The sequence below is a fragment of the Coenobita brevimanus genome, chromosome 65 (assembly GCF_032717465.1).
Source record: "Coenobita brevimanus isolate Jiangsu-jjx chromosome 65, ASM3271746v2, whole genome shotgun sequence".
Classification (NCBI taxonomy): domain Eukaryota; kingdom Metazoa; phylum Arthropoda; class Malacostraca; order Decapoda; family Coenobitidae; genus Coenobita; species Coenobita brevimanus.
The window spans coordinates 24,952,081-25,024,169 of NC_137018.1; positions in this window are offsets into that span (position 1 = coordinate 24,952,081).

Sequence of the window (72,089 nt, forward strand, 5' to 3'; positions counted from 1 at the left end):
CGATGTAGTAAATGATATGCTCCCGGTTGCGCTGATTGTTACACAATTAGAAAAAACTCAACTGTAAAAAATCATCGGTACAGAGATACATTTAGGGGATGCGCACCACCCTTGCGTTTTGCTGTAGGTGGCTATAAGGAGTCAGCTATATTGTGAATGACATTTAGGGTTCTGATAACATAACATAACAATCTCAGTGCCTTATCTATCGGAGTTTTAAATTCTTCAAATGAAAAATTTCTAGATTTTACTGTTAGATATGCTGTGTTAGGTAAGTTATTGGTACTCCGAAATCCTTCTCAGTAAGTGCTATTTAAGATGCTTCCACCTATGGTATTATCTTCTATATGATTTTGATTTCCTGTGTACATAACCATTAGCCATAGATTTGTTATAGCTGAATGTCATACAAAGATGGAGCAGAAGATCCGGCCATTGTTGAAGACTTGGGCAAGGAGAAGGAAGCGATCATTGACTGGGCCCTTGACAAGCTTCGAAAGGTGAAGGACCTGTGAGATGACTACAGGGAGTTTGTTGAACTGTCTTTCATTTTCCTGGGGACCAACTCGGAGCGAGGTGTTCGATTTATGGCTCCAGGACAAATGCACCATGCTCGTTGGATGAGCAAAGTAATTCACTCCATGAGGGTCTGAAAGTTCCGAGACCAATTCAAGCTCATGCCGAGGGAAACGACGTCTCAAAGAGATCCGTGCCTTTAGTGTGCGAGTTTATCTGAAGTACTGTACTGAGGCTCCTCTCCGTGCCTCAAAAACGATTTAGCTCTCTTGAAGATGCTAGAAAATCATCAAGAGGAAGCACTTCTCAAGAAAATAAAAAACCAACTGTAGTACCTTTATGAGGAGTTCATTGCCTTCTATTTCTTTGACCCTACAGTCCCAGTTGATACCAAAAAAGATGCTGAAGGCAATGGCTGGAAATACTTTGGTGATAAAGCCACCAAAGCGGGCCATGGTTAGATATGTAGGCTATCGCACAAGGGAGCACTGTTTTTATGAACACCGACGGCTTCTTCAAAACGCTCGATATCCTCAGGAACTTTCTCAGCAAAGAATCAGAAACTTGGCCAACCCTGGAATCGTTTCAAAGGGCAAAATTTTTCATCGATAGCCTTTCAGTTGTCAATGATCATGCTGAGCGCGGAGTGGCGCTAATTCAGGAATTCAACCACATTTTAACCACTGGCGATCAACAACTCCAATTCCTCTTGCAAGTACTGAGCGGGCACGTGAAGGCTTTCCTTAACTTCAAGAAGAGGACCCTCGCGCCAACCGGGTCAAAGTGAGCGAGTTCCATCTGTCTTCGAGGATAAAAACCCCTGGATGGCCCAAGGAAGGGGGCCAGAGCTCACCAGCCAGGGGTGCGAATTCAGTGTCTGTGCATATGTGCATGGAAATTCATCGAATTTTGCGTGCAGTTTTTATTATCCATACCAAATGAACCGAGACTCTGGGAGCAATAAAAACTAAAACACAATTATTTCCGCTTATTACTAAGGACAACGCAAGGGAAGATCTTTAAGGACATGCAGTAGAACAGTATATCTTTTATCCTCTAATGTGTTTTCACATATTTGCGGTATTCGAGCTTCCTTTTGGGACACATGCAGACAAAAAGCCACAATAAAATATTTTCCACATCCACTTTAAACCATACACTCCAAAAAGACTTCCACACCTATACCCGAGCGTGAAGCATTGATGAATGGGGGTGGGTCACTTCTCCAGTGACAGAAAGTGATGTTCCACTGCTCTACGGATCAAATGCCATTCAGGACAACACGGCCTGAACATGTATAGTACAGCTGCCTGCAAGTGTCAGCCGTGTGCAAGCTGGCTGCTTTAATTCATATTCTTTCCCTCCAAGGAGCATATCTCGTCCTGTAGCTGATCTCATACTGTTGCACATGTTACACACGTTTCACAGTGCTACACACACACACACATGAGAGAGAGAGAGAGAGAGAGAGAGAGAGAGAGAGAGAGAGAGAGAGAAACACACGAGTCGGACGTACAGTATATCACTGAGCTCTGCTCTGGGGACACCTAAGTTGTATTTATTTATGGGTCAAGCTCGTTTAGGATAATCTGAGTGATGATCCAACATAGAAAACAAGAAATAGCAAAGAAAGTGTAGCCTAAAGTAAGTAAACATTTATAAATCAGTGTCCAGGACTGTGCTGAATTTCCTTACGTCACCTCGACAACACCAAGGAGAGGAGACGGCAGTGATGCAACAACTGTAGCTAAGTAGAGATTATCTTTTCTTTAGATGGCTTCATATTTTGGAAAGATGCCTTTAGAAGGTGCTAAAAGAAGAGACAAAGGTAAAACACACGGTGAAGACTTCTACCCAGACCTGGTTGAAAAGGAAACTTAAGGTTCGTTGAAAAAGTAAATAGATTAGAAAGAACTTTTCAAATAGAAAATGATGAAATTAAGAATGGGTTACGCAAACAAAGGGGAGAAATGAACAATTAATAAAAGATATAAACAGAAAAGCCACAACAATAGATGAACTGTCAGCTGAGGTAAATTCGCTGAGAACGAAGGCTAGTGAAATGGGATGTACAGTTGTCAACCATGAGAGAGTTATGGATGATTTCAGAAATGATACGGAAAAAATCAGGCAAGCAAGCAGTCTGATAAACCAAAGTAGTAACACTGAAGAGAAAATAACTATCTATCCATCTATATACCTAGGCTGCTTCCCTCAAGGAAAGGGAGGTAGCCGAGACAGGACGACACACTCCCCATTTACTCATCCATTCAAACACATTCATTTGCATCTTAGCCCCAAAGGGGAGAACGGACAGATCTTTACCGCACCACACCGCACAAGGGTCAACTGCGCAATGCAATCTGTGACATCAGCAGCAGGGCCCGACAGCAGTGCTGGTTTACCCCTGCCACATCATAACAGACCCATCCCCTTACCCGCACCTGACCTGACTAGCTGATCAGACCAAATGCGGGTGAATATCCCCTCAGGGCCGCGTCATCACTTATTCACAATTTCTCTCCATTTATTTCTGTCACGCACAGCCACTCTTCCTTGCTCAACAGACATCCCTCTCGCATCCAGCGCTTTCTTCACACTGTCCATCCATTCTATTCGTGGTCTTCCTCTGAGCCTTACACCTCTCACATCAGATCTAGTTATCTTTTTCATCAATCGCTCATTATCCATTCTCTCCATATGCCCAAACCATCGCAACACCCTCTGCTCAACTCTACCAGCCATCTCCCGAACAATTCCAGTTCTTCTTCGCACTTCATCATTTCACACTCGATCCATACGCGTCACTCCACACATACTCCTCAGACACCTCATCTCCATTACATTCAAACTTTTCCTCTCTGCTACACCCATATTCCATGTTTCAGCCCCATATTACGCAGTCGGTACCACAACACCCTCATACAGCCTTCTCTTTACATCCATTCTAAGCCAACGACATCTAAACACTTTTTTCATTCCTCCCAGCACCTTTCCTACTTCATTTATTCTGAACTTCACTTCTGCATCTATTCTTCCATCCACAGCAACATGTGACCCTAGATACTGAAAACACTCTACCTGCTCAAGCAACTCGCCATTCAAAACTATAATCATCCCCCTACCATCTACCAACCTCGTACACTTCATCACTTTACTCTTATTCTCATTTACTTTCAATTTCCTCCTTTCACACACCCTTCCAAACTCCTCTACACAGGTAAATGAAATGGTGAGAAACTGCAAAGATGAGGTACAAACTACGTATGCCGAAATGATGAAAAAAAATAATGGTGTAGATACAAAGGTAGGAGAAAAAAGCGTAAGAAAGAAAGTGAAAGAGATAATAAAAAATAGCCCAAAACTAGTCACGGAAGCTATAAAGATTAACAAATCTGTAGTAGGGCATAGGTGATGAAGAAATAAAAAAACAAAATCTCAAGAGACAATAAGGAGATGGAAAATATAATGAACATATTGAAGCAAGTATCAGAGGATGTCTGTGATAAAGATATAGAAGATACACAAGTGCTCGTGGGCCCTTCGGGCCCTTTCGCACTTGCGAGGGCTCTCGCGCTGCGCGCTTGCTTTCTTGTGCTTCGCACTCGTTTCCTCGTACTTCTCACTTGTTTCCTCGCGCTTCGCATGCACGTTGCGATCATTTCAGGTAATCCGAGTCACGTTTATGTGCTGTTCTAGTCTAACATTGTCACTATCGGCTGTCAAGGCGACATCGAAGGTCCCATGATGGTCCGTTTATGTGCTGTTCTAGTCTAATGTTGTCACTTGGATTTTTTGCAGCTAACCAATTGATCGTGTTATTTGCAGCTAGCCAATTGATTGTGTTAGTTGGCCCACCCAAGTTCTCCGCACGCAAGTCCGAGATATTAACCACTCAGCCACGGCAACTGACCAGGTGCCGGGAGCGGCGATTTTTGGTCAAAATTTGATTGCTCATTTATTATAGTAAATGTTTTTCAATCGTGATGGGACCAAGTTTTTTCACATCAGCAAATGTTTTGCGATTTTTGTGCCAATTTTGGTGCGATTTGAATGTGTACTGTCAGCTGCCCAAAACACACACACACACACACACACACACACACACACACACACACACACACACACACACACACACAGCTACTACTATAGTATATTAGATTAAAAGCTGGGGAAATATGAGAGAAGTAAGTCAAAGCCCCTGAAGTAATCTTCCAGAATGCAAACACTAGAGGATGTATTAAAAAAGGCCAACAAACTTATGGAAAAAGAGGAATTTGAAAAAGTATGGATTAAAAGATGCCTAACTCAAGAGGAATGAGGAATACTAAAGGAGAAGAGGGAGGAAGCAAAAACAGAAAACGAGGAAAGATAGGAGGAAATAAAGAGTATTTCTTTTTTTTTTTACAAAGTAATTGGATTGCAGGTACGAAAGTGGTACATAACCAGCATGGAATAAAAAGAAGGAAAGTAGTAAACTCAGGCTATAGCAAGTATGTAAACAAGATGATGAAGTTGATTTACTCAAATGCAGATGGAATGGTATCTAAATAAATAGAGATGAAAGATTATGTCAAAGAAAAGGAACCACATATTATTTGCCTAACTGAAAAAAAAAATAACTCCAGGGATGTCAAACGACACCCTAAACTTAGAGGAATATAATATGTGCAGAAGATAGGAATTGAAAAAAAAAAAGGGGGGAAATTATACTATTAACAAAGAAAAACCTACAAGTCAAAGAAATAGAAACTATTATACCCTCACAAGCAGAAATGATTGCTATAGAGATTAACACATCTTAAAGGAAAGCAACTGTGACAAATTTGTACATGCCACCCAAAACAAACACTTGGGGAAAGAGGCGAATATGAAGACCTGGCAGAGTACAATTCAGAGTTTAAGAGCATTACTACACAGAATGGAAGAGAAAACTGAAAGAATTATATTAACGAGATTTCAATACATAAAAATAATTTGGAATACTCTAGATGTAAGAAGCCATGGAAGCTGTTGGGATCAAAAGCTCTTGGATCTTGTGCGGGAGTTTTTCCTAACACAACACGTAAAGGAAAACACCAGAAAAAGAGGACTTGATGATTCATCAGTACTAGACCTTATATTTACTAGGCAAGAAAATGATATTGACAATATACTTGTAGTGCCATAATTTTAAGTACAATATAAGTTAGTATAAGCTAGTATTGTATGTATAATCTTAAGCTTGGGTACTGTTGTGAATATAGTTTGTACAGTTCATAATTTAGCCGTTAAGTCCTGTATTTAAGTTTAGTTTTAGCTGATATTCATAATGTGAACATGATTCTGTTATTGATAGTACTTAGTTGAGATATGATGTGAATATGATTAAGTTCTCTTACATAATTATGAACCAGCCGTTTCAACAAAGACGTTTAACCGCGGAAGTTTTATTAGGGATTAATAGTCGCGAATGTCTTTCTTCATATTCTGATCTAGAGATTTATATGTCAGTGTTAATAGTGCTTCCCTTTAGAACTATGCAGTGGTGGATTGAGAGTTGTCTGAAATAAGATTGTTGATGACAGTCATTAGTGAAGCGCGAAATGCATGTTACTGGAGTCGTGTTTACAGTCACGTAGGCACATGAACCTTGCATGGTAATAAAATTGGTCGGATTCCTAACTGATTTGGCTTCGTTATGATTAAAGTTTCTCTATGCCTATTACAAAAATTTTAAACATCATAAGTCATTTTTCTGCGTATGTTGAGTGCAAATGTATCTTTCATATTCTTTGGAGAACTTAGAAGAACGAATACTATTACAAGGTAATAAGTTAAAGTTTTAGCCGATTCCCGAATACTGTGATGATGTAGTATACAGTATAAGGTGGGGAGTCGAGCCTATGAGAGGGGGACTTTCATGCATGGTCACTGGGAGTACGGACGTGTTTTTCTGGCTCTCCTCTAGCTTTGCAGGGCTGCCTCAGCCTTTTAGAGATATAATAAGTGTCTATATCTGTTTCCTGAGATTGCCTTTGCTTACTCGCCTCTGGAGTGTACCCCCCACCGATCGCCTGGAGTGTGTCACACACAGGCGCGTCCTCCCGAGAGTGATTTGAGAGGGTAATCTCGGACTAGGTGTGTCTTCCACAGGTGCTCTGTCCCTAGCTCGTTTTTCTCTTCCCGGGGGAAGTGTTAACTATGGCGGACGCCCCTACTGCCTCCCCCCCCTTCAAAGGGGGAGGTAGTCCTGACGACAATACCGTGACTGACCGGCCCCAGACTGATGGACGCCAGACTCGTTCCCCACTTGACGTACCCGTAAACAACGCGATCTATGTAACGCTTCATGCTCTAGGTTCCACTCCCCTTTCCAGATCCAATCCTTTCATTGTCAAGAAGGTGATTGACCACTGTGCGGGAGAGGTGGAACAAGTAACAAAACTTGGAAATGGAGACCTCCTTGTAAAGACTTTCAACTCCTCTCAGGTTAAAGACTTGCTGAAGCTGCACAAGTCTCACTGCCATGATGTCGACATCCATGAATTCCTGCAAGGGTGTTATCACTTGCAGGGATCTCATGGTGATGAGTGAGGAAGAGATCATACAGGAATTTGCTCTGCAAGATGTCATTGATGCCTGCTTTATCACTCGTTTCCAGGAAGGCATAAGAATGAAGACAACCACAATAGTCTTGACTTTTGGAAAAATGTCTCTACCTACTAATGTGAAAGTAGGATATGAAATTGTTAATGTCAGACCGTACATTCTAATTCCCCTTCGTTGCTCAAAACACCACGAAAAGACTTGTCGGGCCTCCAACTTCGTGTGTGGCAAGTGTGCGGCTGTAGGTCACTCTGCTGACAACTCTATATCCGAGACTGAGTGCTGCTTTCACTGCAAGGATGCTCACTCCACTTCCTTGAGGGCTTGTCCCAAGTGGAAGGAGGAGAAGGAAGTCTGCACAGTGAAAGCGACAGAGGGCATTTCCTTCTACGATGCAAGGAAGAAGGTGAAGGAGTTGCATGCAACTCCCAAGCCTAATATCTCCTATGCATCGGCGGTTGTGTCCCCTCCCGTGATGTGCATCGTTGAGACACAGACTGACCTTACATTCGCTCCTCATGCCCCACGCCCTACCTCTCAGTCTAAACCTCCTGTACGTTCCAACTCTCTTACGGACATCCCTGTTGCTACTTCATACTCTCAGGCTGCCGCTGCTCCTTCGCAGTCAGTGAGGCCAAAACAGAAGTCTGACAAGTCTGACAAGATTAATTTGACCACCCTCACTACACAGTCACGTCCTTATGTCCTTCCCGTTCCTGGTCCAGCGAGGGAGAGAAAGAATAGCTCTTCCTCGGTGGAGTCTGGGAGCCTCGTTATTGAAGAAAATATGGGTCTCCATGAACAAGCACCGGGAAAGGTCCCCCGGTAGCCACTCGCCTGTTGGCGGGCAGCATAAAAAAACTAAGAGCACTGGCCACCCTCGTAAATCTTAAACCACCGCATTCACTATACAGTATTACAGTGGAATTGTAGAGGTGTCGGGAATAAGTTACAAAATATAGCAATCTTGCTTTCACCACGCAGGCCAGACGTTGTTTGTTTACAGGAGTCGCGCCTGGAGGATCATCCTGATCCTCCACAGTTCAAATACTATCACTCGTATAGAAGATATGAAGGTCACGGAGTTGCCATATACACACACAAATAACACCCACAAATGGAAGCGATTCTAAATTCTACTCTGGAAGCGGTTGCGTGCAGAGTAAAATTTAATAACACGTATCTGTCTATTTGCTCTCTGTACTGTCCTCCACATGGCCCCATTGATAGTGATGCTTTAAATTCACTATTTGAATATATACCTGGGAATAAGTTAGTGTTGGGGGACTTTAACGGCCATCACTATCAATGGGGTAGCTTGAGGATCGATGGTCGTGGGGAGCAAGTAGCCGACCTAATACAACAGTCCAACCTCTGTCTTCTGAACGATGGTAGAGCGACTCGTGTAGATGATCGTACTGGCATCTTTTTGGCCATTGACTTATCTTTGGCCTCCCCTGGTATACATCAAGATTTCTCATGGGACCCTTATGACGATTCCTTGGGAAGTGATCATTTACCCATCTGTCTTTCTTATACACGCAACCTGGCTTCAGACCCTCCACCTCCAAAATTTAACTATAAGAAAGCGGACTGGGGATCCTTCTCAAGGATCGCCAATTTAGATATATCTGGGGAGACTATAGATGTTAAGGTCGAAAATGTAACTACTTCCATATTACACGCAGCTGAGGCTGCTATTTCCAAGACTTCTACAGTTCATGTGAAGCATAGAGCACATTGATGGACGCTGGATTGCCGACAAGCATTAAGGAAACGCAATAAGAGATACAGGATTTTTGGTAGTCAGCCCACTGAGGAAAATTTTATTGCATACAGACAGGCATGGGCTGAGGCAGGGAGAATAATAAGAAGGGCCAAACGTGACTCCTGGCGGTCCTTTGCGTCCACAGTGACTCGTACAACACCATTAAGTAAAGTCTGGTCCACTATAAGAATATTAAATAATAAAGGCCCATACTTCCCTGTGACCACCCCGCAGGTGAATAACACCAACTATGACGAGCCCGTGGACGTTGTTAACATCCTCGGCAGGAGTTTTTCCCATGTAGGTAGCTCAGCCAATTATGACCAGCGTTTCCAACAACATAAACGCACGGCTGAGCTACAGTTAATAGACTTTACCACAGAAGACGTAGACTCCCCGTACAACTAAGAGTTTATGCTAGAGGAACTGCTCCTTGCCCTTAAATCCAGTAAAGATACCAGCCCTGGACCAGACACCATCACGTACGGTATGATCCAGCATCTTAATCAGGACAGCCTGATTAAGATGTTAGCATTGTACAATGAAATTTGGTCGTCTCGAACGTTCCCAAACTCATGGCACTTTGCACTCGTCATACCGATACCCAGAGAGGCTGGTCGTCTTATGAATCCCACTTCATTCGTCGTATTGTGTTGACTTCTTGTCTATGTAAGGTCATGGAACGCATGGTTAATAATAGGCTTCTTTTTGTTTTAGAGTTGAAGAATTTGTTAAATGATCATCACTGTGGCTTCCGTAAATACAGAAGTTCACTAGATCATTTAATGAATTTGGAGCATTGTATTGGAAAGGCGTTTGCCAATAAGGAATTCATGATAGGGGTGTTATTGGACGTCCATAAAGCCTATGACATGACATGGTGACAAGGTATACTAATGAAGCTCTATGCTTATGGTTTAAGAGGTTATTTGCCTATTTTTATTTCAAATTTCTTAAGAGACAGAACTTTCTTTGTCAAATTGCCCCGTAACGTAATATCGGATATATTTATCCAGGAAAACGGGGTGCCCCAGGGAAGTGTTCTTAGTCCCACCTTATTTAGTGTTATGATCAATGATATTCTGTCATCATCTCCCATCCCCAAGAATCTTAAATACTCGCTTTACACTGACGATTGTGCAATATGGCACTCTTCCCATAATGCACAATTTTCGGCTGGGCGAATTCAAGCAACCCTTGATTTCGTCCACCAATGGGCCTTGCATTGGGGATTTGCGTTTTCCGTCCCTAGGTGTGCCGCTGTAGTCTTCACTAATCGTAACGTACCTAATTTGTGCTTAACTCTGGATAATCAGGCGGTACCTTTTCAAAATTCTGTAAAGTTTTTGGGAATACATTTTGATTGTCGTTTGAGCTTCAAAATTCATGTTAATAATTTGTTTGCTCGTTGTGATAAACCTTTAAATGTCCTCAAGTACCTAGCGGGTACTACATGGGGTGCCGACAGAAAATCTTTATTAATGGTGTATAAGTCCCTTATTCAATCAAAGCTAGACTATGGTGCACAGGTGTATGGCTCGGCATCCGATGCCACGCTGAAAGGATTGGATGTATTGCAGAATAAATGTTTGCGAATGTGTCTTGGAGCCGTCCGGTGTACTCGTGTAGTTCGTATGGAAGTGGAGGCAAATGTGCCTCCCCTCCATATACGCCGTGACCATCTGGCTTGTCCTATGGACTACGAACATTTAGGAAAAGTAATATCGGGAATGTGGCCTGTACCCCCCTGCGTCAATACCACCAACTTCTGCGGGGGGTGCGTCGCCTACTTACCGTTCGCCTCCACTTACTGACTCAGGAGCTTGGTGTGGACCTAGGTGACTGTGACATGTTGGTGTTAAAAAATATAGCGTCTTGGGAGCCACCCGGCTTTACCGTTGACGTATCGTGGTCCCAGCACCAAAGGCCAAGGCGCCGGAGGCAGTTGTCCACCACTTGTTTCGTAACATCATCGTGCGTCGCTTGGGGTCCCACCAATTGTACACTGACGGTTTCAAGTCGAATGAATATGTGGGTGCAAGTGTATGGTCGACCGAATGTGCCCTCAGGTATCAGTTGCCGACTCATACATCTGTGTTTACCTCCTAACTTTTTGCTATTGACAAAGCCATAGACTATGCTCTCAATTCTAGGCATGACTCATTTATCATATTTTCAGATTCAAAATCAGCCCTTCAGGCAATTGCATCTTGTACGACGGACTCTCATGAGATCCAGGGCCGCATCGTTAATAAGTTGCATTCATGCAACAAGTCATTCACGCTGATCTGGGTGCCTGGTCATTGTCGCATCTGTGGCAATGAGCAGGCTGACTTACCAGCAGAGTCGGCTGTAGAACTCGAAAAGGCTTGGGACGTTCCTCATGATCTACGGTCGAGTCTCTCTCTCGGAAAGAAATCAATAAATCTTCTGTGGCAAGGTCAGTGGACCAGATTAAATATTCGAACGTGTAAGCCGTACCTGGGCGACTGGGACACTGCCAACCGTCCCAGTCGCCTGGAAGAAAAAGTGTTGGCACGATTACGGCTTAATGCCACCATGTTAACGCACATGAAACCTTATATGGAAACACGATTCCCACTGCACTGTGACATCTGTGATGCGGTGTTATCTATCAGTCATATCATCCTGCGCAGCCGGCGATTTATTCGTGAACGCGCTTCGCTTAATAATTACTGCGGCGCAGCAGACGTCCCCTTCACCCTTTCCATCATCCTGGGTGATGGGGACATTGTTATGACTGATAAATTGATGGCTTTCTTGAGAGAGACCTAACTGATCAGAGTGATGTGACTTTTTTACTATATGGTTATGGCTTTTATCGACTGTAAATATGTAAATATTGTACTATTAATTAGAGTTGACAGTTGACATATTTGAAATAGTTCCTCCTTCCCACTGATCTATTTCTGATATTGATGTCCCCCACATTAAACCCCGTTCCTTGACTGACAGTCACCAGCTGATGGGTGCAACTGTGCAATATAGAAAGGTATCGGGCACTTCCAGTCGATGGTGGTCTGTTGGGCGATGTTCTTCACTTTTTGTACATGTTAGGTAAAGGAAGGTTGTTGGTACATTGAAGGCAGTGATGAGAAATAGGGAGGTGAGTATGGAAGTTAAGATGTCACTGCATGATGGTATTGTGATCCCTACCCTGACGTATGGAAGCGAGGCATGGACCTTGCAAGAGGGGAACACGTCAAGAGTGAGAGCAGTGGAAATGAGTTACTTGAGAGGAGCATGTGGAGTGACGTGGAGGGACAGGTTGACGAATGAAGAAGTGAAGGAACGCTGTGGGGTGGATGTGGATGTGGTTGAGAAGATTAGGAGAAATACACTGAGGTGGTTTGGACATGTGAAGAGAATGGAGAGTGAAAGACTGACTAAAAGGGTGTATGTAGGTGAGGTGGAGGGAGGGAGAGGGAGAGGTAGACCGAGGATGAGGTGGAGGGATGGAGTTGAGAGGTATATGAGGGAGGGAGGGGTGAGTTGGGGGGAGGGTAGTCGAATGGTGGGTGGCAGAGTGACTTGGAGGCGTTTTGTCTGTGGCCACCCTTTGCGGGATTGGGGCGTCGGGCTATAGATAGATAGATAGATAGGTAAATATATTATACCATCTTGATTAAGTTGTCCTAATTAGGACCGACAGCAGACATATATGGAAATGTTCCTGACTCGTCTGGTTCCCATTCATATATTGATGTCCCCTATATTAGGTTGTGCCTCGACTGACAGTCACCAGGTGATGAGTGCAGGTATGTAATGTAGAAAGGCATTACATATCTGCTGTCCATGGTGTTCTGTTAGTCGAGGTGTTTTTACCTTTAGTGTAGGTCTAGCTATTTGTCTGTGTAGGATTTAGTATAGGTTAGCGATTTGTCTGTTAGGTGATTAGTTTTAGGGTCTTTAGATTTGGTATTTATGTTTATGAATAATGTAAAGTCAAAAAGAAAAATAATAATAATAAAAAAATAAAAATAAAAAATAAAATAAAAATTATTATATATTATATGTACGTGTGCATGAAAGTGTGTCTGTATATATGCATGGAACTGTGTGTGTGTGTGTGTGTGTGTGTGTGTGTGTGTGTGTGTGTGTGTGTATACGTCTATATATATATCTATATCTATATATATATATATATATATATATATATATATATATATATATGGCATTAATGACCAGGGGCTTTGGCCCCAATGGTCGATAGGCCAGAAAATAACCTCCCCCCCAAAAAAAAAAAAAAAAAAACTATGAGCAGGCTGACTTACTTGCAAAGTCGGCTGTAGAGCTCGAGGAGACTTGGGACGTTCCTCGTGATCTACGGTCGAGTCTCTCTCTCGGAAAGAAATCAATAAATCTTCTGTGGCAAGGTCAGTGGACCAGACTAAATATTCGAACGTGTAAGCCGTACCTGGCGACTGGGCCACTGCCAACCGTCCCAGTCGCCTGGAAGAAAAAGTGTTGGCACGATTACGGCTCAATGCCACCATGTTAACGCACATGAAACCTTATATGGAAACACGATTCCCACTGCACTGTGACATCTGTGATGCGGTGTTATCTATCAGTCATATCATCCTGCGCTGCCGGCGATTTATTCGTGAACGCGCTTCACTTATTAATTACTGCGGCGCAGCAGACGTCCCCTTCACCCTTTCCATCATCCTGGGTGATGGGGACATTGTGATGACTGATAAATTGATGGCTTTCTTGAGAGAGATCCGACTAATCAGAGTGATGTGACTTTTTTACTATATGGTTATGGTATGTAAATATGTATATATTGTACTATTAATTAGGGTTGACAGTTGACATATTTGAAATAGTTCCTCCTCCTATTGATCTGTTTCTAATATAGATGTCCCCTACATTAAGCCCTGTTCCTTGACTGACAGTCACCAGCTGATGAGTGCAACTGTGCAATATAGAAAGGTATTGGGCACTTGCAGTCGATGGTGGTCTGTTGGGCGAGGTCCTTCACTTTTTGTGCATGTTAGGTAAATATATTATACCACCATGTTTAAGTTGTTCTAATTAGGGCCGACAGCTGACGTATATGGAAATGTTCCTGATTCGTCTGGTTCCCTTTCATATATTGATGTCCCCTATATTAGGTTGTGCCTCGACTGACAGTCACCAGGTGATGAGTGCAGGTATGTAATGTAGAAAGGCATTACATATCTGCTGTCAATGGTGTTCTATTAGTCGAGGTATTTTTACCATTAGTGTAGGTCTAGCTATTTGTCTCTGTGGGATTTAGTATAGGTTAGCGATTTGTCTGTTAGGTGATTAGTTTTAGGGTCTTTAGATTAGTTTTTCTTTATAATATGAGGTATAAAAAATATTAAACCAAGAAAAAATTTAAAAATAAAAATACCAAAAATAAATTTAATAAAAATTATTATATATATATGTACGTGTGCATGAAAGTGTGTCTGTATGTATGCATGGAAGTGTGTGTGTGTGTATGTATGTATATATATATATATATATATATATATATATATATATATATATATATATATATATATATATATATATATATATACATATTGTTACATAGCCTATGATTTCATCATACTTTGTGTAATTTTAACGCACAGTATGCTGCATGTTTGATCACGAGCGTGTTCTGCCTCAGTCCCCCCCTTCTACCGTTATAGTAGAGTAAGTCGTCCTTTCTGTTGTTCAGAGCGGGATTGTCAACTCTTTGTCCCCATGGCTTCATTTGCGCGTCCTTCTTACAAGTTGTATCAAGCTCTGCCGGCCCCTATATAATGAGCTCAGTCTCTACATTAATTGCCACTTAGATCTACTCCTTATTTTGTTCACATCTCTGTCCTCCCCTGTATAGTTATTAATGTGAGTGCTCAGGAAGTCTCCAACCATCTAGCAACTGTGTGATTTAAGTATAAGTGTTATTGCATTTTTTCTTGTACTGTATAGCATAAGTTGTTAATTTGTAGGCCTAGTGAGGTTTTTTTGTAATTTATGTAGGATTCATTTTGTCAGCCAGTTTTAATATTATTTTGTATCTGTAATAATTTATCTTGCATTAACTGAGCATTACCCAGTGTATTTTCATTTTATCAGGGCTGACTTAGATAAATTTACTCATGCTAATTTCGTGTTAATAGAGGCTATTGCAGTTAACCATATATTTAACTTGTTTTTGCCATTACATTATCCTTATGAGTCCTGAATGTTTTGTTGTTAGTTTGAGCATTAAACTTTAACTTGTAATTTTACCTAACTCTTTTATTTTGAACCTGGACCTTTACGGGACAGTAGTGATTATTAGTATTCTCACTTGAAGTGTACATTGTCTTTCTCTGTTCCGTAACATAAATTTGGCGACCTCATATCAGGATATTCAGGATATTATCATAAGGATATTGCTTTATATTTTGTGACTGTGATTTATTCATGATGTCTACTATTACTACACTTGATGAAGCCAAAGATTTTTTGTCAAATGTGCAAACAGTGTGTGATGTAGAAAACAGAACAAAGAATGAACTTAAGCTTGTTGCTCAACAATTGGGAATTGCTGTTCGCTCTCATCATTCTAAAGATCAAATTGTTGACATGATTAATGAAAGCTTGTTTAATGTAACTCCTCCAAATGAGCGAACGCAAATTGAATTAGCTAAGTTACAGCTAGCCCTGCAGGAGGCTCAGGCTAAGGAGGCGGAGTCTCGTGCTAAGGAGGCTGAATTTCAAGCAAGTGCTAAGGAGGCTGAATTTCAGGCCCGTTCTAAGGAGGCTGAGGCACAAGTTGAAATTGCTAGGATTCAGGCAGACCATGAGTATCGCATGAAACAAGGTGGAACTGGATCATCTTGCTCTGATGATTTTGATGTGGCTAAAAATGTTAAACTTGTCCCTCCTTTTAATGAATCTGATTTAACAAAGTATTTTCAGTTGTTTGAGAGGGTAGCTACAGGTTTTAATTGGCCCAAAAAGTATTGGCCAGTACTCCTTCAAACTGTTCTCACCGGTAAAGCTCAAGTAACTTATGCATCTTTGCCTCAGGATCAATCTGATAATTATGATGTAGTTAAGAGCTTGATTCTTAAGGCCTATGAGCTTGTTCCTGAAGCTTACAGAGTAAAATTTAGGACAACTTATAAGCAAGATAAGCAATCCCATGTTGAGTATGCAAAAATCAAAGAAGATCTGTTAGAACAGTGGTTAAATTCTAAGAATGTGGAGTCTGATTTTGGTAAATTTAAGCAGATGATTTTGCTGGAGGACTTCAAGAGGTGTATTTATAAAGATGTAAGCCTATATCTTGAGAGAAGAATAGATAATTTGTCTGATGCTGCAGTTTTAGCTGATGAATATGTTCTCACTCACAAGAGATATTCTAGAGAAAGAAGGAAAGCTGAGAGTAAGTACGTTGCCTCTACTCAGAGTACAGGTAACAGGAAAGAGAATAAAGATGATGTTTCTCAGGAAGTAAATACCAGCTTCACCTCTAGATTTCAGAAAAGTAAATGTACTTATTGTAGTAAGCTTGGTCATACTACGGAGAGATGTTTCAGGAGACAGCGTGATGTGAACAAAAAGGAGTCTTTAAATATTCAGTCAATTGGTCTAGTGTCCACTCTTGAGAGTTCCCAGAATTCTTTAACTGAGTTAACTGAACCTGCTTTGAGGGGTAACTTAAATTCTCATGATGGAGCTCCTCTTTTGAGCAGTAACGTGGGTGACACTCTCAAGAGTTCATGTGCTAATTTCCTGTCTGATGGTTTTGTCAGTCCTCTGGACAGTAATGACAGAAAATAAGTTAAAATATATCGTGATACAGGTGCTTGCCAATCCCTTATGCTGACCAGTGTTCTAGGCTCTGATGTTAATTCCTCTGATGAAACTGTAATCTTACAAGGTGTAAGGAATAATTACTTCTCTGTCCCTCTGTGCAGAGTGAATTTAGAGTCTGGCTTTGTTAATGGTTCCGTTATGGTTGGGTTGGTTGAGACACTCCCAGTGTCAGGTGTAACTTTCTTACTTGGAAATGATATTGGTGGAAGTCAAGTGTGTCCAGCTCCTCAGTTGTCTAGTGAGCCAGTGGCTGCGTCCCAGGATTGTGGTGTCCCTGATGTGTTCCCTGCATGTGCTGTCACTAGGGCTAAGTCTAAAGTTCCTGGTGACTTAGAGGATAATGATGATGATGATGTTATCCTAGCTGACACTTTTCTTGCTAATTTGGACCGCTCACCGGATGAGGCAGTACCCCGTAGTGTTGATAATTTGTCTCGTCAAGAGTTGGTTGAGTTGCAGGTTGCTGACCCTGAGTTGAAAGGTCTAGCTAACTCTGCTTGCAGTGAGGAAGAGTCAGCCGGTGCTTCTACTTGTTATTATATAAAGTCAGGAGTGCTTATGAGGAAGTGGAGACCCCCAATAGCATTAGCCGACTGTGAATGGGAGGTTGTACATCAAGTTGTCATCCCTCGTGTTTGTAGGCAGGATATCATTAGAGTGGCTCATGATTCCAGTTTGGCAGGACACCTTGGAGTGAGGAAGACTGTGGCACGCATTTTGAAACACTTCTACTGGCCAGGTATCTTCAGGGATGTTTCCTGGTATTGTAAGTCTTGTCACACCTGTCAAGTTGTGGGGAAGTGTAATCAGACCGAGAAGGTTGCACCTCTAGTTCCCATTCCTCCTTTTGAGGCGCCTTTCACCCGTGTGTTGGTGGATATTGTGGGCCCTCTTCCTAAGACTTCTTCAGGATTTTCTTATGTGTTGACCCTGATTGATATGGCTACTCGTTATCCTGAAGCCATTCCACTTAGAAATATCTCAGCAAAGAACGTGGTTAAGGAAATGCTAGGGTTCTTCACAAAGTTTGGTCTGCCCAAGGAGGTACAGTCAGACCGGGGAAGTAATTTCATGTCGAATGTTTTCAAGCAGTCTCTGAAAGAGTTGGGCATCACCCAGATCACGTCTTCAGCTTACCATCCCCAGACCCAAGGAGCGTTGGAGAGATATCATCAAACACTCAAATCGATGCTCAAGAAATACTGTTTGGAACATCAGAAAGACTGGGATAAAGGTCTTCCATTCGTTGTATTTGCCGCAAGAGAATCTCCAAATGAATCACTGGGCTTCTCACCTTTTGAACTACTGTTTGGCCATGAAATAAGAGGACCCCTTAAGCTACTCAAGGAAGATGACGTCAACCTGCTGGAGTATGTGATGAAGTTCAAAGAACGGCTGTCCACTGCTTTACAACTGGCGAGAGAGAATTTAGGAGCTGCTCAGGAGAAGATGAAGACTTGGTATGATAAGAAGTCCAGGTTACGCCACTTTCAGCCAGGAGATCAGGTTTTGATTCTGCTACCAGTGCATGGGCAACCTCTTCAAGCCAAGTTTAGTGGTCCTTATTTCGTGGAGAAGAAACTCAGTGATGTCAACTATGTCATCGGCACACCAGATCGTAGAAAAAACAAGCAACTATGTCACATCAACATGCTAAAGTTATATCACAGGAGGGACGAAAATAATCCAGTCTGCACTGTAGCTGTTCCACCCAAGTCTGCAAGTGAAGCTCTCCCATGCAGTATGAGCCTGAGTGATAGTTTGGGGAAGAATCCTGATATCATGAATGATCTCCAGACTAAGCTTTCTCATCTACCTCCCGAGGAAAGGCAGGAGTTTTTGGCATTACTGCAGGAGTACCCGCAAGTGTTCCGTGCCACTCCAGGAAGAACCACTGTGCTGATGCATGATGTCGATGTTGGAGACGCAAAGCCAATTAAATTGCCTCCTTACCGTGTGAACCCAGTGAAAGTTCCTCTCATCCAGAAGGAGCTTGGCTACCTGTTGGACCACAAGATGATTGAGCCCTGTCAGAGCGAGTGGAGTTCTCCTGTCACTCTAGTCCCTAAGCCAGGTGGGTCACAGTGGCTTTGCATTGACTACAGACGTGTTAATCAGATAACCAAAACAGACACTTACCCTCTCCCTCGTGTGGAAGATTGCATAGACAAGATCGGAAAGGCTAGGTACATAAGTAAGTTTGATTTGTTAAAGGGATACTGGCAAGTACCTATGGCTGAACGTGCTAGGGAGATCTCATGTTTGGTAACACTAGGAAAGAAAATGTTATTGCAGATTGCTTATCTAGACTTTAGACAGATTGTTTTAGAGTAATAAGAAATTTCCTTTGTAAATTTCTTTTTCTTTGTGGGGAGGTGTTACATAGCCTATGATTTCACCATCCTTTGTGTAATTTTAACGCACAGTATGCTGCATGTTTGATCATGAGCGTGTTCTGCCTCAGTCCCCCCCTTCTACCGTTATAGTAGAGTAAGTCGTCCTTTCTGTTGTTCAGAGCGGGATTGTCAACTCTTTGTCCCCATGGCTTCATTTGCGCGTCCTTCTTACAAGTTGTATCAAGCTCTGCCGGCCCCTATATAATGAGCTCAGTCTCTACATTAATTGCCACTTAGATCTACTCCTTATTTTGTTCATATCTCTGTCCTCCCCTGTATAGTTATTAATGTGAGTGCTCAGGAAGTCTCCAACCATCTAGCAACTGTGTGATTTGAGTATAAGTGTTATAGCATTTTTTCTTGTACTGTATAGCATAAGTTGTTAATTTGTAGGCCTAGTGAGGTTTTTTTGTAATTTATGTAGGATTCATTTTGTCAGCCAGTTTTAATATTATTTTGTATCTGCAATAATTTATCTTGCATTAACTGAGCATTACCCAGTGTATTTTCATTTTATCAGGGCTGACTTAGATAAATTTACTCATGCTAATTTCGTGTTAATAGAGGCTATTGCAGTTAACCATATATTTAACTTGTTTTTGCCATTACATTATCCTTATGAGTCCTGAATGTTTTGTTGTTAGTTTGAGCATTAAACTTTAACTTGTAATTTTACCTAACTCTTTTATTTTGAACCTGGACCTTTACGGGACAGTAGTGATTATTAGTATTCTCACTTGAAGTGTACATTATCTTTCTCTGTTCCGTAACAATATATATATATATATATATATATATATATATATATATATATATATATATATATATATATATATATATATATATATATATATATATATGTGTGTGTGTGTGTGTGTGTGTATATATATGGCCTTAATGACCAGGGGCTTCGGCCCTAATGGTTGATAGGCCAGAAAAAAGAGAAAAAAAAATCCCGTCGAGCAACTGCAGTAGCAAGTCAACTTCCCCACGGATGCTGTCTTCTCTGTAACTCTACGGTCCGAGCTACCGAAGTTTCACTTACCCACATCGGTTTCTTCTCCAGTTATGGCTTTTACACTCGACCCTAGGCTGACAGTCACTTTGTAGCCCGCAGGTTCTCACCTGCCCCTCACACCTTCCTTTCCATCACTACCCCCCCCCTCTCCCGCCTCTTCCTCACACACGCAACACCACACACATATCCACATCACATTCTATCTCCCCAGTCCCTTGGTATCTTTTGCCCACCTTTGCCGTAGGATTCCTTGTCACTCCACTACTGGCGAACCGCACCCCGAGGGAAGACCGCTTAGGGCCGCCACGAGGGGGGTCACTAGGTGACTGGGGAGCCAGGGAGTGGCAAGGAGGCACCACGCTGTTAGGACTAGGTTTCCCCTAAGAGTGCAGTCCGGTGTAGGTGCACGGGATCCCTCCCTCCGTCACCCTTTAGAGGGTGAGGGAGGTTAAAACCCAGCACCGTGGACCACCGCCATAAGTAGGCCTGGGCATTCTTTCTCTTCCCCTATCGCATGTCAGCTATGCACCTCTCTACCACCGACGCTTCTGCCATGGAACCTATGCCAGAACTAGACCCCCCTAGTCCACCTAGGAAGTCCCAATCAGCCAAGAAACCGAGACTAGTGGGACTAGACTTTGATCCTGACGACTTCTTCGATTCTACTCCGGCCATGGACACGGAAAACACTGCTGAAATCACCGCCAATCCCAACCCAGGATCCACCGAAGTTGGGACTCAGCCCCTCGATGATCACCCCCGCCATCTCGACAGGACCGACAGAGACAGCCAACCACTAAACAACGCCGGAAGAGACGAGGACGGCTTCACCTTAGTGAATAATAAGCGATCTAACAGACGTGCCAACCACCTCTCAGGCACTGCTGACAACACCACTGCACCCTCAGAAGAGCGATGCAACCCAACCCTTTCCTCCAACGGCCGCACCGTAACAACCCGCAACCCCTCCGCTTTCCTGACGTCGATCCAGCCAGCACCCCGCTCGGCCTCCAAACATCCAGCATTCCTCATCACACCAAACGACGACTTTCTAATCACCTACGCAGTCGTCACGGCTATAGAGACCGAATTTCCACACCTCAAATTCACCACGACAGTCAGGAATGACCTCTCCACCACCATCACCCTGCTTGATGACCTGGGCATAAACGCTCTCCTCACTCTAGAGTCCATCAACGGGAAAACCCTCAACATTCAGAAGCTCAACCCTAACCTTGCCACTCACAAAGCCGTCCTTATGAAGTACCCCGTAAATTTTCCCATAGACCCAGTCCTAAATCACATCCAGGTAGAGAATGCGACACGGTGCGAAGTCAAGGGCGAACCAACCAGGCAGATAATAGTCACACTGAGAGGCCCCATCTCTAAAACACTTCAGCTTGGCAGTTTGGGCACCTTCTACCATTGCCCGTTAACCCTGGATCCTCTCCGCTGCTACTGCCAACGATACGGCCACCATCAGTCAAGGTTCAACCGACCAACCACTTGTGCCATGTTCAGCGGAAAATATTCCACACAGCAGTGCCTGGACAAATTCAAGGCAAAGCAACCAGTTCTCACCAAGTGCCCAAATTGCCTAAAAAGCCACCATGCATGGAACAAGTCATGCCCCGCCTGAAAAGAGAGAGTGCAGAGAGGTATCGAGCGAGAGATTCAACAGGTGCAAGAGAAACTAGCTGAATCCCCAGCCCCACCAAGCACCTTCACTTGGGCCCAACCAAAACTCACCACCACGTCCACAACCACTCCAACCCTCACGCAAACCGACTTTCCCCCCCTTCCAACTACCACCCAGACCCAACAGTCTTTCACCCACCCGCAGCCAAACTCCTCCACCCAATGAAACGCCACCTCAGCTCCACCCCCATACAAACCCTGCACACCAGTGACACGGAACTTCAGCACCCAAACAGAGCCGAAAGCTGCAAGTCAGACCCCAGAGCAAACCCCTACCCTACCCCCAGGTCAAATGATGATCAACAAAGACGGTCTCGTCACACTTGGCCAGATGCTAGCCACGACTCTCGTGGAAGAAGTAAGCCTACAGATTGGCTACCCAATCAACCCAGCACCCATCCGCTACACCCTAGGCCAAGCAATCTGCGACTGGGCTGCAGACCCCACCACCACTGCAACCAGCCTTCCGTCTGCAACCCCCCCACCAACCCAGACAACAGCTCAATCAGAGACCCCCGTCTCCAATCCCAACCAGACTACCCCACCCACCGCCCCAGCCCAGCACCAATTCAAACACCCCTCACAACCATGCACACAACGGAAAAACAAAGACCACAAGAGCCGATCCAGAAGCCGATCCTCATCCACCAACAGAAACCAGGATCAGGATCAGACCACCAAACCCCCCAGAGAATCACAGACCTCGGTCCAGATCACCCATACCAAAGGCTCAGACCAATACAGAAGAAAAAACCACCCCGACCCTCAAAACTGCCAACGCACTGATGCCTCCCCACCTAAACTACGAATCCTCCAATGGAATATCCTAGGCACCTCAGCCAAACGTGACCTCCTGGAGGAAGCTGCCCACCAAGATCACATCGACATCCTCCTGCAGGAAACCCTGGCTACCAAACAGCGTTCTCCGTGGCTGAGACTTCACCTCCTTCCTACTCCCTCAGGTCCAGGGCAGCACCCGAGGATGTGCCATCTTGGTAAGAAATTACATCCCTACAGTAGCTATCAATACTCCCCCACATTGCGGTGAAGGAGTTGAGATTCACGGAGTTAAAATCACCCTTGCCAACAGCCGTCTAACCATCTTTAACATTTATTGGGCCCCCACAACAGATATCAACCTGGCTGAGGTATTCACGTTGTCCTCCACAGAGCCAATACTCATAGGCGGGGATTTTAACGCCCATCACCCACGCCTCGGCTCACCCTTACCCACAAACCCCACAGGACGACACATAGCCGAACTACTCCATAAAATCACTGTCATCTCCCTCCTCAACAACCACCACACCCCAACCCATCTGCGGGGAGACAGACTTGACCTCACCTTCATCTCCTTGGGCCTCAAGCACCTTACACAATGAGGCACATACCCTACCATAATGTCAGACCACCATGCATTCCTCTGCACCATAGACCTCACCCCACTCCCCAAGCCCCCTGGGCCCCCCACACAATGGAACACCATGCACGCAGACTGGAGCCTCTTTGAAGCCTCCTCAGAAAAATTCACGAGCTCCTGCACTACCCCACTCGACCTCGACGAACACGAATCTCAACTTGTATCCACCTTCAACAGCGCCGACCAAAAAACCATCCCTAAAAAAAAATACCATAAAGATCATTGGTTTTACTGTGACAGGGTGAAGGAGTTAAACCACTAACTAAACCAAGCCAGAAAAATGTACAGAGCCCAATCAACACCTGAGAAATTAAAATACCTGCAGGATGTCATCAGCCACACAACCTCGGAAAAGAACAGCCTTAAAGAACAGAAATGGCTAAAATGGTGCCGGTCACTCGGGGCCCATACAAACCTCGGGCGAATTTGGAAAAAGCTACAAGCTGTCTCCAATCCCTCCCCCGCCCGCCCACCCTCCCACCCAGACCCCCAAGGCAAGGCTGAAAAATTGGCTGTCATGTTCGCCCAACGAACCTCCCCGAATCAACTTCCTGAAAGCTCCAGACTATGACAGGAGGCACTGCACCAGGAACGAGAGGAAATAATTCACGCCTCTGAACACACGCCAGCTCCCACTGACCACCCCTTCACCATGCACGAACTGGAGCACTCCCTCAAAACGAGCACCGACACTGCCCCAGGTGCTGATAGTATAACATACTCCATGTTAGCACATGCGGGCCCCACAGCCACAGAGGCATTCCTCGACCTGCTTAATCACTCGTGGAGACGTGGTAGCCTTCCCACCAATTGGAAGCACACAATTATACACCCCATCCCCAAACACCACAACCGAGGATCCTATAGACCAATCTCACTTCTCAGCTATCTCAGCACGACTGCAGAGAGAATGATACTTCGTCGCCTACAGTGGAGCTCCCCTCTCCCGCACAGTCACCTATTAGCATGCACCAAAGGCAAGGGAACAGCTGATTGCCTAAGCTCCCTACTATCAGAGCTACGTGACGGCAAAGGAGTAGCTGTCTTTATAGACCTAGAAAAAGCCTTCGAGCTAGCATGCCCTGAGGCCATCCTAGCAACCCTTGCACGCAGGGGCGTCAGGGGCCGACTCTACTGCTGGCTTGAAGACTTTTTCTCCAACCGTGAGGCAGCTGTAAGCTTCCAAGGCCACATCTCCACAGCACATAAGCACCAAAACGGCACCCCACAAGGACGCATCATTAGCCCTACTCATTTCAATTCACTAATAGAATGTCTGCTCAAAATCGACCTTGGGCCGGGAGTCCGGCTCCTATGCTATGCAGACGACCTTGCATTAGTGATCCATGGCAGCCCCGATCACAATAAAGTACAAAAGGCTCTATCTAAGCTGCACCACGAATGCATCGAACTCGGCCTAAAAATCAACGCAGGGAAAACTAAAGCAATGCCTTTCGGGATCAATGCCCCCTCAAGTCAACTTTTCATAGGAGACTCCCCAGTGCAATACGTCACCACCCATTTATACCTAGGAGTGTGGTTTGACTCCAGGCTCTCCTTTCAAGCCGAGGTAAACCACCTAAGAGACAGAACCAAACAGACTCAGTGTACTCCGAGCCCTGGCAGGAAAGGGAGGAGGAGCCTCATATAAAGTTCTCTGTCTTTTCTATACCCAGGCAATACGCTGCATTGTTGACTACGATTCTCCCGCCTTACCATCCTTAGACACCGCACTCCTCACGAGACTTGAAGTCATCCAAAATGAAGCCCTAAGAATAGTAACTGGCTCCCCGATGTGGACCCGTCTATGCAACCTCCGCATAGAATGCGGTTTTGAGTCCCTCGAGATTCGCATCCAGGCGAGGGTTGCTGGGCTTGCCACCAAACTTGCTCACAGTGCATCCCCCCTCCCACTCCTGCCTCGGCTCAGAGCCGACACCAGCCTGCACGACGACCTACTGATGCACAGCTGGATACACAGCGCCGCTCGTGTTATCCACACATTCAACATATCCAGCCACATGCTTCAGGACCCCAACACTCTTCCTGACTCATACCAACTGCAACCACTCTGGCTCCCACCTCTATTCGCCCTTCTCATTCCACAGTCATCCCCAAAGCCCAACCCCCCCAGCAGCAATTACACCAGGAAGCCCTACAACGGATTGCCTCACTCACCACCCCAGACTTGCTCACGCACTTCACCGACGGCTCTGTTGATGCTCCAAGAGCAGGAGCTGCTTTTGTGTGTGACAATCGAGCTCAAGGTGTCAGGATCTCCGACGGATCCTCAACCCTGCAGGCTGAATTCACAGCCATTGCCGAAGCGCTAAAAGACGCTCACACCACCAATCCCACTGCCGCCATAATCATACACACAGATTCCTTGCTGCCATTCACACCCTCAGACAGCCCCAACACACCGATAACACCAGCTTAATATCCGGGATCCTCACAACCCCTCAACAAATCACCGGAGCAGGTGGATTGATCACAATCCACTGGGTCCCCAGCCACGCCGGCATCAAAGGAAACGAACTAGCAGACCACTCAGCCAGAATAGGCACAAAATATCTTCATATAGACATCAGACTTCCAACCAGCTTATCCCAAGTTAAAAATACAATCAAAGCCCGATCCTCCAGTCTCAACCGAGAACACCAGAACATCGTAAACCTGGGCTCCCCCTCCGCATTATGGTACGCCACGGCGACTCAGTACGACACCGTAACTCCCAGTAGAACCATAAACAACGGAACACTCACTTAACTCCGACGCCTACGTCTGGGATACGTGCCGAAACGAAATCGAATCTGTAAGAGAGGGAGGTAACGCCGACTGCACACACTGCAAAACAGTCACCCACTTCCCCTTCCCGCATTACCTCCTCAGTTGCCCCGCCGCGCACCTCTAAGAGCATCAAAACCCTACAAGCCCTACCCCAACCCCGACTCTCCCAGCTCCCAGGCCTCAGCCACATCTCAACAAATGCTCCGCCTAGCTGCTGCCAGCTTAGTAGCCAAAACCCCACTATCCACTCTTATAGAAATCGTGCAAAATCCACCACCACCTACCTAACCACTTCCACACATGCGTGCGAGCGTATAGGCATATATGCGCGCACCCACATTCGTGCTCATCCATGTGTGTAATCAGATGCACACGTACAGCGTGTGTGGATGCAGAAATGTGCCTGTACTTGCTTTTCACCGCCTGTACCTGCACAACATGCATACACGCACACGACCGCCTGCACCTTACAGCCTTATTACCCCCTACCCCCCCCCCTCGGGAACCACGCAATTATTCCCTCGAATGAGTTAAGCCCCAAATAGCTCTATTCATACAGCCAAACCTCCACTGACCGGGCCAATATAAGGCCGGATCCTCTGCACAGCAGAAGAATATCTTTAAACAATCACAACAACAGCCAAAAAATGAGATCGCCGCTCCTCTTTTCATCGTTCAGAGGTTAGTGCCGAACTCTCATCCTCCCCCCCCCCTCCTTTTTCGCCCTCTATACGTGAGTTAAATTGGTGATATTTCCCCTGATCCCACTTGTACTGAATAATGAAATCACCGCTCCTTTCTTCATCCTTCACAGATCGTGTGTTCAAGTCACTGCCTAATCTGACACTAAATCACCCCCCCCCTTTTTTTTCTTAGTTCATGCGATCAAAGTGCTTATGGCTGGTTCATTTGATTACTGTCCATTTGAATACTGTATTCAGTTGTATATGATTCTTGAGTTGTACCTATTTAGTCTTAATAGAATATCTTTGGTGGTAATTTATAGGTTTCTTCCCGAAGAGTTCAACTGAGACCACGGGATTAATATATCCAAGTGTATCAGTAGTCTTTGAATATTAATTTAGGTTGTAAAGATTCATAATTCTGGAGTTACAGATGCTAATTATATTTTGTCTGCTTTGTTTCATTCACAGTTCGAAGAGTAATCTATCTTTCAGTTCTTAATGTTTAGTAAATCTTAGGTTAAGTTATTTCGAGTTTCAAGTTTGCTATCCTCTAAGGATAGACAAGATTGAGTGGCCCGCAAGGGGTACTAATATCTATTCTGCTCACGCACCCCCAAGTAAGATCATGCTACCCCATTTCTCATAATCCCCAAAATTCTGATTGTTACACTGGTGACTAAAAATCTCATCATTACACTGTTGGCATCAGAGGGTATCTATAATTTTCCCCCATTACATACTGTATCACCTTCCATTCGCCAAACGCGACTATGCAGTATTAAATCGCAACTTCAGGACTGCATGTGACATAGTCAACAGTAATGAGTTACAAAAGGAGCCTAAACTACAAAAGGGCAACTACCATGACCTAAAGAAGTACTTCTTAGAAACAGATTGGGAAAAGGAGCTTAGAGGACAAGATTTAGGTGTTATACATAGAGAAAATTATGTGAATTTTATGAAATAGGAGTCCAAAATTGCATCCCTCAGCACAAAGAAACAGAAATGAAAATAAAGATATGGTTTAATACAGAATGTAAAATGTCAGAAAAAAGAGTTGTTGTGTAATGGATACAGAAGACACAATAATGAGAGGGCATATAACTATAAACATGCAAGAAACGATACTACAAGGGTAAGGAGAGAAGCTCAAAGACAGAGTGAAGAGAACATTATAAATAAAAGTTGTGATCAACCGAAACTATTTTACAGCTACATCCGAGGCAAAACCAATGTTAAGGATAAACTATAGTCCATTACGGACGAGGAGATCATTTATCCACAAGAAAAAGATATTTGTAAAGTACTAAATAAAAATTTCCAATCAGTTTTTACAGACGAAAATAATTTTGGGAGAGATGATATGGAACATGCATGCTCACATATATTACCAGATATGCAAATATCAGAAAAAGAAGTACAGGAAGAGTTAAGTAAATTACACAAAGGAAATGCAAATGGTTCTGACGAAATTTCGGGTAGAGTGCTACATGAATATGCAGAAGAGTTCAGCAGACCAGTATATTTAATATTCAAGGAATCCTTAGGTCAAGGTAAACTACCTGATATTTGGCGTCGTGCACAGGACGGTGTGGCATGTATCAGCAACAATCCCGGGGCTTTGGAACGTGTGCTAGAGTCACTTTTGCGACGGGCTGCAGCATGCATTGAACAAGGAGTCCTGAGTTGTGAAAATTTGCTGTAAGGCATGTTCCATAATACTGTTAATAAATATCACTGTAAGTGATGGACGTCTCATTTACAATCCCCTGACTCCAACACATCCATAGCAGATCTGTGAAGTGCTGTAAATCCGAAACTATTGAGATTTTGCAATATGCTCATTTAGTAATTTGCATTCAGTATCGTCTCTGGAACACACCCTCTGATTTTTGCTACACATTTACTGAACACCCTGTATAAATGACACAGACAGTAACATTGGAAATTGAAGCTATCTAAATATGTTTGCTGATGATGCAAAAATACAAAGGAGAATTATTAACAGATGAATTTCATGAATGGAGCAATAAATGGCAAATGGAATTCAGTGTGGACAAGCGTCATGTAATTAAGTTTGATAAAGGTGAAAAAAGGCCAGACTGGGATTATAAGTTACGAAGTTCAACCGTACACATATCAGGAAGGGAGAAGGACCTACAGTAGGAGCGATTATCAATAACAGACTATCTCCACCTGACCACATCAGTGAGAAGGTACGGAACATGTATACAATGCTTGCTAATATGAGAATAGCATTCACATACAGAAATGAAGACATGCTGAGAAAGATAATAACGTCATTCATCAGACCAACCCAGGAGAATGCATCAGTAGTCTGGAATCCTCATCTCAAAGAACAGATAAGATTGAAAAAGTACAAAGGGCCACTACAAGATGGGTGCCAAGCTCAAGGGATCTAATCTACCAACACTACGGGAAAGAAGGAAAAGATGAGACATGATTATGCTATATAAATGCATCTCAGGGGAAAAAAAACTAGACATAAATGAGTATACAACCTATGGGGAAACATCAACAAGAAGACACTGCAAAAAACTACGTAAAATGAGAGGTGATAAAGACATAAGGAAATTTAGTTTCCCAAGTAGAGCAATTACTGATCAGTGGAATGCAGTACCAAATGAAATGGTGTGTGCCAAAACAATTCATAAACTTTAAGGATATGTATGATAAAAATGGTTTAATACATGGGACAGTACGAGCTTGACTCATTCCTGTAAAGATACAATTAGATAAGAGCAATTAGGTAAGAACACACACACACACACACAGTTGAGGCGTCAGAGAGACAACACTCATAACATCTCGCTCCACGCTGGCCACCCTTGGCCACAACTAGCCATACCTAAATAGTATCTTTATGTTAGTCAAGCTCTGTATTAGGTTTAACTACATGGTGTTCTAATATAATAGAGCAAGTTTAAGCAAAAGTGTTGTCCAAATAACAGAATACAGCCAGTAGTGCAGGAATGTGCTGATCAAGCTCCCAGCTGTTTTCGACTACCACAGGCCAGTAAGGAGATGCATACTTGCAAGTAGAAATTATTTTCTCGGTAATAACACAAGAGGACCAGCGTATTTAGTAAAGCGAACATGGAAGGAACTAAGAAAAGGGATAAAGGTAGAAAACAGGATGATGCTTTCTACCAGGAACTGGTTGAAATGGAAACACAACAAACTAGTAGAGAGGGTGAACAAATTGGAAAGGGCATTTCAGTGTGAAATAGATGAAATTAGGAAGCATTTGCACATGCAGAAGGAGGAAAATGAAAAATTAGTAAAGGAATTAAACAAGAAAGACAACAGTTGATAAGCTGTCAGTTGAGGTGGGTTCACTTAGAAGGAAGAATGGTGAAATGGCAAGTACAGTTGTCAACCATGACAGTATTATGGAGGAGTTCAGAAATGATACAGAGACAACTAGGCAAGCAAGCGGTCTGATAGACCAAAGTTATGATATTGAGGAGAAGATAACCCAGGTGAATGAAGTGATGCAAAGTTACGAAGATGATGTGGAAACTACTTATGCTGAAATGGTGAAAGTAAAGAGACTTAGAAACAAGAGTCGAAGAAAAAAACATCAGAAAGGAAGTAAAAAAAAAAAATAATAATAACCCCTAATTGGTCAAAGATTCTGCAGATATCAACAAATCTATAGTAATCACTGGAATAGATGAGGAAGAAATAAAAAACTAAATTTCGAGACAAAAAGGCAAATATAATGAGCATACTGAAGGAAGTATCAGAGAAAGTCGTAATAAAGGCATAGAGGAACACAAAACGCTAAGGAAATATGAAATAAGTCAGTGCCGCTGAAAGTAACCTTCCAGAGTGTGAACACTGTCCAGGAAATACTAAAAAATGCAAACTCACGCAAAAAGAGGAATTTAAACATGTATGGATAAAAAGATGCCTAACTCAAGAGGAGCTGGGAATACTAAAAGAGAAGAGGGAGGAGGAAAAAACAGAGAACGACGGAAGATCAGAGGAAGAGTACTTTTTTTTTTTTTTTACAAAGTAATTGGATTGCAGGTACGAAAGAGGTACACAACCAACAGGGAATAAAAAAGAGGAAGGTAGTAGACTCAAGTTATGGCAAGTATGTAAACAAGATGGTTAGGTTGATGTACTCAAATGTAGATGGGATGGTGTCTAAATTATCAGAGATAGTAGACTATATCAAAGAAAAGGAACCACATATTAACAAAATTAACCCCAAAGATATCAAACGATACCCTAAACTTAGAGGAATAATTATATGGAGAAGAGACAAATTTAGGAATGGGAGGAGGAAGTACAATCTTTACAGTGACAAATCTAAAAGTCAAAGAAATAAAACTAGACACACCCTCACAAGCACAACTGATTTTTCTTTTTTATGTGTCTGACTCTGGGCATAGGGTTCACAGCGTGCTTTCAAGGCCCAGTAGTCCTCCTACGTACTGCACACACATCTGCAGGGAAATTAATTGTGGCAAATTTATGCATGTCACCATAAACAAACACTTTGGAAAGAGGTGAATATGAAGACCTGGCAAAACTTACAATTCAGAGTTTTAAAACATTACTACATAGAATGGAAGAGAAATATGAAAGAATATTAACTGGAGACTTCAATAAAAATATAAATTGTAAACCTCTAGATGTAAAAAGCCATGACAGCTGTTGGGATCAAAAGTTCCTAGATCCTGTGCAGTAGTTTTTCCTAACAGTATGTAAAGGAAAACACCAGAAAAAGAGGTCTTGATGATACATCAGTACTAGATCTTATATTCATTAGGCAAGAAAATGAAATTGATGATATAATGTAATGTTACGTCCCCACCCCACACTGTCACAGGCTCCAACAGCAGTAGTACAGTACAGGAAGGACATTGCCCAGTGAGTTGTTCTTCCAGTGGTCAGCCTTTAGGTGTACAGAACACAGTATTAGCTCAGGCGTTGTAAATAAACACTGGCTTCTAAAGTTTTTCTGATAATTACACTTAATGCCTGCTAACTTCACTATTCTCACAAGCACAGGAGCTATACAAACTTTACTAACTGCAATAACATTTAATGTTTAACCTGAGGCATCCCATCGACGTATGGGTACGCCGCAACATTTTGTCACAGCTAGTCCCGTCGACGTACTGGTATGTCGTGCAATTGCAAGGTTCATAATTTGCACAATTTTCAATTTTCGCGCGTGATTTTTCGTACGTATACGCGGGACACCTTCCTCTATTCCTCTGCAAGATGCCAGGCAGGGACAATGCCTTACACCGCATGACCTCCCTCCACCCCGCATGCCACTGTCTCGGCAATTCACTTGTTACCAGTGACCTCGCCAATAAAGACATTCAGGGCCAGAGTGATTCCCCAATCGATGACAATGTGGAGAGCAAAGTTTACATAGCATTAGAGGAAGAAACAGTCAGAAGTGATGATCAGGTAATGTCACCAAAAACGGTCAGGTATGTTGATGAGTTAGCGAGTGAAACAATGCTTATAATGCCTATATTACTGTTTGAAAACCAATATACTCTTGTACTAAATATAAATCCGTACCAAATAAATAAATAAATAAATATCGTTTATGAGTGGTGTGGATTAGTTACCCTCCCATAGAACTCGTTTTCTTTGGAGCCAGCCTGATAGAAAACCCAGTAAGATAAGGAGGTACTGCTACCTGTATCGAGTATTTTAAACCTCAGGTGAGCGATTTCTCTATGAATTTTCAATGTTTCTCACCAAAGCGGAGGTTTTAGCCAAAATTTTTTTTTTCCAAAATAGCTTGGGATTGGGGGGTGTCAGAGGCGCGAAATAGCTCGGGACGTGATGGGTTAACAACACTTCAGTATTTTTACAGGTTCCAGTGATACGCAAACTTCAATAACTCTTCACTACTTGCCAACAACACTTCACTGTTTTCAAGTACCGAAAATATGCAAACTACACTGACACTGCACCGACACTCAAACTGAACTGAAAACTGACTGAGCCTGCTCTAGTCTCTTCCCCGTCCTTACATAACCTTCCTTGCTTCTCCAACATTCTAGGATGTGCTGGTCCTGTACCTGCCCCTAGCAACAGCTGTTACCAATGTGGAGACATCCAAAACATGCCAGAGTTTTCTTACATTACATATCATTGTAAATTATTCTGAATACAAACTTAAATTATGTAATTTAACAAGCAATCACATAAATAAAACATTAGAAAGAAAAACAGCACAAAAATTAATGCATAACTTATGAAACAATTACGTTCACAAACAACAGGCAAATTGGCAACTCTGACTTGTACCAGAACCTACAGTAAACTTCAGGAAACGTTGAGAAGTTGCTCAACTACCTAACTGGCAAATCTCACTTCTTAACACTATCCCCTCCCTAGTTCTTTGTCGTCCCAACAAAACTACACAGTATATACAGACATAAACCTTAATCCTAATGAAACATCTAACTATACACAAAACAATCCTTCAACTTATGAGGTCTTCTTCTGTACCACTTCCGACGATGTCCTTGCTCCTCCACACAGTCCATCCCTCCTGGAAAGTATTGGTCCTCTTCATGATTCATATCTTCTTTTGGGAAACTGTTACCATCCTCTTGCACTTCAGCTCCTTGTCCTCCTCAGCATCCTTGGCTGCAGGAGAGCATGTTCCTCAGGGACGTCCCAGCTGTACTGTCCTGGCCAATGGTACTGCTACAGACGATTCACGTGTACCACCTTTGGGCGAGACTTCCTGTCTCCCTGAATCCGATACGTCACATCTGATAGGCAGCCCAACACAGTGCAAGGGCGTAGCCAGGAGAATGAATGGGGGGGGGGCAAAAAATTTCCACTGATAACTTTGCATCATTGGACGATTTATTGGCAAAAATAAAATAAGAAATACTATACATGGCTGCAGGCGTTAACATTAATTCTAATAAACTTTGTGGAAATAAAAACAAATAGATTTAACTCAGGCAAGGACGCAGCCAAGAAAATGAAATGGGGGGCCATGACCCCCCTGGCCCCCCCTCTGGCTACGCCCATGACACAGTGTAAGATCCGTCCCATGGGATCTGTAGCTTCGGCGACTGTCTCTTCTTTCACTGGGGATTGTACAACCATATTTGGTCACCATCCTTGAAGCTCACCTCACTTGTCTTGGCATCATAGTTGCGCTTCATCACCTCTCCTGAAAACTTGAGAGCTCCATTCACTTGATGATGTACCTCAGCCAGCCTTTCCTGAAGATGCTTCGCATAGCTGGAGGTGTCTGTAGGCAACTCTTCACCAGGTGGTCTTCCCATTAAAAAGTCAATGGATAAAACATAGCTTGTGGCCCAACATTAGTTTTGCAGGAGTGTGGCCAGTAGACTCATGGATGTAGACCGATATGCCATCAGCAACGCAGGTAATTTCCGGTCCCATTCTGTTTGTCCCTCTATGCAGTACATGACCAGTTCTTGTCCCATGGTCCAGTTGAATTTCCCCACCATCCCATCTGACTGTGGCCTTAGTGGGGTCATCCTGGTCTTCTTGATCCCCAATAACTTGCAGCACTCACGGAACACAGCAGATTAGAAGTTTCTACCCTGGTCTGAATGTAGCGCTTGTGGCATCCAAAAGCGACAGAAAAACTGGTCAACCAACACCTGAGCAACAGTTGCAGCCTCTTGATCAGGGGTGGCATAGGCTTCTGGCCACTTTGTGAAGCAGTCCATGGCGACACATATGAGTATATACCAGCTTCCTCCTCCAGTGAGTGGCACAGGTCCAGGAATGTCCACCACAACTCTTTCTATCGGTGCACCCACTTGGTACAGCTGGAGAGGGGCACAACCACGGTTCTTGGGTCCCTTCTTGGCACAGCATACATCACAGGCCCGACACACTCTTCAACATCCTGACGCATGCCAATCCAGTAGAACCTCTGTCACAACCGGCTTCGGGTTTTCTTCTCTCCCAGGTGCCCACCAATGATCTGGTTATGAGACTCATCCAAGTTCTCCTACCTCATCTTCTTCGGAACCACCAGTTGCCAACACTTGCTGAGGCCATCAGCTGTCTCCCACTGATGCTCCAGTAGTCCGTTGATCAGATGAAGACGGTCACACTGACCCCAGTAGCACTTGGTCGCATGGCTTAACCTGGAAACTTCTTCCCAGGATGGTCGCACTGTACTCCACTGCAGCCACTCAAGCACTGGTTGTAAATCTGCATCCTCCTCCTGCATCTTCTTCAGGTCTTCTTCATCTGACGCTGGCCCTGTCACTACAGTACAGTGGCATTTCTTTATAAGATTCCCATTCCTACTACACTGCATGCCGTCTGTTCTTCCGTCTTCTTGCACACTATTCATCAAGGTTCTCCTGCATTTCCTCTGTGGTGGGACTTCTTGGGAAAAACTGGATGGTTGTTGCCTCTCGTCACCAGCCTTCACTAAAGTACCCTCATCCTTCTCATTTGCACACTCATAGCTGAAGTGTCGCACCTCACCACATGTCCAACACCTGTCTGTTGCAATCGTGATTCTCCTTGCACTGTTCCATTCTTGCTCCTTCTTCTGTACCTTTGTGATCCAGACTTTCGCGTGGTCAAAAGGGGCAAAAACCAAGTCACAGATGATGACTACTCATGCTGGAACGGTCGGGAACTCAGATTGATGGAGAATCTCTCCCAGTGGTGGCCTCGTCGGTTGCGTTTATTACTTTTCAAGTGGTCAAGTTAAGAGTGGTAGCATGCCAGAATGACGGGGTCAGTCTCCAACTCGGCCAACCCAAGCCCAACCTTCGCAATTTTCCCAAAAATGCTTCTCAGGTTACACATTAACAAACTATTAGGTAAGCTCTATACCACCAGTTCTCAAGGGTTACACAAACAATAAAGTTCGAGTGGAAGGAAATGCCTTTTAACAAGACCAAAAAGAAAAAAAAGTAGAATCTTCCCAGCTACTAGCCTTACAGAATAATCCTGAATCAGTTGGCACGTTATTAATATATATATATATATATATATATATATATATATATATATATATATATATATATATATGTTCCTAATGTCAAATGCCACAAAACTTAGCTCCTTCGTCCAAGGTTCAGTCCAATGTGGCTCTTCATAACCGTCCCTCTGAGCTCATAGTTCACTGGTCCAATCTTCTCATATTCTTGACCTGGACCTCCACACTGGGACCTTGACCTAGACTCTCACTGGGACTGACCTCCACACTTCGACCCGCTAAAAGTTAAAATGTATAATGAATAACCATTCTCCCTAATGCATGTAATCCCTTCACATGATCAAGAAAGTCTCATAATAAAGAAACATGAGTTACAACCCTCAGCATCTCAAACCCTAGATAGGTAATCTTGATTTTGTTACTATATTAGGTAACGTGGGGTCTGACGGACCCCACGGAAAAAAAAAAAAAACTTCCGTTTGAGATATTTCAAAATGCTTCAATACACAAATAATTCAACCCCTTATCTTTAAATAGGGCCAGAAAAAATAAAGTTTAATTGAAAAAATATATTTTTTTTAAAGTTTATACAAAAATGATTAAATTTTCGGTATACAAATTTTAAAAAATCTTGCAAAATTGAAAAGTAATATCATGATTCCTTGGGTGGTCTGCAGTAGACCGATGTTGGGACCTTCTGTATACAAAAGGAGAAAGACAGCAAATTGAAATTAAAAAAAAATTACAAGAGGGCTCAACTGAGGTTACATTATAGGTACCAGTAATCTGGGATCTAACATACCCCAATGGCCCTATAGAGCAAAATCAGAGCCAGGTACAGCTATGACCCCATCATCCCCATGAAGAGCATCACTAGGCAGGAAGGTAATGAGACGGACAGATCTGTAGACCTTATGCTCATATTTTAAAAAATTAAATTTCGGGGACTGGGGTTTCTGAGACCCCACATTACCTATCTAGGGTTAATAACAAAATAACACATGGCACGACAGACACATAGGTCTGCTCAAAATAATACTTATTGTAGGGATAACATGGAAGTAAAAGTACAACAACAAATAAGCATGAATAACTCTAACTCATTAGGGATGTGTTAGTTGTGAGTTAATGTTCACGTAGTTACTTTGGTGAGGCACAATGATATCGATGCAATGATGTTTTTCAAGTCCTTGCATCCTCGGTTGTAATTTCCTCTGTTGCTCCTGTAATTCCACTTGAAGTTGTTCATATCATTCTTTTTGTTCTTCATGTTGTGCCTCTAGTTGTTCACTCTGTGCTTGCAGTTGTTCTCCGAGTTCTTTCTGGCCTTCATTCTGTGCCTGTAATTGTTCTTTGATTTCGTTCCTGAGCTATTTCTGTTCTTCACTTTGGACCTGTAATTGTTCTTTTAAGTTCTTTCTTTTGTGCCTTGAATAGCTTCACAGTTGTCGACAGGGACATTTCCTCCTCCTGCCCAGCTCGAGACCTTCTCTGCACACCTACTGCTTCCATGTCCAAAGTTAGACTCACTGCAGCCCTAAAAATCCAATTCCTGACACCAGTGTTACGTCCCCACCCCACACTGCCACAGGCTCCAACAACAATAGTACAGTACAGGAAGGACATTGCCCAGTGAGTTGTTCTTCCTATGGTCAGCCTTTAGGTGTACAATACACAGGATCAGCTCAGGCGTCGTAAATAAACACTGGCTTCTAAAGTTCACTGTCTTTATTTTTCAAATAATTACACTTAATGGTTGCCTGCTTCATTTCACTATTCTCACAAGCACTGGAGCTATACAAACTTTATTAACTGCAATAACACTTAATGCTTGACAACACTTCACTGTTTTCACAAGTTCCGATGATATAAAATCAATAACTCTTCCCTATTTGCCAACAACAATTCACTGTTTTCACAAGTACCGAAAAAATACAAACCACTGACACTGCACCGAAACTCAAACTGAGTTGAAAACCGACTGAGCCTGCTGTAATCTCTTCCCCGTCCTTACATAACCTTCCTTGCTTCTCCAGCATTCTAGGACGTGCTGGTCCTGTACCTGCCCCTAGCAACAACTGTTACCAATTCGGAGACATCCAAAACATGCCAGAGTTTTCTTACATATCACTGTAATTATTCTGCATACAAACTTAAATTACGTAATTTAGCAAGCAATTACATAAATAAAACATTATAAAGAAAAAGAGCACAAAAATTAATACATAACTTATGAAAAAACAAAGCTAACAAACAGCACGCAACCTGGCAACTCTGACTTGTACCGGAGCCTACAGTAAACATAGGGAAACATAAAGAAGCTTCTCAACTACCTAACTGGCAAATTTTGCTTTTTAACAGTATCACTCCCCATGTGGTAAAAGCGACCATGCAGTATTAAATTGTAACTTCAGGATTGCATATGACGTTACCAGTAAAGAGACTTACAAAAAGAGACTAACCTAAAAAAAAGGGCAACTATCATGACCTGAAGATGTACTTCTTAGAAACTGATTGGGAAATGGAGTTAGAGGACAAGATATAAATGTTATATATAGAAAATTCTGTAATCTTTATGAAATAGGAGTCCAAAAAGACATCCTTCAACACAAAGTAACAGAAATGAAAATAAAGAAATGGTTTAATACAGAATGTGAAAAATCAAAAGAAAAAAGAGACTTGCTGTGGAATAGATACAGAAGACACAATAGTGAGAGGGCATATAACAAATCTAAACAGGCAAGAAATGATTATACAAAGATAAGGAGGGAGGCTCAGAAACAGTTTGAGGAAGACATAAGATACAATACAGTCCATTACGGATGAGGGGATCATCTATACTCAAGAAAAAGATATTTGTGGGGCACTAAATAAAAACTTCCAATGAGTTTTTAAAAAAGAAAATAAGTTTGAGAGAGATGATATGGAGCATGGATCCCTACATTAGATATACAAATTTCAGAAAAAGAAGTACAGGAGAAGTCAAGTAAATTAAACAAAGGAAAAGCTAATGGTCCTGCTGCATGAATGTGCCGAAGAGTTAAGCAAAGCATTGTATTTAATATGCAAGGAATCCTTAGGTCAAGGTAAACTACCTGATATTTGGAAGAAAGCAAACGTTGTTCCCCTATTCAAGAAAGGGAATAGACAAAATCCACTCAGCTACCTACCATTATCACTGACCAGAGTTGTAAGTAAGATACTAGAAAAGCTGATACGAAAAGTTTGAGTAAAGCATCTAGAACACGGCAGTTCGGTTTTAGAAAGGGAAAATCATGTGTTACTAATCTATTAAGCTACTATGATAGAGTTATAGAAACATTACTGAAAAGAGAAGGATGGGTGGACTATCTATTTAGATTTCAAGAAGGCATTAAATTGACGAGTACCGCACCAAAGACTTTTATGGAAACTGTACCATCTAGGAGGCATCCAAGGCAATTTGTACTGTTGGATGCAGGATTTTCTCAGAAAAAGGGAAATGAGAACAGTATTAAGGGGAAATTACTCATCATGGAGGGAAGTGACTAGCGGAGTTCCACAGGGCTCAGCGCTGGCACCAGCTATGTATTAGTATATATAAATGACACAGACAGTAACACTGGAAATGGAAGCTATCTAAATATGTTTGCGGAAGATGCAAAAACGCAAAGGTAAATTACTAACAGATTCTTGCAAAGAGCTACAAGAGGAATTAAATAAGTTTCATGAATGGAGCAATAAAAGGCAAATGGAATTTATTGTGGCCAAATGTCATGTAAGTAAGTTTGGTAAAAGTGAGAACAGACCAGATTGGCATTATAAGTGAGGAAGATCAACGCTACACATATCAGAAAGGGAGAAGGACCTAGGAGTGATTATCAGTAACAGACTATCTCCAGCTGATCGCATCAGTGAGAAGTTAAGTAACATGTATACAATGCTTGTTAATATGAGAATAACATTTACATATATAAATGAAGACATGCTGAGAAAGATAATAACTTCATTCATGAGACCAACCCTGGTGTATGCATCAGTAGTCTGGAATATTCATCTAACAAAAACACATAGGTAAAACTGAAAAAGTACAAAGGGCAACTACAAGATGGGTGCCAAGCTTAAGGGATCTAAGTTACGAACCACTCGCAGTCCACCTCTCGCCGAGGCGACACCACAGAGTTATACATATAGAGTGCGCCAACCTGGTTTGAAAGTGATGCAACCGGAAGTGGCTCAGCGGCCATATTGGGATGCCCAGTCTCACGCTCAATTCAAAACAGGTAAGATGTTCTCGCTTCTCTGTGATCAGGAAATAAAATAGAATGGAAATATATTCAAGCACTGCATCAACTTCAAGAAGAGGAGGGCCTTCATTTAGGAAATAAACTCAGGGATATCCATCTTTCATGGCACACTCAAAAGATGAAAGTAAAACTTGCTGCGCAAACACTGAGTTCTAGTGTAGCTGATGCATTAATCTTCTGTCGGGATTCATTACATCTCCCACAGTTTAAGGATTGTCAGGGTACAGTTAAATTTCTGCAAATGGCTGATAAACTTTTTGATGTACTGAACTCGAGAAACAAATTTGCTAGAGGAATGAAAGCAGCACTTCAACCTGAGACAGAAGTAGTTTCAATGTCATTCTTAGATCAAGCATTTGCTTATCTAATGACTATCACTAATTCTGATAACATCCTCATGTACAAAACTTCTAGAAAGACACCTTTCATTGGTTTTTTGGCTGCCATTAAGAGTGTTCAGGCACTTTATAAACAGTTTGTACGTGTAAATAAGCCACTCCAGTACTTTCTAACTTATAAGCTGTCACAGGATCACTTAGAACTCTTTTTCTGTGCAATTCGAGCATCTGCTGGCTTTCGAAATAACCCTTTAAACCTCATGGCAGCATACAAGAGACTCCTTCTGAGGCATGAAATAAAAACGTCAAACGGGAATGTCTCTGCACAAGACCTCACTGAAGTGCTCACATCTGCAACATCTAGCAGTGTCATGAAGAAAGCTTTAGAGGATAAAACTGAAGATATTATGATGGCAAGAAGATATGATATTCCTCGTAGTCCTGCCCAAGAAGATCATGATTATGTAGACTGTCCAAACTTTACAGATGTGTCAGATTATAAGGAAGCTGCAGTAGGTTGCATTGCCGGATATGCAGTTAAAATGGTAAAGAGAAATATTTCATGTCCAGACTGCTTGTCTGCACTTACAGCAACAGATATTAAGAACAATGATAAAAGTTGTGCATTGATACTGGTTAAGGACAAAGGCGGGTTGATAAAGCCCTCTATGAGTGCTGTGTCTGTCTGCAGATCCACAGAGAAAATATTTCAGAAAATGTTGAAAAGTCATGACAAAGAGCTACGTAACATTCCCAGAATTTCCTCTCTAATTGCATATTCTGTATTGAAAGAGACTGGTAGCACTGCATTTAAAACACATAATTCCCATATGTTTGAATGTTCACCTGATAATAATCACATTTTTTCTCTTATTAAAGCAGTGGTGCTTGCATATTGCAAGATACGTTTGCATCATCTTGCAAAAGCAACCACTGCTAAAGTAAGAGGCTGTTATGTTAGGAAAACACTAAGTTAGTATTATTTAAGAACCAGTAAGTGAGGGCACTCACCATCCACTCAATTAATGTAATGCTATTAATAAATTGGTATATGTTCGCTTCTAATCGTTGATTTTTGTGTATCCAAAGTAAAATGGTCCGTAGAGACAAGGTAAGGGGACCGGGAATAACTTTTCTTCTCACTTCATTCAGAGCGCAATAGTAATGGAGAAAAGGCTTAAAATAGCTAAAGTAATTATACTGATAACTGCTCTATCTATTTACATCAGGATATAATGCAAAAAAACACTCGGGAAAGGTTAGTATTTGTGAATTATGATGAGCTGTACGGGAAGGTCGGGACTCGGTAGAGTGGGCATCCTAAGATGGCCGCCGCGCCGGGCCCGCTGGCTTCACTTATCGCCCATACCACAACACAGGGACGCGCGCTCTATATGTACAACTCTGTGGGCGACACCTCCACCGCTGTTCCCGGCGGGACCAGCTCTCCACAGCAGCCGCACCAGCCAAGGGGCGGGCCTGTCCTCTCCACCATCGGGAGTGCCCTGGTCAGCCCACCAGGAGATGTAGGCCGTCCGCCCTTTCCATGGCCGACCGCCATTCCTCCGACACTACCTTGACCAGGGTTGTGCCCTTCGTGTCCACCGGGACCGGGCCTACCCTCCACGCCACCACCTGCTGCTGTGGAGAGCTGGAGCGAGTCAGATGGGGGTTGGGGGCAGAGTCCGGGACTTCCACCTGAGCTTCGGCGCCCTTACCATCGGCGCCTTTTGTACATCGCTCTCTCGTCCCTCTCTGCCCTCTGTTAACATCCGAGCAGCCAGCCGCATTTCATCACCGAGTCGTTTGGGGGTTCGACCTGAGCATGCCGGCGCCCTCTCCATCGGCGCCGTGCTGTCTACCGCTCTCCCCCTCGCCTCCTCGATCATCGGGTTGTTTTCCATCGCCGCCTCGTTCCCTTCCTCTGCCGCCCTTGCCCTGTCTGCACGTCTTCGTCCCTGCTTTGCTCCTGTATAGGAGCTATTTTCGCCAAACTCTGACGGGCTCTTTGTTTGCCCGTTCCCCACCATGCTGTGGGGAGAATATTCAACCAACCAAGTTACGAAGAAAGACTAGAAAAACTAAATCTACCAACGCTACAGCAGGAGAAAAGGAAGAGAGGAGACATGCTTGTGCTATATAAATGCATTTCAGGGAATGAGAAAATACACATAAATGAATATATAACCTACAGTATGGGGAGGCATCAACAAGAGGTCACTGCAAAAAACTACATAAAAAGGGAGGCGATAAAGACGGAAGGAAATTCAGTTTACCAAATACGGCACTTGATCAGTGGAATGCACTACCGAATGAAATAGTGTGTGCCAAAACTAATCACACATATAAGGATATGTATGATAAAAATAGTTTAATACACGGGACAGCACGAGCTTGTCTGATTCCTGTAACGATATAGTTTGGTAAAAACAATTAGGAAAGAAAACACACACACACACACACACACACACACACACCTCGCTACACACGGACATGCTATCCAACCACACTTTGCCACATCTCCCACTGCCACACTTCACCTTGCAGCAACAAACTGTCACACCTAAACACACACCTCATACTACTTTACCACACAATTCCACTGCTCATACTCCCACACCACACCCTACTACTGTAGTGCCACAAATTTAGTATTCATGTATGTGTTTAGAAGTACTGTAATTTCTAAGTTAGATAGGGTGTAACCTGAATACTAGTCTATAAATTCCTGTCCTAAGTAGTAATTCATATGTCAGTGATTGACGTAGGGTTAACTTTATTTTTATATGTATGCATCTCTGTATCTATGCATTGGGTGATGTAGTTGTGGATGTTCAGCCATGGGAATTCCTCCGTCTGGTCGAGTAATGAATAACATATGCGAGCAGTCTTTCTCCTTGTTGTGCGTCGTTGTTGGGCGCCAAGTTTAAACCTGAAACAGAGTAATGATGGGTATACAATTCTTTCCGTATCCTAGTTGTGAAATGCTTACTAATGAAGCTGCTAGAACCCAAATATATAAGATTAACAGTCAAAAAGGCCTAAATAATGTCATTTGTGAGGATTTAATAGTCTCGCTTGCCTTAGCCGTCACTAGATGGCATAAGCTGCCCCAAATTCAAGGCGGGATAGTGGTAAATTCAGTATTTAAATTAAGTAAGGATTGAATCCCAAATTTTCCCCAATCCAATCAAAAGTCCTGGCATCATGTGTACACTGCTAAATAAATTGTGAAGAGAATTGAAACCCACCATATTTCAAAAACACCACCTCATTTGACCTAGCAGTGGCGTCTCTGGCATACCCGGGAGGCCGCACTTGCTGCTCACACATCGTGTGTAATGGACATTGGTTCAGGTGAGCTGTCCACATTTCTCCTTCCCCCCCCCTTTTCCTTGTTTAATCCTTACTTGGCGTGAACCATATGAAGTAATATTGTTAAAAGGTTAACGTAGACTTGCTGCTCACACATCGTGTGTAATGGACGTTGGTTCAGTCCCCAGACACCGGCGACGTCAGAGTGTGCACGAGGCCTTCTCGTCGTATTGTCCATAGACTCTAACATACACACGTACACTAGCCCTGATTTATTTTATAAACCGATTCTAGTTGAAATGGTATTATTGATCTATCAAGTGAACTTCTGTTTTTGTAGATAAGGAATAGAAATTTAAAAGTGATGTGATCTTGTAACGGAAAGGCGAAATTCAAATTCATTAACCGTTTTCTTTCTCTTATATTACTATGTTAGAAAATTAGGAGCGTGGAAGGGAACTTAGTGGTTGTGAGCAATAATGTGATTTTCGAGTTGTTCCTCGAGGCTAAACAAGCCCGGGTGATTATGTATTCTTGGTGATTATGCGATTTTGAGTTGTTCTTCGAGGCTACACAAGCCCGAGTGAGTATGTATTTTTGGTGATTATGGATTAACGATGATTATGAACTATTAATAATTATGAATTAATAGTGTTTGTGAATTATAGTGAATTACATGATGAGGTTATACTACACAGACGAAATAAAACACGAGTAATTATTTTTATTGGTTCGAGGCTATGCCAGCCCGAAAAGACAAGCCAAGCTCATAAAAATGTACCTGTCTTGAGGCTATTGTCGAGCCCAAGAATAACTGACAAAAAAAAAGTAAGGTACGATGACCTCAGAAATTGCTGGTATGTACCAAATTGCTTCGCCTGGTGACAATGTTGTAGGAATGATCACCCAAACCATGGTTTTAACCCCTTACCCGCGGGGCGTCACTTTCGTGACGCTTGGGAGCAAGGGATCATACCGCGGGGTGTCGCTTTTGTGATTCTGTGTTATTTTGAATTCACCGGGGCTTCCAAGTGGGGGCTTGTATCATCTATCAGTACTGCCAATGTCCAACACAAGTCAGCACTCCTAATCTCATCTGTACTCCCATCCATTGTTGACAATTTAGCCATTTCTCCCCGTTCTTGACTCCCCTCCCTACCCCCCCCCTCCATTACCCTATCCTCTCGCCTGCCCGGCCGTGCTACACTAAGTAAATCTTCCCTGGAATTTTTCACTGATTTCATCCATTGAAATAAGCCCTATGTCCTATTCTTATACCAAATAATATGTACAAGAAAGAAATAAGGTAAGTGAGAGTGCCATACACCTGGAATTGGCTAATTATCACCTGACAACACCTCACGTGCACTTGTTCGCTAATTTTTGCTGTTTTTTTCCCCCTTGAAATATGCCGTATAATCTATTTTCGTAATAAATATACATGTAAGGAGGGAAGGGAGAAGCCTAAGTGATATTTACATTCACCTGGAACTACCTAATTTATAATGTATTGTCTAGATTTCCTGCCAATCATTTCAGTGCTATAAATAGCTGTTTCAAGAGCTAACATTGGTAGCACTGAATATCTCCTAAGTAGGCCTCTACCCCAGCCCTCCCTTATCAGTTTACTCTCATCTTCCGAAGTGGAGGTACGTATGTTTCTTCTTGCTGACTTCAGGGACTTTTTCACCCCCATGCAAAGGGCCCTGTGACCTTTACCCCCTACTAAACCTCGTGTGGAAAGAGGTAAAGGGCTGACAACTGATAAAAGAATGACTACGATCTTTCTATTGAGTAAAACAGTGCAAGTGGAATTGTAAATAATATGTAAATAATGTGTAAACAGCAAGTGAAAGTAATGAATGTAAATATACATGAACAATGGAAAATAGTTTTATAAGTTACTTCAAGTGACAGTGCATAACACAGTGTAAATAAAATAGAAATGTAAATAACGTAAATAAAATAGAGAACGTAAATGGAAATGGAAATGAGTAGTATTATAAGAATACGAGTATATACCCTAGGAGTAATGAAAGTGAAAGTTTCACTCTAGCATGTCTGAATACTATGAGTTATGAGAGTGAAGATGAAAGTGACATTCACTCTCAATGCTAGTATACAGGACGAGAAAGTGAATGCTACGTATTTTATTGAAAGAAACTGAATCCCTACAGTGACAATAAACTAATACTATTGAAGGAAACTTATGGATAAAGACTGTAGATATATATAAGTGTTATATAGTAATAGAAACAAAGTGTGAGGGGTTTTATGAATAATAAATGACAGAGTACCAAGAGCGAACTAGTGCCAGTGCGACGGTCAGACGCGCTCGTAATTTTCATTGCATTCACAGTGGGTTTTTTTTGGAGTATGGATCCCAAACTACTTGAAAATTATAGAGTAGTGTTTATAGTGTTAATATCTGGCTGTGGTAATCATATTACGGGTTGTCGGGAAGTGCAAAGTGGAGACTTCGTTACCCAACTTCAGAGGTCTCCACAAGTCCTACGGTAACTGACGACGGCTCAACAAACATTCCAGGAGAAAGCTGAAGGTATGTGCCATAAGCATATGTAATTTTAATATTCTAGGACTAATAACTGATTTTTGGCAAATATTTTTTGAGAGTCTGTCCGAGCCTGAATAACCCCGCGGCACACGCAAAACATCAGTAAACATGCCCGCGGTGTAGGGGTTAATGTACAACCCTTTTTCATATGACTAAAGGTCATGTAATTAAAAATGTCTTTTGAAAACCAGTATAGAATTATTAAAGTAAAGTATATGTAATATTTTTTGTGCTATACCCAATCAAGGGAATTATGTCCTCTCATGCCTAACTCACTCCCCTTCCAATTCAAGATTCCTTCGCTTTGGGAACGACGACCACACGTGGTACTGACTTAATCTCGACTCGGCCAAAAACTACAAACGCTACCAAAACTATCTTAATTAACCTGTATCATACCAAGTCAGAACACCACCCCCTCCCACTTTTGTTTTACTGAAGTGAATTTTCTATTAACCAAGGAGGGGAGACTAAGTCGAGTACCATTTGTATTATCAATGGGTAAGTTGACCAGTACCAACAACCGGTAAGATTTTAAATCCTAATATTACACTGATTGAATAATAACGGTGGAAGTAAAAATACTTACTGTTACACTGGTGGCAATAGCGGTGGGATATTCATCGTTCCCCAATTAGTGGCGTTGGTGAGAAAGTGAAGGGAAGTGACTAGCAAAGAGAGTGAGAATGTTAAGGATAGCATTGGTTGGTCATTGCCAAATACCTCCGCAACTCTATGTTCAGAACATCCTGGTAGTAATGAGATTCAAATAGTGTACTAGTGGGTATTACCCCTGGGGAAGGGGGGAAAGAATACTTCCCCAGTATCCCTGCTTGTCGTAAGAGGCGACTAAAGGGGGCCTTTTTATCTCCAGTCTGTCTCCTTACTGTCCTCTTCTGCTTTTCTGTCCTACCTCTCGTCTTGATATTTCCATGTTTCCTAAGCTTAGTGCTATATTCTTCACTTTTTCTTCCAGCTTAGATTGTTAAGGGTTAGGTAATTATATGTTCTCTAGACAAATATTACCCAGAGACAAATACACAAAACATCATACACTGTCTTGGGCAATACTTCATCGACTTTGGAACATCACGAGGTATCGTCCTGGACAACGGAGGAGAGCGCAGAAGGTTGGAGTCAATAGCTTGGTGTGGGCGAAAAAAGAGACCATACAGCCGGGTATCTGTAGGAAACTGAATGCCAAATGGGACGGCCCATATAAAGTGATCGAAGTGCTGCTAGATGGAAGTTTTTATATCGTTGAAAATGTATTTAGTGGCAAAAGAATACAAAGGGCTGCTGAAAAGGTAAAACCACATTACGGTACCGAGGAATGGCTCTTAGAACCGTTGCAACAGGAGCTCGCCCCTGAGCCCGAAGATGAGCGATCACCACCGCGAGTGAGGAATGCCCCTCGGAGGCTCATAGAGGAGTGTTAGTTAGAAAAGTAGAGATAAGTGCATGAGACGAATGTTGTGAAACATAACTGCTTAAAGTTATGTTCCGGATGGACTCATCCCCGAGGAGAGGGTGTAAAAAGAAAAAGAGAGAAGAGTTCCTGTTGGAACCGGGAATTGCCTTACTTCGAGGGGAGTAATTAATCCCCTCACCTTACAGTTAGCACGGTTTGTGAGGTAGTGGAGTCTTCAGGACAGAATGAGCGCTCACCTTTTTGCGGGCGGAAAGCTGGAAACAAAAGAATAGAGTGAATGAGAATGCGAATGGAAGAGTGGAAGGAAGCGCCTCCCGTGGTGATCTCACTCTTGAGAGACCCTGTCGAGCTCAGGTGAGTGACAAGCTATCCTCCAAAACCTGAGGCTGACTGGGGCACAAATTCCCTCATAACATCACATGTAAGGAGTGATCATACCTCCTAATGAAGTGAGTAAGCGACCTTCCAAGGTACGCATCAGGTGTTTAATGTGGACCGACAGGTGCCACCGATTGTGGGGAAAGGTATTCCAATTCAAAGTGTTCATAGCAGTTATCAGAGTAACAACATTCCATCCATGCACATGTCATAGATGATTGACTTGGGTAAAATTTGTCTTCCGAACGTGGGAGCCGTGTAGTGCCACAAATTTAGTATTCATGTATGTGTTTAGAAGTACTGTAATTTCTAAGTTAGATAGGGTGTAACCTGAATACTAGTCTATAAATTCCTGTCCTAAGTAGTAATTCATATGTCAATGATTGATGTAGGGTTAACTTTATTTTTATATGTATGCATCTCTGTATCTATGCATTGGGTGATGTAGTTGTGGATGTTGAACTATGGGAATTCCTCCGTCTGGTCGTGTAATGAATAACATATGCGAGCAGTCTTTCTCCTTGTTGTGCGTCGTTGTTGGGCGCCAAGTTTAAACCTGAAACAGAGTAATGATGGGTATACAATTCTTTCCGTATCCTAGTTGTGAAATGCTTACTAATGAAGCTGCTGGAACCCAAATATGTAAGATTAACAGTCAAAAAGGCCTAAATAATGTCATTTGTGAGGATTTAATAGTCCCGCTTGCCTTAGCCGTCACTAGATGGCATAAGCTGCCCCAAATTCAAGGCGAGATAGTGGTAAATTCAATATTTAAATTAAATAAGGATTGAATCCCAAATTTTCCCCAATCCAGTCAAAAGTCCTGGCGTCATGTGTACACTGCTAAATAAATTGTGAAGAGAATTGAAACCCACCATATTTCAAAAACACCACCTCATTTGACCTAGCAGTGGCGTCTCTGGCGTACCCGGGAGGCCGCACTTGCTGCTCACACATCGTGTGTAATGGACGTTGGTTCAGGTGAGCTGTCCACATTTCTCCTTCCTCCCCCCCCTTTTCTTTTAATCCTTACTTGGCGTGAACCATATGAAGTAATATTGTTAAAAGGTTAACGTAGACTTGCTGCTCACACATCGTGTGTAATGGACGTTGGTTCAGTCCCCAGACACCGGCGACGTCAGAGTGTGCACGAGGCCTTCTCGTCGTATTGCCCATAGACTCTAACATACACACGTATTGTACATTACCCCTGAATTATTTTATAAACCGATTGTAGTTGAAACGGTATTATTGATCTATCAAGTGAACTTCTGTTTTTGTAGATAAGGAATAGAAATTTAAAAGTGATGTGATCTTGTATCGGAAAGGCGAAATTCAAATTCATTAACCGTTTTCTTTCTCTTATATTACTATGTTAGAAAATTAGGAGCGTGGAAGGGAACTTAGTGGTTGTGAGCAATAATGTGATTTTTGAGGTGTTCCTCGAGGCTAAACAATCCCGAGTGATTATGTATTCTTGGTGATTATGCGATTTTGAGTTGTTCTTCGAGGCTACACAAGCCCGAGTGAGTATGTATTTTTGGTGATTATGTATTAATGATGATTATGAACTATTAATAATTATGAATTAATAGTGTTTGTGAATTATAGTGAATTACATGATGAGGTTATACTACGCGGACGAAATGGAACACGAGTAATTATTTTTATTGGTTCGAGGCTATGCCAGCCCGAAAAGACAATCCAAGCTCGTAAAAATGTACCTGTCTTGAGGCTATTGTCGAGCCCAAGAATAACTGACAAAAAAAAAGTAAGGTACGATGACCTCAGAAATTGCTGGTATGTACCAAATTGTTTCGCCTCGTGACAATGTTGTAGGAATGATCACCCAAACCATGGTTTTAATGTACAACGCTTTTTCATATGAGTAAAGGTCATGTAATTAAAAATGTCTTTTGAAAACCAGTATAGAATAATTAAAGTAAAGTATATGTCATTTTTTTTTTGTGTTATACCCAATCAAGGGAATTATGTCCTCTCATGCCTAACTCACTCCCCTTCCAATTCAAGATTCCTTCGCTTTGGGAACGACGACCACACGTGGTACTGACTTAATCTCTACTCGGTCAAAAACTACAAACGCTACCAAAACTCTCTTAATTAACCTGTATCATACCAAGTCAGAACACCACCCCCTCCCACTTTTGTTTTACTGAAGTGAATTTTCTATTAACCAAGGAGGGGAGACTAAGTCGAGTACCATTTGTGTTATCAATGGGTAAGTTGACCAGTACCAACAACCGGTAAGATTATAAATCCTAATATTACACTGATTGAATAATAACGGTGGAAGTAAAAATACTTACTGTTACACTGGTGGCAATAGCGGTGGGATATTCATCGTTCCCCAGTTAGTGGCGTTGGTGAGAAAGTGAAAGAAAGTGACTAGCAAAGAGAGTGAGAATTTTAAGGATAGCATTGGTTGGTCATTGCCAAATACCTCCGCAACTCTATGTTCAGAACATCCTGGTAGTAATGAGATTCAAATAGTGTACTAGTGGGTATTACCCCTGGGGAAGGGGGGAAAGAATACTTCCCCAGTATCCCTGCTTGTCGTAAGAGGCGACTAAAGGGGGTCTTTTTATCTCCAGTCTGTCTCCTTACTGTCCTCTTCTGCTTTTCTGTCCTACCTCTCGTCTTGATATTTCCATGTTTCCTAAGCTTAGTGCTAATTCTTCACTTTTTCTTCCAGCTTAGAATGTTAAGAGTTAGGTAATTATATGTTCTCTAGATAAATATTACCCAGAGACAAATACACAAAACATCATACACTGTCTTGGGCAATACTTCATCGACTTTGGAACATCACGAGGTATCGTCCTGGACAACGGAGGAGAGCGCAGAAGGTTGGAGTCAATAGCTTGGTGTGGGCGAAAAAAGAGACCATACAGCCGGGTATCTGTAGGAAACTGAATGCCAAATGGGACGGCCCATATAAAGTGATCGAAGTGCTGCTAGATGGAAGTGTTTATATCGTTGAAAATGTATTTAGTGGCAAAAGAATACAAAGGGCTGCTGAAAAGGTAAAACCACATTACGGTACCGAGGAATGGCTCTTAGAACCGTTGCAACAGGAGCTCGCCCCTGAGCCCGAAGATGAGCGATCACCACCGCGAGTGAGGAATGCCCCTCGGAGGCTCATAGAAGAGTGTTAGTTAGAAAAGTAGAGATAAGTGCATGAGACGAATGTTGTGAAACATAACTGCTTAAAGTTATGTTCCGGATGGACTCATCCCCGAGGAGAGGGTGTAAAAAGAAAAAGAGAGAAGAGTTCCTGTTGGAACCGGGAATTGCCTTACTTCGAGGGGAGTAATTAATCCCCTCACCTTACAGTTAGCACGGTTTGTGAGGTAGTGGAGTCTTCAGGACAGAATGAGCGCTCACCTTTTTGCGGGCGGAAAGCTGGAAACAAAAGAATAGAGTGAATGAGAATGCGAATGGAAGAGTGGAAGGAAGCGCCTCCCGTGGTGATCTCACTCTTGAGAGACCCTGTCGAGCTCAGGTGAGCGACAAGCTATCCTCCAAAACCTGAGGCTGACTGGGGCACAAATTCCCTCATAACATCACATGTAAGGAGTGATCATACCTCCTAATGAAGCGAGTAAGCGACCTTCCAAGGTACGCATCAGGTGTTTAATGTGGACCGACAAGTGCCACCGATTGTGGGGAAAGGTATTCCAATTCAAAGTGTTCATAGCAGTTATCAGAGTAACAACATTCCATCCATGCACATGTCATAGATGATTGACTTGGGTAAAATTTGTCTTCTGAACGTGGGAGCCGTGTAGTGCCACAAATTTAGTATTCATGTATGTGTTTAGAAGTACTGTAATTTCTAAGTTAGATAGGGTGTAACCTGAATACTAGTCTATAAATTCCCGTCCTAAGTAGTTATTCATATGTCAATGATTGATGTAGGGTTAACTTTATTTTTATATGTATGCATCTCTGTATCTATGCATTGGGTGATGTAGTTGTGGATGTTGAGCTATGGCAATTCCTCCGTCTGGTCGAGTAATGAATAACATATGCGAGCAGTCTTTCTCCTTGTTGTGCGTCGTTGTTGGGCGTCAAGTTTAAACCTGAAACAGAGTAATGATGGGTATACAATTCTTTCCGTATCCTAGTTGTGAAATGCTTACTAATGAAGCTGCTAGAACCCAAATATGTAAGATTAACAGTCAAAAAGGCCTAAATAATGTCATTTGTGAGGATTTAATAGTCCCGCTTGCCTTAGCCATCACTAGATGGCATAAGCTGCCCCAAATTCAAGGCGGGATAGTGGTAAATTCAGTATTTAAATTAAGTAAGGATTGAATCCCAAATTTTCCCCAATCCAATCAAAAGTCCTGGTGTCATGTGTACACTGCTAAATAAATTGTGAAGAGAATTGAAACCCACCATATTTCAAAAACACCACCTCATTTGACCTAGCAGTGGCGTCTCTGGCGTACCCGGGAGGCCGCACTTGCTGCTCACACATTGTGTGTAATGGACGTTGGTTCAGGTGAGCTGTCCACATTTCTCCTTCCCCCCCCCCTTTTCCTTGTTTAATCCTTACTTGGCGTGAACCATATCAAGTAATATTGTTAAAAGCTTAATGTAGACTTGCTGCTCACACATCGTGTGTAATGGACGTTGGTTCAGTCCCCAGACACCGGCGACGTCAGAGTGTGCACGAGGCCTTCTCGTCGTATTGTCCATAGACTCTAACATACACACGTACACTACCCCTGAATTATTTTATAAACCGATTCTAGTTGAAATGGTATTATTGATCTATCAAGTGAACTTCTGTTTTTGTAGATAAGGAATAGAAATTTAAAAGTGATGTGATCTTGTAACGGAAAGGCGAAATTCAAATTCATTAACCGTTTTCTTTCTCTTATATTACTATGTTAGAAAATTTGGAGCGTGGAAGGGAACTTAGTGGTTGTGAGCAATAATGTGATTTTTGAGGTGTTCCTCGAGGCTAAACAAGCCCGAGTGATTATGTATTCTTGGTGATTATGCGATTTTGAGTTGTTCTTCGAGGCTACACAAGCCCGAGTATGTATTTTTGGTGATTATGTATTAATGATGATTATGAACTATTAATTATGAATTAATAGTGTTTGTGAATTATAGTGAATTACATGATGAGGTTATTCTATGCGGACGAAATAGAACACGAATAATTATTTTCATTGGTTCGAGGCTATGCCAGCCCAAAAAGACAATCCAAGCTCGTAAAAATGTACCTGTCTTGAGGCTATTGTCGAGCCCAAGAATAACTGACAAAAAAAAGGTAAGGTACGATGACCTCAGAAATTGCTTGTATGTACCAAATTGTTTCGCCTGGTGACAATGTTGTAGGAATGATCACCCAAACCATAGTTATGTACAACCCTTTTTCATATGACTAAAGGTCATGTAATTAAAAATGTCTTTTGAAAACCAGTATAGAATAATTAAAGTAAAGTATATGTCATTTTTTTTGTGTTATACCCAATCAAGGGAATTATGTCCTTTCATGCCTAACTCACTCCCCTTCCAATTCAAGATTCCTTCGCTTTGGGAACGACGACCACATGTGGTACTGACTGTCACGAACCAATTCACGACATTTCCCTTTTGTGAGAAGCCACGAACTATTAGTGGAAAACTCACTGTGTATCGCTCAGTTAACCGTTTCTCTCTCCATTTCGGGGTATACTTTTCAAAACATTCGTCACTGTTTTCAAAAGTGACCGATTTAATGCACGTCACTAAGTGCTGTACTGAGCGATACTATTGTTTCTTTATTGTTCGCCCCTGCTTGCCTCGACCGTTAGAAAATGCGGCCTAGTGCTCCGCTTTTCTTTCCCACGACTTACTCAGTCAAGTTGTTGCTTTGACGGAGAGAGGTCCTGTGCTCCAGAAGTGTGAGATGAGAGGTCAGCTAGCACCCAAGCTCCACAAGATCACAGTCTCCAGTACTGTGGTAGGTCTCCATATTATAATTGCAAATCATAATAGATAGATAGATAAATAGATAGATAGAGAGACAGATAGAAGCAGGAAGTCAAATGATGAGAAGGTGTTGTGTCTGCGAGAATCGAGCAATGCTAAACATGCTTACACTGAGGAAAGCTGACGACAGCGGCCAGTAAGGAGATGATGCAGTTAGCTGTCAGCAGTCCTCTCGTGAACAAAGATCTAGTCCACCCCTGCTATACCAGAATTTAGGAAAGAGAGCTCAGACGGAGATTAGCCACCGAACAGGCTAGACAGAAGGAGACAAGCGACCCTAGAGAGAGGTCGAGACGGAGATTAGCCTTAGAACAGAGAGAGAGAGAGATAGCGAGACAGGGAGGTAGCTACCCCGGACTTATACTATTATACCTGTTTAATATTTCCAAGACAAATAAAAATAGTCCCATACTATTCTTTACCTCTCCCGTCACTACATGACATCTGGTGGGGAAACTACTACAAGATATAAAAGCCGCTCGACCACAAGTCTAAAATATACTTCTCTACAAGTAACTACAAAGTCTTTATGACAGTACTCCCACCTTGGTGATACAAATCATTCATCGACTAGTATTTCCTTTTTGTGTTTTTTCTAGTCTTAAGAGTTTAGTTAAGGTGTTTTTCCTAGGCGTAAGTATTTAGCTTTTGTGTGAGTGAGTGAGTGCGGTCTCATTGATTTGATTTGAAATGTAACGTTAAATTTATTTTTGTAATCAATAAATTTAACAGTTCTTTTTCTTGAGCTTAATGTAAAGTAAAATCTTGTTTCATTTCTCCAAATTAAGCTTATTTCCCACATAGCTCCTAGCTTGCATAGACGTTTTACTATTTATAACTGCTACTTAGACCAGTCTTGTTGTATTAACTTAAAATCCGTTGTGCCTGGAGTTAAGCATCAGCAAGGACCTGATATTATTATTAGTACTAGTTATATATTGTCAGGGGTGAAGTAACTTTCTCCAGAGGCTAACAGTACTAATTCAGCATTCGTGAGTAATTAGTCTCTGCTGTGTACTGTTGAGAAAGTTTATAAATTCTCGTTCTTAGAGAATCGTGCGAAGAAGCAGCGTAAAGTAATCATTTCTTGATATAGCAAGACAATCATTGTCCCTGCTCTTTAATATTATTGAATATTAATATCAATTAAATAATATTTAAGCATTTATTTATAAAAACACCGTGATATTTAAAAAGCCCCATGACAATTGGCGACCCTGCCAGGATATTAACTCCTAGCTCTAAAGCTATTCACGAGATAGTGCTCAATCGTTCATATTTAGGTATTTATAATTAAAGTTTATAGGCACAAGTTTACTGGTGTTTACCCTTAATTTAGCAAGTGAATTTTGCTTTATCAATCCATAGAGTACTTAACTCTATTTAGTTTATTCTTGGTAACGCCAGACGATTTTATTCGCTCCTGGGAAGTCGCTGTAACCATTGTGTTTATTATTGAGTCTTCCCAGTCATTTACATTTTTGATTTATTCTTTGCCAGTTAACTAGATAAGACTGGTCACCACTAGCTTGTGTCTGTATTCTTTATTTGTGTTATTAGCATTCGTTTGCGAAGCAGTATCAGCCACGCAACCGACCGTCAGGACAAACTTTTTCACCACCAGCTCAAAAGAGGCAGGAAGCGAACGCAGCCTTCATTCCTCAGCAGCAGCACGGTGGTCACTTCCTTACCAGTATGGGTACTCCCCCACAGTTCACTAGTCCCACAGTGACAGTGAACCCCCCTCCACAGATGGCCAATGTTCCATCTTCCTAAAATAATTCACAAGGCACAATGCTCGCCGCATCAGTTCAGCAGCCTCATGAGTGGCTAGCTGCTTCCTCCACAGGCCCTCCCACAGGTGACAGTACCTCCCTTGTTCAGCCAGGGTTTGTGGGAGACATTCCTGTGAAGGTCCTGAGAGATAATGGTTCCTCAGGTTGCTCTGTCAAACAGAGTCTGGTTCGGCCTGAGCAGTATACAGGTCGACAGATCCATGCAAACCTTATTGATGATCAGTGAGATTGTTCCCTGAGGCATGTATCCAGGTGGCATCTCCATTTTATACTGGTACGACACTTGCAGTTGTCATGCCAGAACCCTTATTTTAACTCATCATCGGCAATATTTCCGGTGTCAAGGATAGTTGCTCTGATAATGATGCTACTCAGACTTCGGCTGCTGCGGTAACACGAGCCATGGCTGAGGCTCCAGACTGTGTCACCCCAGTGATCATTGAATCGCCACAAGATCTGATGTGTAGTCAACTTGTTGTACAAGAACAACATTCTGACCCGACACTTGCTACCGTGCGGAACAAACAAAAGGGTCGAGTGATTAAGTATTCACGGGGAGGTCGAGCCAAGTTCCTTCGTAAACAAGGACGGCTCTACCGTGAGTCACGAACACCCGAAGGCGAGGTTCGACTGCAGTTTGTCGTTCCCGCCAAGTACCGCCTAGCAGTGTTACAATGGGGTCATTGTTCAGCCTCAGGAGGTCACATGGGCAAAAGGAAGACCCAGGGCCGTATCCGAGCTGACTTTTTCTGGCCAGGGATGGGACGAGACATAGATAGTTTTGTCCGTTCCTGCAGTGTGTGTCAAAGTAACACCACTAATCAGGGACATGTCCTTCCTGTGCCGTTCATAACCACACCTGTAATCTCTGAGTCAGTTGAGAGACAGGGTAGTGGTGAAGTGGGTGCAGACCTGACGTCTCGCCCATTGGCCCCACAGGACACATTATGTCCAGGGCCTGTACATACAAATTATGTACCGTAGGTTAAGGGGGAAGTTTGAGAGAGAACTCCGCAGAGGCGACTTGAGGCTATGGAAGACCCGAGTTTGCACAAGGATTCTCAGCTCCCCGATACTAATATAAGTACTGTAGGTTAAGGGGGAAATTTGAGAGAGAACTCCGCAGAGGCGACTTGAGGCTATGGAAGACCCGAGTTTGCACAAGGATTCTCAGCTCCCCGATACTAATATAAGTACCGTAGGTTAAGGGGGAGGTGAGAACTCCGCAGAGGCGACTTGAGGCTATGGAAGACCCGAGTTTGCACAAGGATTCTCAGCTCCCCGATACTAATATAAGTACTGTAGGTTAAGGGGGAAGTTCGAGAGAGAACTCCACAGAGGCGACTTGAGGCTATGGAAGACCCAAGTTTGCACAAGGATTCTCAGCTCCCCGATACTAATATAAGTGCTGTAGGTTAAGGGGGAAGTGAGAACTCCACAGAGGCGACTTGAGGCTATGGAAGACCCGAGTTTGCACAAGGATTCTCAACTTGCCGACACTAATCGTGTGCTAAAATTAATGGCGACCTCGAGTGTACTTTTCGTAACATGTACTGATTGCTAGGCAGAGAAAGTAATTGTAACGTAATAAGAATTTTGTCTCATTGACACTTTTGATGCTCCACCTTAATTGGTTTTGCAGGTTCAGCAATGGGTGTAGCAGTTTTGCTGTGCGGACCAGCTGATCGTCTGCCGCATGCTGCCACCTCTTCTCCTCTGCCTTCGTCGTCGCCATATTATTTACTGTGTCATTTTACACGTAGGTACAGTTACACTACAACTGTCACACCTACACCGTGTATTACATACACCACGCTACACAACAATCAGTTGTCAGTGTAAATGTAGCGAATTTTCTCTCAGTTTGACCTGAGTACAGGATTTTCACCGTCGTCATGGAGTTTTTCCCTCAAGCTTGCTTCTATTAACGTAAATACGAGATTTTTTCGCTCACTGGCGACTGTGACTTTCTCCTGTAGCAGGATAGCACACACACCACAGTGTGAATCTTGTGTGACTGAGTTAGGATGTGTACATATATATATATATCCACAAATTTTTTTCCCATAAGGAAAAAATTTAATTTTGTAGGGGCGTAATGACACGAACCAATTCGCGACATTTCCCTTTTGTGAGAAGCCACGAACTATTAGTGGAAAACTCACTGTGTATCGCTCAGTTAACCGTTTCTCTCTCCATTTCGGGGTATACTTTTCAAAACATTCGTCACTGTTTTCAAAAGTGACCGATTTAATGCACGTCACTAAGTGCTGTACTGAGCGATACTATTGTTTCTTTATTGTTCGCCCCTGCTTGCCTCGACCTTTAGAAAATGCAGCCTAGTGCTCCGCTTTTCTTTCCCACGACTTACTCAGTCAAGTTGTTGCTTTGACGGAGAGAGGTCCTGTGCTCCAGAAGTGTGAGAGGAGAGGTCAGCTAGCACCCAAGCTCCACAAGATCACAGTCTCCAGTACTCCCACCTTGGTGATACAAAGCATTCATCGACTAGTATTTCCTTTTTGTGTTTTTTCTAGTCTTAAGAGTTTAGTTAAGGTGTTTTTCCTAGGCGTAAGTATTTAGCTTTTGTGTGAGTGAGTGCGGTCTCATTGATTTGATTTGAAATGTAACGTTAAATTTATTTTTGTAATCAATAAATTTAACGGTTCTTTTTCTTGAGCTTAATGTAAAGTAAAATCTTGTTTCATTTCTCCAAATTAAGCTTATTTCCCACATAGCTCCTAGCTTGCATAGACGTTTTACTATTTATAACTGCTACTTAGACCAGCCTTGTTGTATTAACTTAAAATCCGTTGTGCCTGGAGTTAAGCATCAGCAAGGACCTGATATTATTATTAGTATTAGTTATATATTGTCAGGGGTGAAGTAACTTTCTCCAGAGGCTAACAGTACTAATTCAGCATTCGTGAGTAATTAGTCTCTGCTGTGTACTGTTGAGAAAGTTTATAAATTCTCGTTCTTAGAGAATCGTGCGAAGAAGCAGCGTAAAGTAATCATTGCTTGATGTAGCAAGACAATCATTGTCCCTGCTCTTTAATATTATTGAATATTAATATCAATTAAATAATATTTAAGCATTTATTTATAAAAACACCGTGATATTTAAAAAGCCCCGTGACACTGACTTAATCTCGACTCGGCCAAAAACTACAAACGCTACCAAAACTATCTTAATTAACCTGTATCATACCAAGTCAGAACACCACCCCCTCCCACTTTTGTTTTACTGAAGTGAAATTTCTATTAACCAAGGAGGGGAGACTAAGTCGAGTACCATTTGTATTATCAATGGGTAAGTTGACCAGTACCAACAACCGGTAAGATTATAAATCCTAATATTACACTGATTGAATAATAACGGTGGAAGTAAAAATACTTACTGTTACACTACAACATACACTGCCACACCTGACCCTTCCACACATCACACACATTACGTCACTCCGCATGCCACACCTCAGTCTCCTGCAGTATAGAAGCTTGTCAAACAACTTGTATTTTAATCTAAACACACACACACACACACACACACACACACAGGGTGACGTGTACATTTTCATTCGGTACTTAGAAATCTTTGAGTTTTGCCGCGCCCAGAGAGGCGGCCAAATTCAGTGTGTGTCCCTCACTGTGTCACTCATGTAATCACTCACTCACTCACTTGGTTCCTGGACTGTTTTGAAAGATGGGATCCAGGCCTACAGGGACGTGTTGAGGGGCCGGGTTATACATACATGTATACCTACACAGATAGATTAATACACAGACGGATAAACAGAGATAGGTAGTTTATTGACCACGGCTTAAAATGTACACAAGGTTGCATTAAGGGATGCAGAGCAATACATAAATGAACAGTACCAATATACAACAAACCATAGTCCACAATAATTCCCTTAACATTTTTCAAGTATCAATCATATTATTTACAAAGGTGATATTCGAGACATTAAGGATATCAACACTTTAACTCATGGGAGAACCTATTAGAATGAACGTCTTCAGTGGTTTCGGAGTGATTAATATACTCTCCTCAAGCGGGAGTCAGCCACGCCCCCACCTATTCCAGAGACCGGTCTCTACCGCCAATGATTGGCCTGACACTCGGAAACCAGTGAACTATATTCTGTGAAACTCATTGATATTATGTTTTTCTGTGTAAATTTTATGTATGGAACAATCTGAGTTGATTTCATTGTACGTACACCATATATCTATACTTTTTTTTTTTTTAAATCGAGGCGAAGATGCACTTGACTGATTGGTGATGATTGGCTGAATGCTTCATGTCCAAATAACATCATTGTATTTCAAATAATTACTAGGTTTCGATTCACATTACTGGTAGTTATTTGAAATACAACGATGTTATTCGGACATGTTGCATTAGATCATCATCAACCTGTCAAGTGCATCTTCGCCTCGATAAAAAAAAAAAAAAAAACAGTATAGATGAAGTTGACTGGTTAATAAGGGAATTAATGTCCTTAGCTCTATTCAGATTTACAGTATTATTCTTTATGAGACTTTTAATATATCATGCGGTCGGTGTATTACTGGTCTTAAGAAGATCTGTCACCAGTGTTAAAAGGTCATCAAACAGACCATCTCCCTCAGACCAATTAGCAAAGAAAAATTTGTTTAATCTTGTATCTAACACTGACGGGTACCCTGAGGCTTCATAGCATACTTGGTCATTGTCTTCCTAACGCCCAACAATTGTGTTAATGCTCAATTATATTGCTTTTCCATAGGTTTTAGGTCAGTATTCACCTTTGATTTGAGGTCGTAGAGCAACGACGATATTAATGCTGCGTCAAACACTGCTCTCTTAACGATAAAAAGAATATTATTATTATTCGTTTTTAAGAAATAACACTAATTTGAGCACATGACACATTTTGTTTTCGCATGGATGTTTACGCTGGCGTCACCAAACTATCGCAGGAGAAAGGCGAACCAAGGTACACAGAACACCCACACTTCACTTATTTATTTATTTATTTATTATTTTTTTCTGCATAGTGGCTCAGTTTCCATGGTTACCTTTATTACAAACATTTGGTTTTCTAGTTTATTTTCATCCCATAATTTCTGCAGTAATTTTATGGTAAAGCAACATTAGTATTCATATTGTTAAGAAGCGAGATTTGCCAGTTAGGTAGTCAAGGAGCTTCTCGACGTTTCCCGATGTTGACGGTAGGCTGGTTCGGGTATGACAGTGTTGCCAGTTTGCCTGCTGTTTGTGAGCGTAGTTCTTTCTTAAGTTATGCATTAATTTTTGTGTTCTTTTTCTTTATAATGTTTTATTTATGTGACTGCTTGTTAATTATGTAATTTAAGGCAGTATGCTAAATAATTTATAGTGTTATGTACACTAAGAAAACTCTGGCATGTTTTGATGTCTCCTAGTTGGTAACTGTTAACTGTAGCCCCGTCGGGTTTGTGCTAGAAGTTTTTCGGATAATGCAAGCTTATATAAGGATGGGGAAGAGACTAGTTCAAGTTCAGTCGGTTTTCAGTTCAGTTTGAGTGTAGTGCAGTGTCAGCGTCAGTGAAGTTTGTATATTTTCGGTACTTTTGAAAACAGTGCAGTGTTACTGAAGTTGGTATAACATCGGTACTTGTGAAATCAGTGAAGTATTGTTGTCAAACATTAAGTGTAATTGCAGTTAGTAAAGTTTGTATAACCCCAGTGTTTGTGAAAACAGAGATGTGAAATTGGAAAACATTAAGTGTAGATGTTTGGAAAATAAAGACAATGAACTTAAGAAGCTAGTGTTTCTTTACAACGTCTCAGCTGATCCTGTGTACTGTTCACCTAAAGGCTGATCATAGGAAGAACAACTCACCGGGCAATGTCCTTCCAATACTGTACTACTGCTGTTGGAGCCCGTGGCAATGTGGGGTGGGGATGTAACACTGGTGTCAGGAGTGTGGATTAAGTGCTGCAGTGAGTCAAGCCTTCAACGTGGAAGCAGGAGGTGTGCAGACAAGGTCTCGAGCTGTGCAGGAGGAGTAAATGTACCTGGCGACAACTGTGAAGCTATTACAGGCACAGAAGATAGGACTCAAAGAACAGTTACAAGCACAAAGTGCCCAACTACAGGCACAGAATGAAGGGGAGAAAGAATTCCAAGTACAATTACAGGCCCAAAGTGAAGGGCTCAGGAATTAAATCAAAGAACAACTGCAGCCACAGAATGAAGAACAGAAAGAACGATGTGAACAGCTTCAGGAGGCATTACAGGAGCAACAGAAGGAAGTACAACTGAGGGTGCAAGGACAGCTGGATGCATTCCTGGGGGAAATGAAGGAAGAACAGCAACAGCTTCAGGAGGAAATAGATGCCAAGCTAGAGTAGCAGAAGTGGGCTATGAGGTAAGCAATAATGTGATGGAGTGTAAACAGCATGCAGACGACCAGCTGAAGACAGTTAGTGAGGAAACAGTGATGGAGCGCAGACAGCATGTAGATAACCAGTTGAACCATGTAGTTGACCATGTGAAGATAATTAGTGAGAAAATTGAGGCTGTAGAGAAATACTGCACTGCTAAGCCTCAGGCTAGTGTACAGGGAGCATATGATAGGAATGGACTGTGTATGGTGAATCTTGACGGATCCCAAGCATCTAAAGGTAGCATTACAGGGTTGAATAATCAGAATGCAAAAGTTTTAAGTCCTGGACTTAATTATGATGTCCCAGTTTTTAGGCCCCAAACCAGTGAAATGCATGGCTATAATGGCTCAGGAATTTGATGGTAGAGTATGTATCATGGGAAGCTTACCATGCACAGTTTGAGTTACTTGCGGATCAGAATGATTGGGATGATAGGCAGAGGGCAGTGCAGCTTCCTACTGGCCTTAAGGGTGCCACAATGGAAATTCTGGGCTAGATGTCAGTGATGGAGAGGAACAATTATCAGTCCCTAGTAGAAGTGCCAGAGTGCAGATATGAAACCATGTACCAGACTGAAGTTTACAGAGCAAGATTCCAGAGCCGTGTACAGGCTCGAGGAGAATCCCTACAGCAGCTTGCTCATTACCTGAAGAGTATAGCATATAAGGCGAACCCTGGAGCAGCACCTAACCTGTTGGCTCTTCTAAGGGACCAGTTCATCGATGTTGTTGACAGTGCAGAGTTGAAAGTGCAAGTGAATCAAGCACAACCCAGAAGCATGCAAGAAGCACTAGCCAGGGCTCTAGAGTTTGAGTCGTATGTCATGTCCAGTACGTCCACTTTTCAGACACTTCGTAATGCAGGATTCAAGGCACGAAAGGGGCAGGTATGTGAAACGGAAAATTTGATGGAAATAGCTGGTACTGTGAAAAACCCAGGACACAGAAAAGAGGCCTGCTATAAGTGGAAGTGGGAGCAGGAGAAGACCAGTGGAGGTTGCTGGTTCTGCAGGAAGCAGGGACACAAGAATGATTTTCACAAATGGAAGAAGGAGCAAGAACAGAGCGGTGCAAGGATATCTTCAGTTGTAACAAAAGCACGTTGGACATGTAGTGAGGTGGGACACTTCAGTTCTGAGTGTCCAAAGAAGAAAAAGGATGATAAGGAGAAGGCTGCAGAAGACCAGAAAGAAGCGGAAAACTAGTGGAGGCTGTTGTTACGGGGCAACCACCAGCCAGCTTTTCCAAAGTCACCCCACCACCGGGAAAATGCAAGAGAACGGCAATCAACAGTGTGCAAATAGACAGAAGGATAGACAGAAAAAAGTGTTTGATGGTGATTGATTCGGCCTCAGAGCACACTTTTGTGAGGCCTGATGTGTTACATCATCAGTATCTGCCTGAGTCATCAGAACAACTGTGTGGCGTAACTGGGCACCACGTAGAACTGAGGGGACCCTTGGATGTCCAACTGAACTGGCAGGGCAAGAGGCTATTCTACCTGTCTATGTGGTCAACATGGAGGATCCTTGCTTTCTGGGTCTGGACTATCTGATGTCCATGGGATGTGAGCTGGACTTCTGCTCCATGAAGCTGAAGGTTCAAGGAAGGTCGGTTCCCGTCATGGCAGTGACACTTACCAGTTCTGGTGGTGAGGTGAGGGTGCTTCGCACTACAGTGATACCCCCAAAATCAGAACTGTTGCTCCAGTGTAAGGTGGGTGGCTCTTTTGACAGTGGTCTAGGGGAGGTGGAGCCTGATGTACATTGCAAGACAAAGGCCAAAGTGATGGTGGGTAGAACTCTGGTGGAAACAGGTGCAGGTGAAATGCCAGTTGTGGTGGCCAATTTCTCCTGTGAGCCACAGAAGAACAATGAAGGAGAAATTCTGGGACTGTGCCAGGCGGTGGACCCTGAATGGCACCAGAGGAAGGCCTGTAAAAGGAGCGTAGTCAAAGAAGATGGGTATCTGCCAGAGCACTTACAAGACCTTTTCTCAAGGTGTTGCCAATCCCTGGATGGTTCACAAGTGCTGAAGTTGAGGGAGCTGCTGACAGAGTTTGCTGATGTCTTCTCCACTGGAGACCTAGACCTGGGGTGAACTCATCTGGTGGAGCATTGTATAGACACAGGGGATCACCACCTGATTAAACAACCAGCGCGGAGGATGGTGCCAGCCCAACGGGAAGAAATGGAGAAGGTGATAGAGAATCTCCAAAGTCAAGGAGTGATAGAAAAGTCTAGCAGTAGTTCTGGTAAGGAAGCAGGATGGCTCAGTAGGGTTCTGTGTAGATTATCGAACCCTGAATGATGTGACAGTGAAGGGCACATACCCTTTGCCAAGGATTGATGACACCCTGGATGCTTTGTCAGGTGCTGAGTGGTTCTACACCCTAGACATGAAGGCAGGATATCATCAGGTCAAGGTTGCAGAGAAGGACAAAGAGAAGACAGTTTTTTCATATGGGCGGGGTTTATGGCAGTTTAAGGTGATGTCATTTGGCCTATGCAATGCCCCAGCTACTTTTGAGTGTCTAATGGATCGCATACTGGAAGGCCTGCACTGGCAGACGGCTCTGATCTATTTGGATGATATAACTGTGTTTGGACGGACTTTTGACCAGGAACTGGAAAGGCTGTCAGAGGTATTGAACAGGATCCACACAGCACATCTCAAAGAAGTGCTACTTGTTTCAGAAGGAAGTAAAGTGCCTGGGACACATTGTAGGCGAGAGTGGCATCCGTACTGACCCGAAGAATGTGGCAGCTATGGAAAATTGGACAGTTCTAACTTGTGTGAAAGAGCCACGGAGTTTCCTGGGCTTGTGTACCAACTACCGGCGTTTTGTCAGGGCCTTTATGATAATAGCTGCACCTCTGCTGGGGAAGAGGCAGAAGTTTGTGTGGACAGCAGAGACTCAGAAAGCCTTCAGTGAACTCAAGCAAGCGTTGGCAAGCTCTCCAGTATTGCCATACACTGATCAGAGTCAGCCATTTATCTTGGACTGTGATGCTAGTGACCATGCTATTGGTGGAGTCCTGTTGAAGAAGAAGCTCAGCCCACCGGAGCAGAACTACTGTGTGACCTGTAAGGAGCTCTTGGCAGTAATGAAGGGCCTCGATTTCTTCCATCCCTACTTGTATGGGTCCTACTTCATCATCATGAGAGACCATGCAGCACTCAAGTGGCTGAAAATGCTAAAGAATCTGGAAGGACAACTGGCATGCTGGCTTGGGAAGCTAGACCAGCACGATTATGAGGTACAGCACTGTCCTGGGCAGGTACATGGCATTGCTGACAGCCTGAGTCGTCGGCTTTGTGATCCAGAGTGCCAGCAGTGTAGTAAAAGAGATCATAGTAAGAAATGCAGCTGTACTGCAGTAAAAAGACCAACGTCAGATGAAGAAGACCTGAAGAGGATACAAATGGAGGATGCAGATTTACAACCAGTGTTAGAGTGGCTGCAGTGGAGTACAGTGCGACCATCTTGGGAAGAAGTTTCCAGGTTAAGCCCTGCAACCAAGAGCTACTGGAGTCAGTGGGACCTTCTTCGTTTGCACAACGGAATACTGGAGCGTCAGTGGGAGATAGCTGATGGCCTCAGCAAGTATTGGCAACTGGTGGTTCCGAAGAAGATGAAGTCCGAGATCTTAGATGAGTCCCAAAACCAGATCATTAGTGGGCACCTGGAAGTGAAGAAAACTCTAAGCTGGCTGCAACGGAGGTTCTACTGGATTGGCATGAGTCAGGATGTTGAAGAGTGGTGTCGGGCCTGTGATGTGTGTTGTGCCAAGAAGGGACCCAAGAAACGTGGTTGCGCCCCTCTTCAGCTGTACGAAGTGGGTGCACCAATGGAAAGAGTTGCGGTGGACATTTCTGGACTGCCACTGACTGAAAGAGGAAACCGGTATATATGTGTCGCCATGGACTGCTTCACAAAGTGGCCAGAAGCCTATGCCACCCCTGATCAAGAGGCTGCGACTGTTGCTTAGGTGTTGGTTGACCAGTTTTTCTGTCGTTTTGGGATGCCACGAGAGCTACATTCAGACCAGGGTAGAAGCTTCGAGTCTGCTGTGTTCTGTGACTGCTGCAAGTTATTGGGGATCAAGAAGACCAGGATGACCCCATTAAGGCCACAGGCAGATGGGATGGTGGAGAAATTCAACTGGACCCTGGGACAAGAACTGACCAAGTACTGTGTAGATGGACAAACAAAATAGGACCAGAAATTACCTGCATTGCTGATGGCATATCGGCCTGCATCCCATGAGTCTATTGGCTACACCCCTGCAAAACTGATGTTGGGTCACGAGTTACGCTTACCTGTTGATTTGTCAATGGGAAGACCACCTGGTGAAGAGCTGCCTACAGACACCACCGGCTATGCAAAGCACCTTCAGGAAAGGCTGGCTGAGGTACATCATCAAGTGTGAGGAGCCCTCATGTTATCAGGAGAGGTGATGAAGTGCAAGCATGATGCCAGGGAAAGTGAGGTGAGCTTCAAGGATGGTGACCAAGTTTGGTTATATAATCCTCAGTGAAAGAAGGGACAGTCACCGAAGCTGAAGAGCCCAAGGGATGGGCCTTACACTGTGTTGGACCTTCTATCAGACACAATGTATCGGATTCGGGAAGACAGGAAGTCTCGCCCAAATGTGGTACACGTGAACCGTCTGTGGCAGTACCATGGGCGGCCAGGACAGTAAAGCTGGGACGTCTCCGAGGAATAGTGCTCTCCTACAGCCAAGGATGTTGAGGAGGACCAAGGAGCCGAAGTGCAAGAGGATGATGACAGTTCTCCAAGAGAAGAAGCGAATCGAGAAGAGGACCAAGACCTTCCTGGAGGAGTGGAATGTGTGGAGGAGCAAGGATGCCGTCAGAAGTGGAATAGAAGAAGATCTGATAAGTTGAAGGGTTATTTTGTGTATAGTTAAATGTTTCATTAGGATTAAGGTTTATGTTTGTGTATATTGTGTAATTTTATCGGGACAACAAAGAACTAGGGAGTGGGTAGTGTTAAGAAGCCATATTTGCCAGTTAGGTAGTCAAGGAGCATCTCAAAGCGTCCCGATGTTTACGATAGCCTGGTTCTTGTATGAGTCAGAGTTGCCAGTTTGCCTGATGCCTGCTGTTTGTGAGCGTAGTTCTTTCTTAAGTTATGCATTAATTTTTGTGCTCTTTTTCTTTATAATGTTTTATATATGTGATTGCTTGTTAATTATATAATTTAAGTCAGTATGCTATATAGTTTATAGTGTTATGTATTGGAAGAAAACTCTGGCATGTTTTGATGTCTCCTAGTTGGTAACTGTTAACTGTTGCCCCGTCGAGTTTATGTTAGAATTTTCTTGAATAATGCAAGCTAATATAAGGATGGGGAAGAGACTAGTTCCAGTTCAGTCGGTTTTCAGTTCAGTTTGAGTGTAGTGCAGTGTCAGCGTCAGTGAAGTTTGTATATTTTCGGTACTTTTGAAAACAGTGCAGTGTTACTGAAGTTGGTATAACATCGGTACTTGTGAAAACAGTGAAGTATTGTTGTCAAACATTAAGTGTAATTGCAGTTAGTAAAGTTTGTGTAACCCCAGTGTTTGTGAAAACAGTGAATTTGGAAAGCAGTAAGTGTAGTAATTTGGAAAATAAAGACAGTGAACTTAGAAGCCAGTGTTTATTTCAACGCCTCAGCTGATCTTGTGTATTGTTCTCCTAAAGGCTGACCATAGAAAGAACAACTCACTGGGCAACGTCCTTCCAATACTGTGTTATTGTTGTTGGAGCCTGTGGCAGTGTGGGGTGGGGACATAAAAATATTATCTCTGTTCGTAGCCAACAACACACTATCGTCCATCATTAAATGTATATTTAGCCTCTGTAAAAAAAAAAAAAAAAAAAAAAAAAAAAAAAAAAAATTCACGGTTATGTTTCATCATCTTAAGCAGGTGTTCAACTGATATAAAAAAGAGCAAACAGGAAGTCGGAGAGCTCTGTTGTACCCTCAAGAAGAAAGTCATTACAGCAGTTCCTATCACACTTTGCGTCACTTGATACGTGGTTACCAGGGCTGACAGCATCATCATTCCACATCCTATTTTTTTAGTGCATTGAGTAAAGCACCTCGAGGTGATAAATCATATTATTTTGAGAAACTGAAAAGGTCAAAAACAATGTCAGTTTATGACGCCTAGCTATGCCTATGAGTAGACGACGGGTAACAGTATGTTCCAAGCAACTTTTTTTTTTTTTCTGAGGTCGTGCCTGTTCACGATAAGGTTTAAACCACTGGTTTAGTCTCGCACAACACCATGTCATAAACTTTAGCTATTCCATTAATTACGTTAATACCACAGTAATTACTAGTAGTTTTCTTATCTCCCTTTTTAAAAACAGTACACATTTTAGCCTTTTTCCAAGAATCCGGGTAGGCACCGGAGAAAAACACAGTGCAATAATTACTGATAAAATTCACTGGATAGTCAAGAGTGAAAACAAACCTGGGGAGCCTCCATTTGGTCCACACGTTTTGTCTGATTTCATTTTTCTTATTTGGTTCTCAAACTCTGTGGGCGAAATGGGTTCTTCTCGTAGGGGAATTGTTGTGATGGTTCCATAATCGGTAGGGGAAAGCCTTGTTACAGTATTTATTAGGTTAAGTAGGGTTTCAAAATGAATGTTAAAATCCTCTTCGCTAGGGCAACAGGAGTGATCATACACAATCTCCGTACTCTCGCCTCCAATCAATTGCCTCCCACACTCGTGAACCGTCGTCACCTCTCGGCAATCTCTCCTACCTTCCTAAGTCCACTTCATCATTATCATCGGGAAAATGTCTAACGCATCTGCTCTTCTCAGCACACTCACATAGGCCCTTTGTTATATCCTGTGCAAAACTTTATATCCTCGTCTCCTTCGGCAGCGTATGTTGGTGATATACTTACCTCCGCCAACGAAGTTGGAGGAGGTTATGCATTCACCTATGTTTGTTTGCTTGTTTGTCCATACAATATATCCAAAAGTTCTTAACGAATTTTAGTGAAATATTGTGGAAGGGTGGGTCGTGGGCCAAAAAAGAACTGATTAAATTTTGGAGGGGATCCGGATCCGAATCCTATGTTTCCCGCACAATATTTCCAAAAGTTCTCAATGCATTTCAATAAAATTTTGTGGAAGAGTGGGCCATGGGTCAAGGAACAATTGATAATATTTGGGCTCGGATCGGGATCCTACGTATTCCACACAATATCTCCACGGATCCGAATCCTTTTCAATGGCTATGTCATTGGCGGAGGCATGTGCTGTCTGAGCGCTTTCTAGTTTTGTAAATAATTGTTTATTAATCTGGCTGATGTTGAATTTCTAACAAATGAGTTTTTCACTCTGCTATAAAGGACAGCATGATCACCCAAGTGAGTTGCCGGGGATAAAATATTGTCAGTATCATGCACTGAAATAATGACAGCTATGAGGGCATGGCCAGAAGGTAGATCTTCTCGTCTTATCACTCAGAATTCATTTATCTTATTCAGTATTGTCGGAGACGCTACACAGGTGTCCAGCTCAGATATCCACGTGTTATGCTTTCTAAGGTGTTTTACTTCCAAGAAAATGATACACAGATGTCTTTAGATTATTAACTACCATTAACATATTGTCATTAAATTCGGCTGATGAAATGTTTGCTTTGTCATGAGGAACAGTTACATTACCACTAATGTCAGGATGTGAATAAGAAATACCATTTGGCAAATCGGAAAGTGCTTGCAAGTTCCAATCCATTTCTTTTTCAATCGTGCGTTCATGTCGCCGACATACCCATTTTGAAATAACTTTCTTCTGAATTGCAGCAAATAAGTAATATGACTAGCATTCCGAACCACAAGTGTGTATGTTACAAAATCCAAACAAAATTCCTGTGTCTTTACAAAGATGTACCCATACCTGATCACCACGACTACCAGTATTCAGGACAGACTTAGATCATTCTTAAGCAGGACTACTGTTCCATCTCGCTGGGGTGTTCCAAATATATTACTTCCGTATGTAACATATCCAGCGATATACACAGGTATATAAGGTTTCACTTCATTAAAAGAAATAATGCCATACTGTTGCAAAAGCTGCTATACATTTTCTTTCCCCAGTTTAGTACATATTCCATTCACTTTCCAAAAGATAATTTCCAACATACTTACTCGCCACGGGGGGTTTAGAGAAAACTGAAAATTCCAAGTATCTATTACATGATCCCTATACAACTTTCGTTGACGGGTCTCGGGATGAATGATGCAACCAGCGTTCTCCGGTCGGTTCCGTTCCTTCAATACTTCCCGCAGCCTCCGCCACTCCCTCACACTGGGATGCCGTCCTTTATATAGATTTTGAAACTTTCAGCCAACCTTAGTCGACAGGCATTCTCCAGAATCTGGCTCCGTTCCTCCTTTTTAGCCATTGTGATGAGGATAGGGCGTCTCCTGGATCTACCAGTATCCCCGCCTCCCGACCTGCTGTGTGTACCCATCACTTCGCTGTTCACTGTCACTTTGCTCCAGATCACCTTTAGCCTGTGGTCGTCTGTTACAGTGCCCCCAGTGCTTCGTGCTCGTCGACAACACCCAGCACCTTTATGTTGGCTTCCCTTTCCTTCCGATCAAATGTCTTGAGGAAACGTTGTTGACTGGCAATAATCTTGGCTTGTTTGTCAACCTGGGTCTTCTGTTTTGTTTTTATTGATGAGATTCTCAGGAGCAGTGATGATCTTCATTTATTCTGATAATTCATTTGACAGCGCACTCAGTTTCTCAGTAGCCTGATTGGGGTGAATTCCTCTCAGTGATTGGACGTAGATAATAAGCTTTCTACTATACTGCCCTTTGTCTCAAGCTCGTGAAGCTGTAACCTTATTATTTCCGATAATGGTTTGGCCATTTTGCAGTAATTTTCCATGTTAGCAACAAACTTCAGAGAAGTCTGGGTCTGCTTCAAGTGAGTGGGCAGGCGCAGTGTTGTTTGTGGGGACGTCAGGCACCAACACTTAAATTACTAAAAATGTCCACTCATTTCCCGAATTATGTCGTTGTCGTTGGCTTATCACATGCATCAAGTCTTTATCTTACAGAGTTTGATTAATCTGCAGGTGCAGTTCTGCTATTTCTCCCGTTTATAGCCAGTATATATGAGGAGAGGCTCGTCACCAGAACTCACTTGTTTACCGCGGGGCCAACATACCATACAGATGGAGACAGTGCAAACGTACTAGCCGACCCCGTACCACCTTCGTGTCGGAATAGCCGTAATTATGACACAGAAGTGCCGGGCAAAGGACGAGTATTACATACATACATACAGATACATAATACATGAGGAGCCCAGTTATCGACAGGCGAACCCAAATTGTGCAGGAATAGACGTAAATATGACAGAGGGGCCGGGCAAAGCATTACATACCTACGAATACATGCTAAGAGACACACACAGAAGTACTATACACAGTAAGAGTACCAGTCTTCCACTTACCATAACTGCGTCGTTCCGGGAGTGCCGTAAATATGACACAGAGGGGCAGGGCAGAGCACAGGGCGGTTACCTGTGCTGGGACGGTGTGAGCCAGAATGGTGTCATATAAGTGTTAAACCACCATATAATAATTTTCTTCCCCGTAGAATACCGTACTGCAGAGGTGGGTGCGTTGTCAAAGATGTCCGTTGTCTTGTTTATCAAATATTGCTATCGTCTTAAGCAAACATTATGATAAGCTCAGACTTACTGTTATCCATCGAAGCACATTTTTAAGTCTGTCCTCGTGAAAAATATTACTTAGAAATCAATTAGTCTGTTGTTATGTCTCAGC